We start from the raw sequence: 72089 nt of genomic DNA, 5'->3' as shown, positions 1-72089 counted from the left end.
GGTTCTGGATTTCTGATTGTTTGTGCATACAAGAGCATACTCTCCTCCCTCTCAGAATTTTCTTAAAATACAAAAGACAGATTTGTTCATTAACCAGATAGCAATTTAGGTGCCTAAAAATGAATTTAAAGAATACACAATGTTTACTTGAATCTCCTTAGGCAACTTGCAAAGACAACGAATCAGTAGTCATATTGTATTTGTTCGACAATCATATTCTCCGACAAGCATTTTACAAAAAGTGATTAGGCTATGTAAGTTCCTCAAACAAACAGACAACAAGCCAGGGTCAGCGTTAGTATGATCAAAATCTAATAAAGAACCTGAAGAATGCAGTCTATTTTTAAACAAAAATACAAAATATCGTACGACAATTCTCACCGAGTTGTACGATAATTTGTATGAGACTGTACGATACCTGTAGTTTGTCATTCAAGATTGTGGGAAAATTCGTATGATATTTCACAGTAACTGTACGGACAAAAATCCAAAAAAATTAAATCTGAAAAAATAAGAAAAAATTTAGTCTTCGAGGTCGAAAGATGTAGTCTTCTGTCCCACAGTGGGCACCAGAAATGTGCATATGAAAAGTGGAATAAGTATCTGCATGCTGTAAGATACAACACTTCAATTAAGTCATTAAGTGTATGGTTAGATAGATATAAGCATGAATAATAAAACCATCACAAATTGACCAATTGCCTTCTAAAAGATGTGAGTATAGACTTGCTCTCAGATTTGTATAAGCAATACCGGTGACTAGACTACAACAAGATGAAGGATTTAATCTATATGAGCATAATATTAAGCTAAATGGATGCAAGATGGATGCAAAATGGATGAATAGTAAGCTAAATGAATTCAAGAAATCATAATTGAACTAAATATGCAAAAAGCTAAACTAAGATGCAATAATCTCAAAAAAAGCAAGCACAATATCTTCAATGACCCCAGAGCAAAAACTATATAATAATAATAAATCTCCAGGGTGTTTTGAATGAGATATGAAGGCTGAATTTATACAGATCACAAGAGAGACCAATGGTCAAGAACGATTAGCAATGAGTGGTTGAGATTATTCAAGAAAAAAGCACAATTTAGGATAATTAAAATAATTGAAAGATCAGATTCAGTTAACCTTGAGATAGATTCCAATTATAGTTTGATTGAAATGCATTCAGATTATAAGTTTGAGTTTGCATTAGAGATAAAATTCAATTAATTCCATGCACTTGTGATAAAAATAGGTGATTCCATGCGATTTCCTTGATTTATTCAAGAAAAAAGTCTTTTCAATGCAACTAAACTTATTTTCGCAAAAGCTTTGAGTTCCAATTTTAGATAATGATTAATAAATCATTTAATTACTTTTCTGATTTCAAGTTATGTCAATTTAGAAGAAGAAATAATATCTAAAGTTTGATTTCTCTCTCAATTCAATTCTTTTTATTTTATTTTCAATTTAACTCTTGCTTTGCATATTGATTCCTCTTTGGTAATAAATCAATTCATTTTTTATGATTAAATGGAAAATTTATTAATTAATTAAATATGCTAGGATATTTAATAAATTAAATAGGATAATTGATCAAAATGATTTACTTGGAATGATTTAATTAATTAAATAAATATTTAATTAATATAGAATAATTCACTTGCCATGTGACATTTATTGATTGAATAATTAATTAATTGTGTGCTCAAAGTTGATTTAATTGTCTTTGGTTAGAACCTTGGTGATGTTGTCGAGATTAGAGGCCCATGGTTTAGGTGACTAATTTTAGGGTATTACAGGCGCCTGATCATTTGTTGCTTGCATTTGCTTGAATGCTTTAAAGTTTTTCAGCAAATCTATTACATATCATGCGATCACCGCTTCCTGAGATAGTATCAATTTGAGGCCTCTGTAACAATTTACGCCTTGTTTGTGCTCTTACATTTGGCACATGTTGCAATCTAGGCATTGTAATCTGCATCTTCAAATAAAACTCCCAATATGCGATATGCATTGCTCCCTAGAACCATTCAAAAATACCTCTATCGACATAGGCAATGATGCAACAAAGGCTAAGGAATTTGGCAGTGGACATGCCAAATATATTTTCTTGAAGATTATTCATGGCCTTCGATACATGAATGTTCTATGTATTTCTTTGCATATACCATAGCAATGAGATCACGCCTCCTTGCTACCTGTGTTTTGTTGATTGCGAATAACCTGCTCCAGAGCTCCTTTCATATTGGCATACATTGTGAGAGATCATGGGCATTTATAATGCCTCATTAATCAAATGTATTTGGAACATATACTGCAAATCATGGCGTTCCATGAGGCAAATTTCTCTTCAAGTTTTCTTGAAAACCTATCCTTTCCTGCTCACAAATTAGGGCAAGCATTCATTTGCTTGGGCCTCATTGAAAGGTGAGTTTAGCTTTACCGAGTACCTGAGCTTGAATTCCTTGCATCCCATTTTTATTTATTGTCTACACAACTCGGGACTCACTGAAACCTTCACCCACACCTTGTCGAGCACCGAGCATCCTTCTTATTTTGTAAAAACCAATGTGGACCCCATTTTTAATATTTTAATAATGTTACAAAACATTATTAAATAATGATTTAGAATAAAGATTATTTTAAATCTCTTTTTTCTGTCACTTTCCAACAAGGATAGGTCCCGGGTGATTCTATGTTTTGTTCTACCTCGACACTCGTGGAAGTTTGGAAAATAATGTTGTTGAGCTCCGAGGAGCTTATTTGTCCAGGGTGTTCTTTTGCAATATTTAAAAATTTATTTAATAATGTTTTAACATTATTAAATAATACTTTTAAAATTTATTCATACCTTATTTTTCCTTTTTCCACATTCATATATTATTGTTTAAATAACAAGATTGATTTAAATAATATAACATTAATATTAATTTGTGAACACAACTTCACTGCTTGATGAGGCAAGTTGGGTCCCTTGTGCTTAAAAATGATCTGGAATCACTCAAAGATTCACTTGGAGCATGAATATGCAGGATTTAATCATTAAAATTTAATTTTTTAAAACTTTGCAAAAATGGCCGAAACAAGCTCGGAGCCCCTGAAAACCACCTCAAAAATTGATCAAACAACCACCTAAGATTATGCCACCTGACAAGCATGTAGACTGATATACTAAGAATCACTCTGGAAAAATAGATTTGCTTGACGATTCCTGAAGTGCAAGATTTTAATTGCCAAATTTGAGTACTTAGTTGTTTCTGCACATTAACCTGTCAAAAACCTCTTCAAACCCTGCTTCAAATCTATTTTGAAAAAATAGCAAATAACATCATGAGGATCTAGAACCTGACATACAAGCTCATTTAGCTACAAGGAATCACATGAACCAATTGGTTTGACAAAGTGATCATTCATGTGCAATATATAAATGCTTGAAGTGAGCTCTCTTGAAAATATTTTACTGTGCAATCTACAAAACTTAACAAATTGCAAATAGTTTGACTTTGACAAATAGGTCAAATGAAGACCTGAGAATCTGCAAATGGACAAAGAGGCACACAAGATTGTAGGGAATACAGGGGAACAATAATTTTCTCATGACAATCAACTAGGTGTGAGATGCAAGCCTCCAAAGTAGGCTACTCAGTCTTTTATGAAAAAGTGCATATATTGAACCCTTGTTGACCCCTCAAATCAAGTGCCTCAAAAAATCATCCAATCTGATTATGGGATGTTGCAACTTGATCAATATCATCTCTGATGAGTGCTCAACACTCCCCCCAAGACATTTTGCATAACAATCAATGGGCTTCAAAATGGAGCTCTCCAAAGTAAGCAACTTAGACTGAGTCATGCAATTGCTTTTCTGAGTGCAATGAGCAAAATTTTACACAGGTCCTCAAAATTTACCCAAATTTTGGAGGTCCCAACAAATAGAATCTATAAATGCCAAAATGCAATTCTGGTTAAGCACAAAAAGTCTTCTTACACTGTTTTATCTCACTGCTTTGTCATATACCAGAGCATCTATCTAAGGATAATGCACTTGAAACTGTGCACCAATGCCCATACAATCTTCGCACATTCACATCTCTCCAAAATTCTCATGCAGATCAGTCTAATATATCTGCAATACTTGATTAGGTTTCCCATATGTTGGCTCCAAAAAAATGAAACGTGTAACAAGAAGTCAGCTCAATCTAATTACAAATATACATGCGGACCAAAACAAATTTATTATATGCTTCAATCAAATCAACACAACAACCTCGAACACGACACCAATCAACAAAATCATCTCGAAGATTTCGCATAACACGCTACACCAAAATAACCTTGTTCTTCCTGAAATACCGATTACCGGATCACCAAACTTGCACAAGAATCAATACCGAAAGCTAGGATTATGGAAAAAGAAATTTCAATCATCGAACACTTGTAGCCAAAGATATAACTTTGCTATTCTCATAGTGAGACTTCAACAAGTCTTCATTGGCTTTTTCTTGGGCTAAGGCTGCAAATTTTAGTGTTTGCATGGGAGATAATGAGTTCAGATTGGTAGTCCCTTGAATGAGATTAGTGTCACTTATTATCTACTTGCCCTTATCAGATTCTAAAGTGTCTCTTGCCATCAAAACCTGCTCAATCTTGCCTTCACCCTTCTCCTTCTCTCCCATCTTTGCATCCTCTGCCTTCTGATGCAAGAGCATCCCCAGTTCATAGCAATCTTGGATCAATATTTTGTTTGTAGTTTTAGCATTTCTTTCTGTGTGTCTCGGATTTGGCTCATCGGAACCTGTGGAGTTGGATTTTGCTTGAAGACTTGATCATCTTCCTTATTCCCAAACCGTGGAGCATTTGGATCGTTTTCCGACAAGTTATCGCTATCGATTTCTAAGACGGTTTGGACCTATTTGCATTGGTGATCTACTAGATCCCTTTTGTAGCTTACGGAGCCTTGAGCGTTGGTTCTGATGTTCCTTGGCGTGTGACTGACCTTTTCCCATGATCTACTCTTTATCCTTTGGATTTTTTGGAGGAATTTCTTTGGCGGAGGCCGACCTTGTTGGCTTTGCATGTTAGGTCTTGTTCTTCGGGTTTTGATCCCTTTTTGGGCCAACCGGATCCCCTTGGATCATATAAATCATTTTAATAGAGCATTAGAATGTAATCAAGAAGTTAGACTGAGCGTAGAAGATAGATATTAAGATTTGATTTCATGGTTGTGACCTGTTATGTATTTTGAGCATGTTTTAGCAAGCCTATGAGCCAGTTTCTGTAACATAGATGTTATCAATTGGTTGTAATTAGTTTTCATGTTATAATACAATCTGTTCTACATTGCCTCCATCATGTCCTTGTGTTTTCATTGTGTTTACTCTTGCTGACCGGTCTGGACTGATCTCTTTGAGGTCCCTCATAACCAGTGACTGCTTCAAGTGGTATCAGGGCGAGTTTTGTTTCGGAGATTGTGTTGTCCTAAGAATTTTTTTGTAGGGTGGCGGACTATGGATCCAACTTGTAGCTGCAGAGGACTGGCATAAAGATGGTGTGATGAGGAACTAGAAATAGTGGAACACGTGGGAATGCATATCCTACTGTGATGGAAGTTGCGAGGAACAACAACCCAGTTGGAAGCCATGGAGACAACCCAGAGAAGAGGTCGACACATTGAAGATGTAAGTGAAGATGAAGGAGAAGAACCCCCCAATAGAACAAGTAAACCCATCGACAGTTGCTCCGAATGAGAAAAGGTTTTTGAGATTTTTGAGTAGGGCAAATACTAAACCTCATTTTTCCCCATTGGAATATGATGGAAAGTTGGATTTGGATGAATTGATGGATTGGATCTCAGAGATGGAGAAATATTTTGATTTTAAAAATATTGCAGAAGAAAGGAAGGTGAAATATTCCTGTAGCTGGTTGAAAGGTCATGCATCTCTTTGGTGGGAGCATTTGTAGGTTGACAGACAGAGAAGAGGTAAAGAGAAGATCAAGACATGGAATTAGATGGTTGCTAAGTTGAAATCAAAATTTATGCCAACTGATTATCAAGTGAATCTGTTATGGAAGTTGCAGAATTTGAGACAGAAGGAATCTATTGTGAAGGAATACACTGAGGCATTTTACAAGTTGAATATCAGATCCGAACATGTTGATAATGAAGTTGAACAAGTTGCAAGATATTTGAATGGATTATGGGTGTTAATACAGATGAACTCAATTTGATCAAATTATAGAGTATTGAAGAGGCTTACCAATATGCCCTAAAGGCAGAAGAAAAGCTAAACAAAAGACATGAGAAGAGGCTGAGAGGCAGAGAGGCAGAGGTGGAAGGTTTTCTGGAGAAAGATTTCAAGGAGGAAGAGGATATACCAGAGGTAGAGGAACCTATACAGATCAAAACAAGGACAAAGAAGTGAACAAAGAAGGTAATTCATACCGAAAAGATGATAGAAATTTTTACCAGAGGAGAGAACCGGATGGCTACCGGAATGAGAATTTTGGAAGACAAGATAGGAAAGTATTTAGAGGAACTTTCTATAAGTGTGGAGGAGAGGGACATCATGCTTTTGCTTGTAAGAAGATAGAGAATACCGGAAGAGCAGCAGTGGTGGAAGAAAACCCCACTTGATTAGATAACACTAATACATTTGGCCTAAAATTCCGATGGAGGTTTCCAACGAAGAAGGTATATTGTGATCAAATTTGATTTTTTTTTGAAAAAATGCCCAATTTCGTCGGAATTCCGATGATAATGCAACATTTGGTTTCGATGGAGAAGGAATTGGCAATGGCATTTTGGTTTTTTTAGAAAAAGTGCCCATGTTCATCGAAATTTCGACGACCGCGTGCATTACTTCAAAAAAAAAAAGAAAAGACCAAGTCATTTCATAAATCCTGCGTCTTCGTCCCATCGACCTCTACCATTACTTCGTCCCACCTCTTCCTCCTGCCTCTACCATTACAAAATCCTGCCTCTACAAAGAACCATCTGTGGAATGAAATGGTGTTGCAGGAGCAGCTATACCAGGATACCAAGCGACGGGAAACTTTCCAGCTTCATGGTAGGAATTTTGTTATGTTTTTATTTTTGTGTTTTGTTAGGAATTTTCAAGTCTAGGCATTATTTAATGTAATAAGAGCATGTTTTGGGCCCATTTGTAAGTCGTTTGGAATTTTGTTAGGGATGTATGGGTTTAGGATTTAAACCGATAACGAGGGAGAACAATCCAGTGGGGTAACGAAATAGAATTAAGTGGGGTTACCTAAGAGCCTCCCTCCCTTCAACTGAACTATCGAGAACCTAACTTCCTCAACCGGGGGTGAACTACCTCCATCCTTTGGACCAGCTTCAATCCCTCTTCCCCGGGATGGAGCGTAACAACTATGGATTGATCCTCCGACCAGAAAAAAATAGATGGAATAGATCTTCTTCCACCATAGAATAGTAGGGGCATACATAGTAGGGGCCCCAGCATAACCCCTCTCTCCATTTATCATTGTTCTCGCAGACATGACTGTAGAAGTGACCAACGTCCATTTAGCTAATAAACCATCGATTAATTGATCATTTTTCTCGCAGACATGACTAGTGAAGTGACTGAAATCAATCAGCCTAACCTACACCGCACATTGAATGAAGGTTATCCCAGAATCTGAAGCAGTGAAGGTGAGCCTCCATCTAGAATGAGGAACCCCTGCAAGGAGAGGTGTTAGTTGTTCCTCACTACCTCCCTTCGTCCGGCAGAGGCAACAAAGAAAGCAGCCTCGGTGATAGATCCATCTCGTGATCCTGTGGGAAACTACTACTATAGTTTTCCTTCATTTCTCTATGCTCTGATATCTGCTACTACTCAAATTGAGGTCAATATGTACAAATTGATGTGATATCCCTGCTGCAGAACTGTGAGTGTAGTGATCGAGTGCTATTTTTTGTCGGTGTTTTGGAAGGGAGCATAAGTGTACCGTTAGGAAGGTGGTATAAAATGGTGAAAGATGATAAGATAGGGAGGTAAGATAGGGAGGTAAGATAGAGAGGTAAGTGATGAAGGATGTAATGGTGAAAGAGTGAGTTAGGATATGTTAGGGGTTTGGAAGGTAGGAAAGTGAATAGGGGGAGATAAATTAAGGATGTGAAGGATGGAATGGGGTTAGGTAGGTGAAGTAAAAGTAAGTGTGTATGAGGTTAAGGTTTAGGATAGGATGTAGGAAAGTGGAGGAGGCTAAGATTGGGGATATGAAAGGTAGATGGAAGGTAATAATGATAGGAAGTGAGGTAAAGGTTATGACATGTAGGAAATGGAAGGAAGGGTCATATCACTTTGAGATTTTTCACCAAGATGAGTAGCCCGAGTATGGACCTCAAATCTTACAAGCCATGAGGATCCACTTGTAGTAGTGGAGCATATACTTGCATCTTGGGAGCTTATTAGGAGTTTGCCTTGAATTTGGGAAATACACATAGAGGAGATAGAATATTGATCAATACACATTACCTAGCCTCATCATGCATAAATACAAGAGGTATAGACTATAGAAAGCACATATCATGAGCCAAAGGATCATATTCGAGAATTGCTTCATCTCCAATCCTCTACATTTTTAAGATCCACAAATGGGGTTGAGGTTAAGTCTTGGTTACTTAGCTTGGACTTATGCTTTGGGTTGCATCTATATGTGAGCAACTTAAAGGCATAATTTTGAATGAAATTTTTGAGAGGACTTGATTCCACCTTGTGGTACTGGGAGGATAAAATGCACCAACTCACATTGGAAACCCTCTCTAGATACCATTTTGGAGTGCTTCAAAGTGTGTTCTATTTCAAAAAAAAATTGACAGAGATGCATAGATGAGTTTCACAATTTACATAATAAGGTTTCATAGTGGCTCAACATGAGAGTTAGTTTTTGGAGTTCTTGTAGTTTGTATATTACATTCAAGTTACTTGTCAATTATTTCATTAGGGGTGGAAAGCCCAAAATTTCAGTTTTCCTACACATGGCCAATCCGAATGACTTTAGGGTTGCTATGGCAAAGTCTCTTATGGAAAAGGAGGTACATGGGAGGACACAAGAGGCATGAGAGAATTTAATAACCAGCTATGGCAAAGTCTCTCATTTTAGGTATGAGAGACTATAGGGCTATCAAGCTAGGCCTTCTATGACTCAACAACCTTTTAGGGGAGAATCTAGTGTTTTTAGTCATTAGGATCTTCTAATTATGGTGGGGCCTAGCCAACATAGGGTTATATGAGAGGCACATGTTATGTATATGTTAGTATCAGATAGAGAGTACCCACAAGGTGTTAGAGTAGGTGGACACCATCCTAGGATGTCAAAGTAGATAGTTGATATGTGGGTCTTTACCCTCCCAACCACTCAACATATACCACCATGGGTCTTTACCCTCCCAAACACACAAAGATCAAAGGAAGATTCACTGCTGCAACACTCACTTTTTGTGACAGTCTCAAGCACTTAGGACAGTCACTCCATTTGTGGCCATTCTTCTTCACACAACACTCTCTACATTAATTATGATGATAGTGTACCTCCTTAAACCTTCCACCAACACCTAACTCAATACCAAACTCTTTCCCAATCTCTCTAATGGACTAATTAATTCAACTCACTGTGAAATTGTGACGGTCAATGCAAGGTTTATGACAGTAGTAATTAGGATCTTCTAATTATTGTGGGGCCTAGCCAACATAGGGTTATATGAGACAAAGGTAAGTTCAATAGTGATTTCTCCTTCAATTCTTGATGAATGCTTCATTGCCTATTCACTTGGAATTGAATTGATTTTATAATTAAGAAATGAACTATTTGGTCAGATGCCTCAAAGAAATGTGGTCTAATGAAATGCTATGATTGCAAGATATGCACAAACAATGTTTGTTGAAATGGATTTACAAAATTCCAACGAAATCTGATCGGTGGGTATAAAGTCGGACCCTACAATGGCTAGCAACCTTTACCCTCTACAACCTTTGTCAGCATTCTTCCAGTCTGTGCGAAAATGAGATCTTGACAACATTCTTTCACTTTTAGCTAGCTAAATTTTTCAAGAATTTCATCTCTAGATTTAATATTTCTTTTCTTGCATGAATCTATTAATTTTGAGATAACAGATCTTGCCTTCATGAATTGATCCTAGTTCATCCCTTTAACCCTGATTAATTTATTTAGAGTGTTTAGTTCCATTTTAATCCTTTCTTTTACAATTAAATATTATTAAAAATTATATTATTGTTCCAAATTTTGTGGATATTTAGGACTACAAATTTTTTACTAGACCACGCATCTTGGTACTTCTTACTTTTATAATCTCACTCCTCTGATGTTTGATAAGATAGATATGAATGATTGACCTTAAACTACATGTTTTTAAAGATGAAGGTACATTCGGGGTTTAGATGATCTTCCATGACCAAGTCAAAGGAAAGTGATATAAACCTATTTTAAAAATTATATTATCATTATACTCAAGCCATTTGGAAAATATTAAAAAAATATATCCAATCTCTTAACTATTTTTCTCAAACCTAGCATTTTGTTTGCCCATGTGAGTGCTCCATTCCTAGAACTAATAAATAAAGAGTGTATTCATGTAGATAAATGAATTAAAATCAATTTGTGATAGTAAACATTCACATAGCATGTATAATTAATTTATTTATGATGGACTTTTAAATGTAATAAATTATCTCCTATAGTTATCTCCTAAAGGTGGGGCAATTAGGTCCATATATGATGAAAATCAAAATAAATAGTTTGAAGATAATATTAGTTACCTAAAGGATATTCCACTTTATTATTTGGTATATCATAACTATTTTGACAAATTTTGAAACCACTAGAGGTACGTTTTGCTTCTGTAGATGAGGCATTCATTCATGTTGAAGTTGTGATAGCTTATTTGCCTCTTTATAGACAACAAATTATCCATACAAATTATCATATATACTTGTAACCTCCATCCCAAACCACCTATTTCACTCTTCTTCCTTTGTGTACCTCTTTTATTCTTCCATTACCTCTTTGCTTACCTAAATTCAATCCAAAACATAGTGTATATAGCATCAAAAAAATTCCATATTTGTTTAATATTATCCACAACATATCGAAAAGACAAATACCACACTTACTATGTCATCAACCAAAAATAATTTACTTACATATTCAAAGAGTTCAATAGTGGAGAAACATCCATGTGGTGCTCTACACATGTCCTCGAAGGTTCAAGAAATACTTATCCTCTATTGGTCCAAACTTTAAATCACTTTCCATGCATGAAAATAATTGCAACCATACACAATTTTCCACCCAATAGATTCTCTCAAACTAGTTTACTATCTTAACATAGGGTCAAGGAAAAGCGGGCCAAAATAGGAATCCAAGTGTCTTAAAAGCCTTCAAGACCATAGAGGTGAGGATTGAATTTCTTTCTTTAGTGGTATCTTTCTCTAGATTAATTAGTTGGGGATTCTATTAGGACCTTTTCCTAATTTAAAAAAAATAGAAAGACTACATCCCTAAATATTGCATTCATAATAGAATAAATTTCTGCAATATTGAGACTAAATTCATAATAGATTTATAGTGATGAATAAAGAAATATTTAAGATTCTAAAAAATTTGATGTTTTCTTTCTCCCAACCGTCATTAGATATTGGGTGATCTTTGAGGCATTATGTCAAATAGTTCATGTGCCTTATCTAAGCTTACACATTCTGCATGCATGCGTACCTGGGCAGTTGCACTACAACATCTATACTCACTAATCACATTTGGTTGGAAATTTCTAAATCCATTTCAAACACATTTTGTGCATATTCTGCAATCATAGCATTCCATTAGATCATGTTTCTTTGATGCATCTCACCAAACAGTTCATGCGCTTTCATGTCTATACTTCCATATTTTCCAAACATGTCAAACAGAGCATTTCCAACCGTAAGCATTTGATATTAATTGCCCTTACCTTCTGCTTTGATGGAAGCCCATACTATGTTCCAAAGCTCCCATTTTGGCATAGGTAGAGAGTATGTTGGCAAATAAAACTGATCAAAATGGAAATCTATTTGTTGCATTAACTGCATTGTGAGGATGCTTATGTATTTCATTGACAGCATAAAGCAGGAAAGGACATGAGAATATCTCCTCGGGGAGGTATTCTATGACAGCTTCGAGGTAGATGAGAGTTTCTTATGTCATTTGCTTTGTTCTATGCAGTCAAATGCAGGAACACTATTTGAATTCAAATGCTAACGGTGATTGTCTTTGTAACGGAAATGGACGGGAAGGGACGTCAAGGGAAGGAATGGGCCCACAACACACCTAAGCAGTCAAATCTTAGTGTGTGTTGTTTAAGGCTGCCCCCTTAAGACATCATAATTGATTGGCTCTTCACTCCTAAGACCTTCAAAAGTCTTTAATGGCTTCATTAAGTCCTTTGGTCTTCCAAATGCACCTGCACCAACTTGAATTCCCCTTCAATGCTTGATTGCATGTTCACTTGGAATTGAATTGATTTTATAATTAAGAGATCACTTGAATTGTAGGTAGACCCCACAGGGTAGGCTTCCTTTTATACCTAATATATGTCTTGAAATAATTTTATCCTGATGGCTTTAAATTAAAGTACTTTCTCTTCTATCTGGTATTGGTGGAGCAGAGGTTACATTGCATCATCCTAGGATACATATTTCCGTAGATACAACACAAGTTAAATGTATCCCAGGTCGATGCAAAGCAACCTCTGCTCTAGAGATCACCAGAAAATAGAGAAAGAACTTTAATTTAATGCCATCAAGATAAAAGTCTTTAATCAAGACAGATAAATGGTATGCAACTAGATCTATTTGGAATGCATTACCCAAACACCACAATCAAACAGTCACCTTTGAAAAGAAAGTGGTATGATGAAATATTTAGGCATAAAATAGATGAAATGCACTCCATACTACTGCTGCACAATATTTTGGTCGATGATATTTTTAAAATAATAAAGGAAGGTGTATGGAACAACCAAATTCTTATCATTATAAACAATGAATATTTTAAGATCCTTTTATGATGTGTAAGTTGAAATATTTTATGAAAGGTCTCTAAATGAATACACTTTAAACTGATTTTAATATACCTTGAAGTGTGCAATATGGAAGGTTTATATTCTTAATCTCCTGCCCATTTCTTAATTTAAAAGATGATATCTTTATTAAATATCTCCTCTATTAAATATCTTTATTAACTTGATTTCTCCTTCAATTCTTGATGAATGCTTGATTGCCTGTTCACTTGGAATTGAATTGATTTTATAATTAAGAGATCACTTGAATTGTAGGTAAACCCCTTCAAATGACAGGGCAGGCTTCCTTTTATACCTAATATATGTCTTGAAAGCATTTTATCCTGATGGCTTTAAATTAAAGTACTTTCTCTTCTATCTGGTATTGGTGGAGCAGAGGTTGCATTGCATCATCCTATGATACATATTTCCATAGATACAACACAAGTTAAATGTATCCCAGGTCGATGCAAAGCAACCTCTACTCCAGAGATCACCAGAAAATAGAGAAAGAACTTTAATTTAATGCCATCACGATAAAAGGCTTTCAAGACAGATAAAATTTGAGTTTGATTGTCATCATTTACTTTGTTAAATTCTTCACACGTATCTCCTGAATCAATTTCCTACTCACAAGAATTTTATTAAGTCTCAAATATAGGGAAATGGAAGGCTTCAAATAAAAAACTTGTACATGCAACTAAATCCATTAACTAATCAGAGGAACAAAATTAAGAAACGGTTTGATGATCTGAGAGATGTTGTAGACTTGCAACTCACCAGCTACTTAGTTTTTGCAAGTAAGAATTTTTTTTGTTTTGGTTATGGTTGTGGTGTTTATATGGAGACATGTACAAATTTATATCTATTTTCACTATTTAATGGTTTATGGGTTTGTAATGGTAATTTAATGTTCTTTCATATTTTTGTATATATTCTTTATAATAGCCTATTATATTGATTTGTTCTATTATGGATAATGGTGTGGGTCAGACGGCTTTGTCGTCGGTGCATGAAAGCATTGAACGAGTTCTACTTTTAAAAATTACATGAAACATTTTAAATTTATTTGATTAAGTGTTATTTGCAAAAAATGATTATCAATGATGTTTCCTTTCTCCAAGAATTGTCTAGGATCTTTCCGTCAGGTAATATGTAACATTGAATGACTAAATCTTTTCATTACAAATGCTTATTTTATTTAATTATTATCTAAGCGTGAATTAAAATTTATATTTGTACAGAAGCAGAACCTACAAGCTGAAGAGTCATGTGCAAGCAAATTTCCTAAAAGAAAGCAAGCAGGCATTATCTTGAATGACATGGAAACAATCTCATTAGCTTCCTAGAAGAGAGCAATTGGAGAATGGCAGAGGAAAGTGTTTAAGGGTGATAAATAGATAGAGAGTATGCAATACAAACAAACAATGTCTGGAGTGTCTGATGTGATGTCTCTAATTTATATCCGGAGGGACTAACTGGTTTTGGAGTTCCTGTGAAACCTATTGGGCCACGCTTGGAGGAAATCAATGTGGTCATGCAAGGAGCACCTTTTTTCTATTGTGAGAATGATGCTTTTGCACCGAGGGATATTTGGAAGTCAATATCCAAAAAATTATATAGTTTGGAACCAGAGTTGGCGGACTCGAAGTAATTTTCAGCTTTCAGAAGACCAAGAGGTTATGTACACAATCTCCCAATAGAAGCGCGATTTCAAGCATTACCTCTCCCCCCCATGACTATTCAGGAAGCACTTCCTCGGACAAAGGACTATTGGCCTCCATGGGATCAAAGAAAAAAATTGAAGCATAGACTCTAGACGATGTGGTGGTGTCCTTCGTGAAGAACTCTACACTATAATTGAAAATTCACGAGGGAAACTGCAACATAGTGAAGAGAAATACAATCTTGAAAAGTGAGAAGAATGGATCTTGGTTTGGGTGGGGCCAAGTCAAGTGGCTCCTCTAGAGGTTGATGAGATAGAAATCATATTAGGATTTGAAAAAGATCACACTCGTGGAACTTTGTGTACGAGTGATCGATTGCAGTGTTTGGGTAATACATTCCAAATAGATACAGTTGCATGCCATCAGGATAAAAGTCTTTAATCAAGACATTACCCATTTGGAATGCAACTGTATCTATTTGGAATGCATTACCCAAACACCGCAATCAATCACTCGCACACGAAATTCCACGAGTGTGATCTTTTTCAAATCCTAATATGATTTCTATCTCGTCAACCTCTAGAGGAGCCACCTGACTTGGCCCCACACAAACCAAGATCCATTCTTCCCACTTTTCAAGATTGTATTTCTCTTCACTATCTTGCAGTTTCCCTCATGAATTTTCAATTATAGTGAAGAGATCTTCACGAAGGACACCACCACATCGTCTAGAGTCTATGCTTCAATTTTTTTCTTTGATCCCATGGAGGCCAATAGTCCTTTGTTTGAGGAAGTGCTTCCTAAATAGTCATGGGGGGGGGAGGTAATGCTTGAAATCACCCTTCTATTGGGAGATTGTGTACATAACCTCTTGGTCTTTTGAAAGCTAAAAATTACTTCGAGTCTGCCAACTCTGGTTCCACACTATAGAAATTTTTGGATATTGACTTCCAAATATCCTTCGGTGCAAAAGCATCATTCTCATAATAGAAAAAATGTGCTCCTTGCATGAACACATTGATTTCCTCCAAAGCGTGGCCCAATAGGTTTCGCAGGAACTCCAAAACTAGTTAGTCCCTCCGGACATAAATTAGAGACGTCACATCAGACACTCCAGACATTGCTTTTTTGTATTGCATACTCTCTATCTACTTATCACCCTTTAACACTTTCCTCTGCTTTTCTCCAATTGCTCTCTTCTAGGCAGCTGATGAGCTTGTTTCCATGTCATTCAAGATAATGCTTGCTTGCTTTCTTTTCGGAAATTTGCTTGCACATGACTCTAAGACTTATATGTTCTGCTTCTGTATAGATATAAATTTTAATTCACGCTCAGATAATAATTAAATAAAATAAGCATTTGTAAAGAAAAGATTTAGTCATTTGATTTTACATATTATCTAATGGAAAGATCCTAGACAATTCTTGGAGAAAGGAAACATCATTGATAATCATTTTTTTGCAAATAACACTAAACCAAATAAATAATAAATGTTTAATGCAATTTTTAAAAATAGAACTCGTTCAATGCTTTCATTCACTGACGACAAAGCCGTTTGACCCACATCATCTCTCGCCATCGGAATTCCGACGACAACTAATGAAACGTCCGACAAGGATGCTGTATATCCGACGTCACTTCCATGTCGGATGGTCGTCGAGGAGCAATCATAACATCCGTTGGAAATCTGACGAAAATCTGCCGATATTTGTGGTGAGGGGTGCAAATATAGCCAACGTCAGATGAGTTCATTACATCATCAGATGGTCGATGCAAATGGCATTGTTGAGAAGCTCGATGACGATTTTTCGACGGTAAAGTTGGTCGAAAGTCCGATGTGTGGTCGTCGCAAATCCGACAATTAGCCATCGGAAATTAGGCCCAAATGTACTAGTGTAATAAGTCGAAAGATGGAGAACTATTGATGATGAGGAGAGCTTTATGTCATACCGGGAGAGATGAAGAGAAGAGATAACTTTAAGAAAGCACCCTCAGGGCAAAACTGTAAAACCTTATTTTGGGGGGGGAATTTTCATATTCATGGCGAATTTTTTTTCAAAGTAGGAAAAACAAAATTGTATTGGCGATTTTTTTCTAGGGTATGAAAATTCCATAAAATTCTGACGAATAATACCTTATTCTGTGGGAAAAATATATATTGTAGGAGGCGAATATTTTTTCGTTTAAAGGAACAAATATATAAGTGTATGGGCGAAAATTTTTACTTTGAAGGAAAAATTATTTAAGTGTATTGGCGATTTTTATCCATCGTTTGAAAATTATTTAATTTGTTTGGTTAATATTTTGTTATTTATGGAAAAATATATATTTTATTGGCGGTATCATGAATTCATTGTCATTAATAGATAAGGCACATCACATCACATTGAGTCCGGACTTTGCACGATGTATCGATAAGCGCAACCTCTTTGACATGTCACATGTACCTAAAATCCATCAATGATTTTAAACCGTTCGGTGATCGTAGATCAATGGCTGAAGTTTTATTTCGGCCCTAATTTTTGAAGAGAACGTAGTTCTTCAAAAAGTGCCTGGAATGGAATTGGATTCAATAGACACGCATCAAATGTCACGATCGATAATGTTGGACATTTAATATATGTCTAATCACTAACTGCAATCCACTCTATCCCCACGACTTCCAATATGGTATTTGGTACTAGTTTATAGTTGTTTCCAATTTCGCACACTAGTGTAATTATGGTAACGATTTGTAGAGATATACGAAAGATTTAAAAAAATTTAAAAGAATTAATACGGTTAGAGAAGGAATTATTACAATCAAGAGCTTCAGCTATTTATAGACGATCTCTGCTTCTTTCATGTTCAATTAGCCTTTGATAGATAAATCACTGGAACTCACGGTAGTTAAATTCTTCCTCTAGTTTAGGTCTATAGGCTCAGGCTATATAATTTGGTATTCTTATTTCTCAAGATGGACACTTCTATCCGCTTGAGAAGCATTTATGCGGAGGACCAGAGGGCCTTTTTGGACTCTGTTAGAGATCCAACCCTCCAATCAGTCTGTAAGGAGGTTGGGATGTTCACTAATGAGGTTGTGAGGATAGTGTTGGGCAGAGAGTTTTTGCATAATGAAAATAGATACCGTGTTAACACGGACGTTACGTCCCGGTTCTTGGCGTCTCTTTTGGACCTCAAAGGAGACAAGGTGGATATGTTGATATTGTTAAGGAAGGTGTTTAAAGAAGACTTCCTTGAAGACGATGTTACTGTTGTCATCTTTGTAGAAGTAGGGGTGGGAAAACCTTGGGCGAATGAATTAACCAAGCTTCTCCTCCCTAACCAAACAGTGGCCAGGCAACTGTTTCTTTTGAACCTGAATGCGGAGCAATTGACGTGTCATAGGAAATGGGCACGGATTGGTGGGGACTTTCTCTGGAAATGGTTCCTCCTAGATGACTTTCCAGACTACAGTTGGCTTGAATAATTCTCACAGCTTATAATGTTTGAAGAATTCTACATAGAGGGAGGGCAAGATTCTTAGGGTAAACCATGAATGTGTCCACTGCCTGTGCCCTAGCCTCGACCCCCTAGTAGTTTTGTTTTTTTGGCTATTTCCTCGTAACCTCACTCATTTTGGCTTTAAATTTTTTGAGGGACTCCGATATGTAAAAATTGTAAATTTGCGAAACATATATATTAATGATAATTTTGCAAATTCCAGTTCGTTTCAATTTGCCTCTTATGGATATAAAAATGCTTTCTATTTTATTTTATTATTTGTTGTTGTCATCATGCCATGGCAGGATACTTAGCATAATCATTGTGTTTTTAAATAGCTTGAATAGTTATTAATTTGTGTGGATATAAGATTTAATTTTCACCATAAAAAAATAGCAGGTGTATTCTAATTTCTTCTCTAAAGTTAAAGAACAAACTCAGTGTCACTTATGAGACGACCTTTTCTAAAAGATATTTGAAGTGCTTGACAAATAAGTATTTGAAAAAACATAATGTTAGGGATTGGCTGCAAGTGATAGCATCCAATAAGGATCGCAATGTCTATGAGCTACGTTTTTTTTTTGTCTATGAGCTACGTTATTTCAATATTTTGTTAAACAATGGAAATAAATTTAATACTGTGATCTTTTTTATGTAATGTTTCTTCCTTTATATTTAATATATAAAAAAAAAAATCCAGTTCGTTCCATTAATTATTTGTACTTGATTATCATTGATTATAAATATAAAAGAAAAAAGATGTTTATCTCGCGAAAAACAAGTGAACTAAAAGTCCAACTTACTTGTTGTAATTTTATCTGCATAATTTCAATATAAAAGAAAAGTCCAACTAACTAGGTACATGTACATTGAACACTGAAAATATGTGTCATTGAACACCGACACGAAATAAAGGCTATGGCACATGGGACGATGAAGCGTCAGGTGACATGGCGTTTGGGTGGCAGAAATCCTATGTATAATGGGACCCACGGGAACTAACAACGGATATGCAGTGATATTGCCTTATGGTATGCACATCACTAAGAGTGAATGGTTAACATTTAGCCTTTATGCGGCTTTAATGCCAGCTTGTGCGGACGAATTATGCAATTGAACTAGAACATGTGGAGGAATAATGACAGAGTTTGTGATTAATGCCAACGGCCGCTACCATTGGATGTCAGAAATTAGAATTGAGTGAGAGGTGTTTAAATCTTGGCTGGATTGGAAGTCTTGGTATCATATTGTCTGCACTTGCAGCATTGTCTTGGGTTTCTTAAGTAGCATGGAAGCCAATTTCTCCTTCCATACTGATAAGAAATTAGTTCCATTTCTCAAATGAATTTTGAATCTACTTATTGACAAAGTGTTTAAGGTCTCCAACTTTGTGAAAGGATGGTTCTGCGACTTCTCTTGAAGATAGAGATATGTATGGTCCTCTTTCTATATATTTGGTGGTAAAAGGAACCATTTGGTTTCCCTTTGATTGTGAACTTGATTACCTTTAACTTAGCATTGAGGTCAAATTTCTTCCAAACTTTCTTGAGACAGGGTTAGTTTGATTATGTATCATCAATATAGCAAAGCAACCACTTCGATTTAAAACGGTTAGAATTTGTAGCCATTTTTTCAAAAAAATTTCACGAACAATTGCAACAATAGAGTATAACAAGACCCCATTGTACTTATTTATGTATGCTTGTATAAGCTCATGTTTAAATCTAAAAATGCAGATTATATGCAATATTCAATACTTTGGGGGACTTCCTAGTTGTTAATGCCACCTAAATGACTTCATTAATAAATATCATGGATAATGACATTCTATTGCAATGTTGATTTATTTTAGTCTCTCGCAGTTAACTCATAGGTGTCTTTAAAAGTGTTTGGTCATCTTGAAATGTTGTACATCGTCCTTAATAAGTCCTTAGGGTTTTAAATTAGTTGTTAAAATGTCTAGTGGTGGCATGGCCCTTGTAATATCAAATGTCTAAATTCACATTTCTGAGTTTTGAATTTTCTAAATAACCTTAGACTCTTTAAAAACCATGTACACCTAATGGAGGGAGCCTTATTTTGAAAAGGAGTCTAAGTTGTTAGAGTCACACGTAGGCTTAGGGTTTTAACTTGAATCAAGGAAAATTGCTAGGTTTTCAACTAATTTGGCAGGTGTCCCGGCTCATGAAGGAGGCATAATAGATGTTTGTACCCCTGGAAGCCACGAGAATGAAATAGAAACCATGAGGGAAGCTTGGCAGAACTGCATATTTGGATCTACAAGCCAGTGTGCAGAAACCTTTGTGACATTGCCACTGGATTTGACTCTTAGTGCTAAAAGAAAACTACTTACTGTAGATGTGTTTGAGAAGACATTCCAAAGTTCTAAACATTGGGACCTGGTAGGCATGGTGATGGGAATTTTAGGTTTTTTAGGACTTGAAACCTGCAGCAGTACAATGAAGATCAAGATTAGAGTGAATCTACATTTGAAGGCCATGCTCAAGTAATCTGGATAAGTCTAACAGAAACAATTGAGAAGATTGATGACATTTATTTGTGGTGATATTGTTGCATCCGTATCACCATCATCGAGACAGAACAAAAGGTTAAAACCTCTGTCAAATTGTAGTGCTTCCTAAATCCTTAGGGAAGCTTGGCGTGGACCTTGTGAGAAAAACAATGACAGAGACAAGGGATTGGTGGAAGCAAAGTAGAATCCTCAAGTGTCTTAAGTGTTGTATGAAGTTTCTAAAGATGTTTGAAGTCGTTTTCACTTAATACATTGATGTTGTGGACAGTTTTGATGAATGACAATGATGGATGTTCTGTGAACAGTGTGCAGACTTAAGACATTGTTATTAAGTGCTAAGACCTTGTAACAAGTATGTGGATGTGCAAGGGAAGAAAAGGTGACCTAATTTTTGACGGGATACATATGAACTGTCTGCTAGCTCCGATTGGACTTGCATCTCTATTGCTTCCTAGAGAAGACAATCTTCAAACTTGTATAGCAAATCTCCTTTTGGTTTAATCAGATCTCTTTGGGGAGTACTACAACAATTATATGCTTCCAATTTATAACTGCTCTGGAGATGATGTTGGCACTCCATGTGCCTTCTAGTTGTGTATCTCAAATAAGAGATCAGAATCCAAAACAGCAGTGGCGAGCGACTGTTTGTTATATGTGTATTTCCACTACTGCTTACAAGGGTACTAGGTGTTTCTAGTAGGGAAACACAGCTTGTTGACTATTTACAACCATTGATTCTACGAAGTACACTCAAGCATGGTGCTTGGACCCCATCTACTAGTCCCAAGTTGATTAATGATGTGCACTTTATTTATACCTTTGAAGAGCATCATAAAATTATTATCAGTGTACATTGGGAGATGGTTGTCAGCCCAAATGTGAATATCAAGATCACTGTTGTTGTGTCATATGAGGACATGAAAGTTGCTTCAACTCAACTCTTACCTATTTTAATAACACTGGATTCTGGTCCAAATCCTATTGTTAAATACTTTAGCATAAATGTGTTCTGAACTGTTGCTGAACACTTACAAAATGAAGTGATTGTGGCAAAATTCATATCTAGATGGCAGAGATGGATCACATCGAGGCTGTAGTTGTTGTTGTTCATGCTCTAGCTGTAGCTGTGCCACTTACAACAGAGATACTATGGGACTCTCTTTTTCAAAAGCTAATCCAACTTACAGCAGCTCCAACAGATGGATCTGATCTGTTTTGCTTTGTGAGGGAGTTAATGCCTTTTGGGAGGCAATTCATGCTTTGAATCCCATTGAACTTGCACCCACTAGCATCAAGGAGTTGATTTTGCCAACAATCCAAAACTTTTCAAAGGACCTATAGTCACTTGTGTTGATGTTATTATAGCGTCGGGAGTTTCTTTCTCCCATCAAATTCAAGATCAGCAGTGTACAAGACTCGATTTGGTCATAAGCGTGGACATATTCAGCGATTACCACAGAGTGGTATCGGTCCATTAAAGGAGATATCGATATACTGCCGCCAATATGAGGAATTGATTATTTAGTAATCGACGAAGTACAAAATCGATTATCTTTTGTTAAGAATACGTTAAGTGATAAACAACGGTTATGAGATAACATGATCATTATCAAAGTAATATCATTAAGTAATGATAATAATTAAAGAGATGAGACACATCCATTCTTATGCCTTTCCATCTCTTAACGCGGGTATATGAAGACACTCGACTTGTCTTCTCAAGGGTCGAATATTGTTTTAATGACTTGTATCCATATTTGGGTTTGCTTCAGCCGAGCATCTGCCTTGACACTAAATCGGGTTGCACGGATTAGAGTGACAGTCAAGCACCGCACCATTATCTGCATACCTCAAGGAACGATCAGACACTGTGAATTAGTTATTATCGCTATGTGTAGCAAAACAGGACCGACAGTATAAGTATCCAGTTATATTAGAAATAGCATAAATATATTATAGGTATACTGTAACTTACAATTCTTATTGCAAGTGGTATTTGTCATTATCTACTACAAGGTTGATGTTAATTACTTAGAAGAAGTCACTTGTGAATAAAGTATAAGCTAATAGTCTCATATTTCGAAGAATTCACATAACGGGACATTACACCTTCACTTCATCATTATATTGGCCATGAGATTGGCCAAGTTGTAAAGGCAATTTTTTTTTTGGTATCATTCAATAATATAGGTTTTTCTCCCTCAAGAAGGATGGTTTTCCCTTGGTATTTGTTGTGTTCAAGTGTTTATGTACTTCTGCGTTTTTTATTTCTGATCTTAAAACTAAGAACTTGATCCAACTAATAAAGGGGACTAGTAGGTGCAGTTTGCACTCCATATTGAAGGAGACCTTTCCCACGCTTGGTTAAATAATTACAAAAGATAGGAGGCATGCCCTATTTTCATGTTAAAACAGTTGTTGCACATCAGTAGCAGCTTGGAAATTTTTGAGGAAGATGGACAGCTATGGAGACTTAGTCCTGCAATCACCTTGGAATCTGCAGAGTAGAACAGGGACAACTCATCATCAACACTTTTAACCACACTATGACTGAAGTTTTTAAAGAGAGAAATCAAAAAAAAGGTTCCCCCAAACCTAGAAGGTTTGACCTAGCATTATGAGGAAGCAATTAAAGCATTCATTTCCCATCAAGGGACGCCTCTTAGATGCTCTTAATGGTTTGTACTTACTAGATATGCTTTCTAAGGAAGATTTTATGGAGATCTCCAATTTTCAAGAAGAGGACTACTATGAGATTTCTGTATCAACTGTGTATTGCATTTTGATCACATTTTGATCAATAAAAGTATTGATGGTTTTGATCATATCTTTTATGTTGTGTACTATTGAATGAGTTAGAAACTTAGAAGTTATCTTGTGAAATGATATTTTCCTTGTGATTTCAGTTTCATTTCAGAACCTATGCAAAGGCATTGTGAGCATTGTGCATGTATTATCAGCTGATAAAGATCATATTGTGCATAATAAAACTAATTTAGGAGTTCATCAAACATCATTTGGTGCACAACCACAATTTCATTTTCAGTTATTTTCTTTCCCCTTTCCTTAGTGAATGTTAGAGTAGGATAGGATTAACTTTTATCGGGGAACCAGCCCTTCATTTGGAGGTTTGACTTCAAATAGCGGGATCCTACACCTTGAAGTTGCCCCAATGCTATCTTTGAACTGTTGAATAGGGTTCAACAAAGGGTGCAGGTTCATGTGATCATACACATCTTTGTTAAAATGTCACCATAATCATTCTTAATCTCTTAGATTAGGTAGAAAGTTGTTTGTTTCCATCAACTAATACTTCTGACAAAGTTAAGAAGTCCAAAAGAACACAAGGAGCTTACAGTATGAAGGAAAAGGAATGAGATAAAGGGGATGGGAAAAATCCTAGGAAACATTATGTTCTAGGGGAAGAAATGGTGGACTTCTGGTGTTTGTGGAAAGAGAAATAAAAAATTTGGATCTTAAGGCAATGGATGGTGAGGATTTGGGAGTTTGCCAAAGGCATAGATGGAGCTCCAAGTGGGGGCATTTGGGAGGCATGTTAAATTTGTTGTTAGATCCTAGACATTCTTGTAGGAGATAGAACATGTTCGATGCCACACAATCACTTTGCAAAGCCTCCATGCTCTTTTCAGCAGTTGGCTTGTATTGATTCATGATGATATAGAAGATTTTTTCATCAATTAGAGGTATTTTTCAATTGCTTCCTTAACCATATGCTTGTAGTGAATTGGAGGCAAATATGCCTACATTACATAGTGGAGATGCCCAAGATTACGGAAGTAGTCCTTCTAGTTGACGTAGTTGCAGCTCTTTCAAATAGTTGCAACTGTGATTGTGAAAGTGATGGTTCAAATGAGGTGGTAGAAATCCTAGCTTTGACTAATGTGAGTGGCTATTGTTCTCCAAATAATAGTTGTAATGAATCTAATTCTATGTGTAAGGCTAGGACGAGGGGCCTTCTTTAATTTGCCTAATCCTAGTGACATTTTTTTTATGTTTTTAATTAGATGTTACACTTTTGGATGGAGTTGTAAAAAAAAAAAAAAGAGTTTTGAAAAGACCTTGAAACCTTGTGTATCAAGATAAAACCTAAACAACAACAACAAAAGACAAAAACCTGTAAATAAATAGGCCATAAACACTTTTAGATGGAGCTATGAATCAAAAAAGAGTTTTAGAAGGACATTGAAACCTTGTACATCAAGATAAAACCTAAACAACAACAAAATACAAGAATCTATAAAGAAATAGGCCATAAACCCAAAAAGGGCCTCATGAGAAAAGAAAAGGAAAAAGACAACAAAAAACTCATATCAAAGAGATAGAAAGAACCATTTCAAACATGGAGGTTTGAATCCAAGCCTCTTCAAAGAATTTTGAAGAGGAACCAAAGGCCTAAGTCATATGAGAAACAATCCTGCCTTGTTTGAAGTAGATCCATGCTCAACCCAATTACAATTCATAAGCTCTATAAATGAATCTAGTTTTATCTTGTCATTAATAGGAGACTCCCACACAATCCCTATGGGATCCACAACCTCAATTCCAACTTCTTAATTAGCTTCAATCCTCATAGAAAAGTGCTCTTTTATCTCTAAATCTCTTACAACATTTTAACATCTTTCCCATGATTGGGGCACGATATGATACTTGTTTGAATGTGGTGCTTCTTCTTGACATCTTGGCATGAATGAAAAAAAGTGCCCAACTTTATGACAATGAACGCAAACCTATGAGGAGGGCTTGTATTCAATTCTTTGCTTACATAATCCAAGCTTGGAACACAATTTAATGGTATTTGGTAACACCTTGTCAAAAACAGCATTCACACAAAATATGGGAAAAACCAATCATTTCATGGATTTCGAGAATTCTTTGATGGACAATAAGTGACTAAGAGTTGGCAATGCCTTGCATGCTCTCTTCATCCCAATATTCCAAAGGATGGGATAGGAGCCTAACCCAAACATAGACTTTATTAAAACTTTCCTGTCAACATCAAAACATGTATAGACCATTTTTTTTTAGACCAAATTTACGAGGGAACCAAGGACCTCCCAAAAGGACCCTATTGCAATCCTCAAGGATTTGAAAAGAGAATAAGAAAAATCCATTGATCTTGGTAGCATCTCAAATCTAACAAAATACTCCATCTTTTTAAAACCCAGCATTAGACTACATCTAGATTAGTACAAACACTCAAAAATATCCTTATTAGGCATTCTTCATGTAAGCAATAGACCTATCCATAGTAGCATTAGGAACCTTCAAAATAGTGCATAATCCTTCCAAGATGTAAGAAGCCACCTAGGCTCAAATCAAACACATTCAAGGTCAGATAATTAAGGTCAAGACAGAGGGGAAATTGACTACTACAAGCTCCAAGGTAAAATCCACAACATTTGACTCATCAAGCTGACCAACAACCACATAAATAACTAAATTTTGAGAAAAAAAGAAACATTTTAGTCACCATCTAGAGTCAAAACAAGAGGACCAAAAGTCCTGAGGTCACCATGCATATATGGGCCTTCCAATTGACTAGCCATATCAACATCTTGTTTACCCAATAAATATGATCCACACATGGTGAAGTTAAGGTCTCCAATTGCAATAGGGGCTTGCTAAAACCCTTGGACATGCATGTAGTGCAACTACCCTAGATTGGGCCATCCAACCCTACTTCATAGCCATGGTGATTTGTTATGTAGCCAAATATTTTCACCAACCTTTATAGAAAAGAAAAGGGATCAAAAACCCATTCAAAGATCACCATTGGTTCCTACACAACTTTTTAAATAGTTTTGATGTAGCTTTGGTAGATTTTTGCATGAAAACAATCATCTATGCCTTCAACTAGATGTTCAAAAAACTCTTGTCATATTCTCAGTACCTAGTGTGCTCCCATTTATCTCTCTCATTTGGATCCATTTAATTTGCCTTCACTTCATCCTCAATCTCAGTCATTTTGGTCTCATTCCCATTCCTACTCCACTCCATATTTTAAATTTTTATGTTAATACATTTGTTTTTGCATAATTTTTAATTTCTTTTAGAAAAGCATTATTCGTTATTTACCTATTGTTTTGTGTTTACTTTGATGAGTGTAGTAAGTATTGTATATAATTATTTGTTGCTTTATTGTAATTTGATTAAAAATTAAAAAATTAAAAATTTAAAAAAATTAAAGTTAAGAAAACTAATAAATAGTCTTGACATCTATACTAGTCTAGAAATATTTTATTTTTAGTTTAAGAATCATTTTATTTTGTAACCTAGTCTAGAAATATTTTATTTTTAATTGAAGAATTATTTTATTTTGTAACTTTTAATATTGCGTTTGAAAAAGCTACATTTTTTATTTATTTTTATCAATTAATGTGGTTCTATTGGGGCCACGCTCGTATATCAATACTAGAAACATATTACATTATCAGCAGAGAGGCCCTATTTGAGCATATCATGATGACTGACCAACAACCAAAAAACCACCCGAGGACCACCACTATCCACACAATAGAACATAAACCATCATAAAAACAACCTCCACCCTATCCTTAGCAAATGAGAGTTGGGCTTACGCAACAAAATGCCCAATTTCCCATTCAACTACAGAGTATATACCCACCATATTAAACACGTTTGGAGACTTGGATTGACAAACAAAAACCAAAATATCCCCCTACCATGGTCAGACCTCACCCAGCCTCGTCATCCAATGTAGCAACCACCTCCTCCACACCTTCCTCCACCAAGGTGTTAGCCCACCAAATATCAGCAGACACAACCGCCACCATGCATTGTTTTAGGAAATTGATGTCAGTCCTCGCTTGATTGCGTCACGCTACCATGTTCATGCCAACACACCAGACAGCAAACACCTGTAGAGGGTAATTGTGATCCTCACCAAGCTTCTTCAACGTTCTCCCATCTGAAATAAGGCCACCACTAGGGATAGCCCGAGCAATGAAGCCCTTCAAACTCCACACCATCTGCTTTAGATGAGCTTCCTTGCCAAAGTATCTACCATATTCTCAAATTCCCTCGCATCAACGAGCATGGCGACAAACATTGAGGCCACATCCGTATTCACTCTATAATGACCATTGCCTCCTAATCGCATCTCCCAACACTAGGTGGATGGCATGAAGCACCACACTAGCAAGTGATTTAAATATCTCCATCATTCTCCTTTTTGAGATGTCTCCAAAAAAATGCCGTTTGAATTTTCTTTGAGCACAGGCAAATGGAGACAATAACCACCAACCATCAGCTTAAAAAGCCATTCACATGCGTAAAAAATGCCCATCCATCCTACCACCTCTGACCATAAATGCTATCGAACACTGCCACAACAGAGAGTGTGTGGAGGTATTTATGAGATGGCGAGGTGGCATGTGTTCCCATGCTACTCATGCATCGAACAAGTAGTCCATATTTCCTCCATCATATCAACCGTTGATTTCGCAATCAAGTCAAGATAGGTACAAGTTGATTCTTAGGCCCCTCTACCATAATTTAGGAAGTGACACTTGTCAAGTACTATAAAATGGATTTGCCAAGGGTGCAATACCTAAGTGCCTAAAATTGAAAAAGCATGCAGATTAGTTTAATGATGGTCCAATAACACAACTCATGATACTATGTTGCATTGATATTAAAACTCGAACTTTATCTCATTTTTGTTGAACATTGAAATAGATATGGTATTAGCATATTGTGTTGTCATTGATGTCTCATGTGTAGTTGCAGTGTTGTCATTGATGTCTCATGTGCAATTATGCGTAGAGATGTTGTTAGGCTATAATGAAATCCATGGTTGGATGTCAACCCCTCAATTTGGTGTTGATGTCTACACTCAGTGTGTTCGGGTGTCATTGATGCTTTCTCTTGTATGATGATGATGATGATGATGATGATGTGTTATGTTGTTGAAGTTAATGATTGGATGTCTTGCCTCGTGTGTTATCAACAGTAATGATATCATATTAAGATGAGGAACAAAAGAATTAAGATGAGAATTAGAAGCATTGTGATGTTGTGGATATGATGTTGATGGTCTTGTGCATACTACAAGTTGTTCTTCTATCTCTCTTGTTTCTCTTCAGTGAGCAAATGGTTCTACAAGGATGTTTCATTCTCTGCAAATTGGTGAAGTGTGAAAATGTAAAAAGGTGTTTTGAAGATTTTTTTGGGAGAATGCTCTGCATTCCTCCACTCTTAAAGATATAGTCTTGCGATTTTAGATTTAGCTTGTATGTGTTGTGGATGTTGCACTCCTATCTTTTTCAAGTCTCTGGTGTTGTTGCAAATATTTTTGCTAAATGCAATATGTTGGTAGTTTGGTTGCTTGTCAGGGTTGGTCTATAAATGCTCCACATTTCTCCATGATGTTGTTTCTGCTCATACGGCTTGGTGGACGTGCTTATATTGTTTGTGCAATGTCTCAGTTTAGATTTCAAGTGATGAAGTGTATCACAAGTTTGTTTGATATTGTTCTATCTCACGGTTGTATTTTCAGGCCTTCTGAGTATAAAGAACTATGTATTTATTTGGTTGTGTCAGCTTGTGTTAGTATGACAGTGTGAAAGAGCTGTATGTGAATGTTGTTAAGCATTCATGGAATGTCTCTATGTGGTTTGCATGACAGTGGTTGATCTTCTGGTGCCACATATTGTCTAGATTTTGTTTTTAGTGTGATTTGTGGTTGTTCGGTCAATAGGCTCTATTCTCCTGCTTGTGCTATGCATTTGGGGCTTTGTACCAACATTAGAGGTTGTGATGAATTGTCTTTGGGTCTTGTTATGTCTCAATGTGATTTGCAAGGTGTAAATTCATTTGGAAGTTGTGTTTTTGGGTCAATTCCCTGTTGTTGACTCGAGAAGATGTGCGCTAGTATGTTTGATGTTTGAGGCTACATAGAAAGATGTAATAAGTTGTTTTAGGTCCACTTTATCTCTTGGTTTTGACCGCTTTCATTGTAAACATGTTTTGAGGCTGACTTGTTGGGTTCATTGCTTGTTTCTTGTTCCGGCTGACCTAATTTGATGTTTTCATCATATTAGTTGCAAAGTGGTGGATTGGGAGAAGAAAAGTGGGATGTAGTAAAAGTGTGTGGTAGAAGTTTTGGAGCTGACTTGCTTAATGGTTTCTTGAGACATTGAGCCTAGGGAAACTACATTCTCAAGAGATTATTGGAGGCTATGAGTTGAAGGCTTATTCATTGTAGTTCAATTTTTTATGTATCTTTATCTAAGATAGTGAATCTCTACAACAAGTCCTCGTATCTTGCTCTGAGATACTGATTCTCTTCAATAGGTCCTTGTATCTTGCTCTGAGGTAGTGAATCTCTTCATAAGGTCCTTCAGGGAGCAATACATGCTTCCTTGAGCAATGAGCCTTAAAACAAATCATAATCTTCTTTGTGAGGTTGGATTTGGATGTAGTTCCAATCATCTTTTTCTCATTGTCGTTTTCTCCTTTTTGGGTTTTCCACATAAAAATATCGTCTTCTCTTGTGGATTGGTGTTCATTGCTTTATCTTTCATTATTTTTGATCTATTTAAGGGTTTTAAATTTGAATTGTGTTGAAGCAGTGAGTTTTGAAGATACTAATTCACACCCTCTAAGTATTCAGTGTGTTCAATAATTGGTATCAAAGAAAAGTTCCTCAAAAGTAGCTTAACCACTTAAGAAAGGTCCAAGATGGCGTGAGATGGATCTCACAAGGCACCCAGATTTGATGGAACACACTACACTTTTTGGAAAGTAAGAATAGAAGCATATTTGTCCTCTTTAGGCTTTGGAGTTTGGAATTCAGTCGAGGATGGTTATATTGCTCCTACTACTCATCCAATAGATTCAACAAAGATTAGGTTGTATGAAAACAATGGCAAAGCAAGGAATGCAATCTTGAGTGGGCTAGCATATTAAGAACATGTGAAGGTGATGTTTTGCAGTACTGCTTGGTAGGTTCGGGAAAAACTCAACAACATTTATGAATGAGATGATAAAGTAAATAAAATCAAGATGCAAAACTTCAAGTGCACATTTGAGAGTTTGAGGATGTCAGAGGATGAAGATATTGCTAGCTATATGCTCTAGGTGGATGAAGTGGTAAATGATATCAGAGATATTTGTGGATACTTAAAGAAAATGAGGTTGTGAAAAAGGTACTTAGATCTCTTCCTATATCTTATAGTCATTAGATATTTTCTATTGAGGAATGTAAGACTTGGATAACTATTCAATAGATCAACTATATGGTGCTCTCACTACTTTTGAGATGAGACAGTTTCACAAAGATGTTCCAAAGAATGAAGCAACATTCAAATTTTGTAAGAAGTTAGAAGATGAAGCAACTAATTGGTTTGATGGATTTGATGAAAGAGAAGAAAACTTTGTGAGAAGACTAAAGAAGGGCATCGACAAGTACAAAGGTGAGTTAATTTTCAAATGTTTTAATTGTGGGAGAATTGGTCATTTTTCTTCTAAATGTACTTTTAGAGAATTAGAAGATAGCAATAAAAGAGAGAAGTTCAAAAGAAGCCCTTATTCCAAGGACAATAGTTGTTCTTCACAAGATAAGGATCATAATGATTCAAATAATGAAACACTCTTCATGATCTTGAAATTTGGTGACAAAAAGGGTTATTGAAAAATGTAAGAAGTCTGGTAACTTGTAGGCTAACAAAGATAGTGGAAAGTCAATGATTGTATATACTTCCTTCCATGAAAAAGAAGAATCAAATGCTTGGGTGATTGACAATGGTTGTTCCCATCACATGAGTGGTGACAAAGGGAAGTTCATCAACCTTAAGAAATGAAATCGAGGATCATTTGAGTTTGGTGATGAAGACTGCACAAATTTATGGAAAGGGTACCATAGAAATTTATGCAAAGACCTAAATAGAGGATGTTCTTTATGTTAAAGCTCTAAAATACAATCCCCTCAATGTTAGTCATATTACTTTTTGAGCTACTCTGCAGCAGCACATACTGGCAAAATTGTCCCATTAAATTAGTGAGAAATAGTCATATTCTAAGTTTATATGCCTGGTCTACTCTTTCACTTCACAAACAATATAACTTCACCTTTGAAACTTGGCACTTGAAAACAATTTATATTCACATGAATTCAAACCTTGACCTTTTGAGCAAACGGGATACAAATTCTTGAAAGGGACCATAAACATGCTTCTTTGTGCAATATCTTTAAAATCTGTACCTTGTGCTTTTTCGACTGTCAAAGACTCTGAATAATCCATGGAATGTTCTTCTTTGTTCTTGTTGTAACTTCATTCATTGTGCTTTTGAAAAGTCTGTCAAACCCTGCTCACTGCACCTTTATGTTTCATTACCGTGATAATGATAGCATACCCCTTTGACTGTTCTAAAGGTTTGCATCCTTTCTCTGTATGCTTTCCTTCAGGCATTCTGAGACTGTCTTTTTGAAGGCCTTTGAGCAATGATCTAATAATCTGGCTTCAACATATTAAAGACCTTTGTGCCCTAACACTGAGTTTGGTTGACAAATCGATCCCTTGGTATCATGGTTGAGACTTAACAACAAGACATGACTGTCTTTTATGTTCTCATACATGCCTTTATCACTGTAATGACTATCTTTATTTGACTGTCACAAAGAATATCACTGCCATATGCATCAAAACCCTATCACAAACCTTTGCTCTTGTTGTAATCTGTATCAGGTTCTCTTTTCTTGGAGGTCTGTTGATAGCGTTGAGACACAATTACAAGGCATTATGATAATGTTGAAACATTTGCTGCTTTTAGTATCTGAGGGCTTTATGACTGTCATTTCTCTGTTTCTACTATGACTTGCTCAGAGATAGTCTTTAACAGTCCTTTATACTTTGTATCTCTGCAGTTGGCCTTGATATGCATAGTCCTTTTTAGGGAGCTATAACGGTCCTGTATGGGCTGTCTTATTTGAGATCCTTTGAGCTTCTGTGTCCAAGCTTGGACAGCATACATGTAATCTCTTCAGTGTGCAACATAATCTTGACAGTGATCTTTCTTTATAGGAATATGACTCATTCAGGTTAGCAAGACCCTACTATTACTATCATTGCTCTAGAACTATGAAAGAAAGATGCATAGCCCCTATTCTCATTGCTCGGGCAAAAAGAAGCCCAAAACCCATACTATGAACGCAGAAAATGACCTTGCCTCCATGAAAGGAATGGAAAACTTCAGTGAGATAGAGCAAACCTGTGTTTGCATTGTTTGATGGCAACAATCTCTGTGATTTGCAACAGTCTCTCCACCATTATTGAAGTTCATTCTACGTGAACAGTCTCTGAAACAACTAGTGCATGTCCTTGAAAACTGAAAATACATTGAGTAAGCTCCTCCTTCACAGGTATACACGTGATACATGCATGTACCTGCTTCTCAAGCCTCTGTTGAAGATCCAAACTGCCCTGGCCGCCATGAACAGCAACATGTAACTCATCAAACTAGGGCTTTCCTTCCTTCCACGTAGGAGCTTGGCCTTGTTCAAATACAGTTAATCCCTTAACACATGGTTTGCTGAAACAATGAGAGGTTTTCCCTCCAAACATATCTTTTGACTCCATTGAAAGCTTTGACTCAAAAAGATGGGAAAACTTCACGCTTTAAACTCATTAAAACAAGGCATTTGATTTGGAAATATTGACTCAAACTCCTCAAATTTTAAATAAGACCATAAGACTCATGTGTGAAGGCTACTTTAAGCCTGAAAGTTTAAAATAGGCAACAAGATCAACCCTTCACACCAGATTTTGTACAAAGCCTGCTTAAACAAAATTGAATGGCAAACACATCCCATTTGAACACACACAAGAACAATTTGATTGTGAATTGCAATGGAAAGTGAAATTCAGCCATTTATAAGGCATTGAAAACTCACGTCAGAGGCATTGCTAGGTTCTTTAAGGCCTTGAGAAGGTTGCTTTCAATTTTGATCTTGCTGCAAGGACTCCAACTTGCAGACATACATTTGTTCTATATGCCACTGGGCTCCTCCAGAATTTACCAGACAAACACCTACCAAAAATTTGTCTTATTTTCCTATCTATTAAAAATGCGAAAACTTAGATATTACCTGTACACATCACCTTCAATGTTTTTGAACTGATGTGCTTTGCTTGACTATGAGGTAGATAAATAATGTGGATGCCAAAAATATTTGGACAAAAGCCTATTGGAAAAAAAGTGTGTTTGTCTGAGACTGAGCTAGTTTAAGCAATTGATTAGCCTGTTTGTTACTGCCAAAATATAAATCTCAATCTAAATATACTAACAATGGAAAATATCTCTCTTTGTAGAAAAATTGTGCAAATACACACTTTAACTTACACAAGTTGTTCAAAAGGAAAAAAATGAATTCTTGTTGCTGTATGAAACTTATCCTATTTCATAGAACAGAAAACAAAAATAAAATGAAAAGATATAGCATATTCTTACCTTCAAGGCAGATAAAAAGATAGGCCATGCCCCCAATTATACTAAGACCAATCAGATAAGCATTTCGTCCAGGCATATACACTAAATTACAGTCACTCTATAATCCATAATCCAAATATGAATTATAGTCATAAAAATGCCCTGCAGATAGTGACCTTTAATTTCCATCTGTAAATTGGCCAGTAGTTAAGAAACTCAAGACAGAAATATAGACAACGGAGCACTGGTAAAAGCAAGCAAAGTAGATATGTACAGAAAATGTATATGAAAGAATCTGAAGACAAGCCATGTCACCATTGCTTGAAAGGAAGCCGTTTTTGCAGTGCCTAACAGCATGGTCCAGAACCTCAGCACACCTACTTCTTGTCATCTTGGACACAGAAAGCATGGTCAATATGTGTTCCAGCATACCAATGGACTCTGAAGTAATCAAATAATAAAGCAGCGAGAAAAACACCATTGACTGAGACAGAAAATTCAAAATGCCACCAACACCGGAGGCAGATTGGCTTGAAATCTCATCAAGAACACCATTTTGTGCATATCCTGTAATCATAGAGTCCATGAGAGCACTTTTTTTGGGGATACTTTTTAAAACAGATCATGACTCTTTTCTATGCTTCCACATATTGCATACATATCTGTCAAGGCACCTGCAACTATAACATCTGAGAAAACCACTTTCTGTTATACTTTGATGTATGTCAATGGCCTGTTACAAATCTCTCATGCCAGGCACTAGCACAGGCTGGAAGAATGCTGGCAAAGATTGTGGAGACTGGCTTTATGCTTGCCAAGTGCATTTGCTTATAGGTTTCCAAAGCCCTTTTAACAAATCCATTCCGTCAAAAGATATAGGCATTGTTTGTCATTCTCCCCGCTTTGCTGAATCGACATTTCAACGATGTGTCTGAAAACTGATATTTCATGCATTAAAACATTAGGAAGTCATCAGCATACACTAAGTTTTTGTGCCTTCTCTTGCCTCATAACACAACACTTGCTTCTGACAATCTACAGACAAATGGAACACCAATCACAGAGCAGAAAAAAATGTTCCATCTATATTTTGCCTTAAAAACCTGCAGCTTAACCCACTGAACTAACAAGCAGAAAACAAATTTTAGAAAAATTGAATTGTAATTGGCAAGTAGAGTATGGATTAATCAGTGTATAAAAACACCATGGATGCTTTAGTTTCACGGCAGGAACTAAACAATTAGCGACATACTCGTATAAATCTTTGAATGCTTAAACTGTATCCATCATTACAAAACTTCGCCCAAAAACAATTACAAAAGTCAAGAACTTTGATATTTTTTTGTTCAAGTGTTGTGACAAATTTCATGGAGTATCACGTGAGATAGTTTGTAATGTATTAATGTTTTCTCTCAATGCAATTCAAGAAAAAACTATGTTCAAATTCAATATAGAGTTTGACATTTGAGATTTAGTATTTACTAATGTAAATTCGGTTATATGCAATCAAGTTGTATTATTATTTATACTGCAATTATCTCTCAATCTTAGTAAGCCAGGTCTCCCATTAGGTTGTTGCATAAGATTTAGTACAATCATCCAAGTTTAACATGTTTCATATCTGTAATGACCACAATACTTTCCTTTTCTACTCGGTTAACCCTAACTATATGATGCTTAATTGTATCAGTATATAACTTCCAGGTAAACCTGCAGACTCAAACAAATACCATGCACTCCTTAAAAGCCATAGTTCAATTAGGCTTAAAAGGGTCTATTTAAACTCAAGAAGGTCACCTATCAATTCACTCCTCTCCTTAATACCATTTTACAGGCCTTGTTGTGTACATCATTCTAATATCAATCATAATATGAAAAAACTTGTAACTTTACCCTTTAAAATTTTCTTTCATTTTCAAAGTATGTAAACCTTGATAGCTCAAAAGAGCTTATTGTTATCAAACTTTGAAAACAACCGAATTCTAGAAACATATTATCCCTAAATAAAAAACTGGCATGTGAAGTCTCATCACAGACCTCTGAGCCATAATTCTAGAGGTTATAAGCATCTATCTTTTACAAAAGTTATGGTTTTTATGAAGAGAACTTATCTGTGTTGTGTGATAGGTGGCGAGTCAGATTTATATACATTAGAAAGGGTTCTTCAGAAACCCCAGAGGCCATCTTGTGATTTTTCACTCCTCGCAGTAATGAATTCCAACAATTAAATTTGATGAGTTCAGGACAATTAACCCTGATTCTTGGGAAAATCTTAATGGCATTTCCGGATCATAGATAAAACAAAATCTACCTGGAAACACATGATTTCAGTGCAAATGGCAGAACTGACGTAGGTATAACACCATATAATTAATCGAGACTAAAAGACAACAAAAAATGGCAAAGGAATGTGTAAACCAGGATGAAGGAATGCTCTGTTAATCATATGCAAATTCTAGAAAAGAATTGATTATAACCCTTCAACACATTTCCTGCTAGCAATGCAGCTTTCATTTCCTTCAAGGCTTCACATATTCCACTCTTTCCACGTTCCCCATTCTTCAACCTCGTCCTCCAGCTTTTCAGTCCAGGACTGTAAAGTCTTCCTGAAAACTCATTCAATGTCATGATCCTTAATGGTAATCTAAAATATAAATTTAACGAAAAACCATCAGTATCTCTAGGAGCGATGCATAGTATACAATTTCATTTCATCAAGTCAAAGGCACGGTCCAGCTCTCCAAAAATTCAGACATATCATATATTCACAAAATGAATGTCAGTTCTTACCACTGCAAATGTGACCATGCATCTTGTTACAGTGCAACTGTAAGTTTATAGCTTGCCACTGTTAGCATCACCAATAATCTCCACAAGAACAATGTCCATGCTTGAAATGATGGAAACGGTTGGAATCTCTAACAATAATTTCTCTTGCAACAATCTTGGAGATAAACTTGGTTGCAGTGTGGCAGTCACCACATACTCGAAGGTTCTTGACAACTCTAATAGTTGTCCCAGCGGACATGTGTAACAACCCGAATGCAATCGCCAACTTCTCACTATGGTGGCAGAGAAGTAATTCCTTCTCCTCATCCTCCACATCATTCAGCACAGGTTTTGTATCTGGAGCATACCCTGCCTCCTTCAGCTCCGAAGACAATTTCTCCAACATTGCATAGATCTCTTGTGTTTGTGGGTGTGATCTGTCACCTACACAAAAAACATGAACTGTTTTATGGACTTCAATCCAACTACATCCAGGTATCTTTTTGATCCCTCTATCTTTCATCAATTTCCTTACATTTCGAACATCATCCCATCTGCCTATTTCTGCATAAATGTTTGACAGAAGAACATAGGGTGCAGTATTTATATAATCCAACTCAAAAAGGAGCGTTGCCACAAATTCTCCTAGATGCAAATTCTTGTGTGATCTACAAGCACCAAGCAAACTCATCCACACAACTGAATCAGGTTTTATTGGCATTTTAATGATAAAATTTAAGGCTCCCTCAAAGCAGCTAGCACGGCCAAGAAGATCAACCATGCATACATAATGGTCAATTGTAGGTATGATGCAATAAAAATGAATCATCTGATTGAAGTATTTACAACTATCATCCACTAGACCTGCATGGCTGCATGCAAATAAAATACAAACAAAGCTTATATAGTTGGGTTTAGTTTGAGAATACTTCATCAGTTCAAAGAGTTTGAGGGCGTCCTGGCTATGGCCGTGCATTGCATAGCCTGAAATCATTGCGTTCCATGAAGCCACATCAGGATTTTTCATTCTGTCAAACAGTTCACGTGCCTTCTTTATGCTGCCACATTTTGCATACATGTCTATTAGGGAAGTTGCAACTACATCGGACAAAAACCCCATTTCAATTATTTTTTGATGGAACTCCATACCTTGCTTCAAAGCTCCAATTTTGGAACATGCTGGCAAGATACTGGCAAATGTCAATTTGTCTGGCTTTACATCTGTCAATTGCATTTGCTTAAAGATCTCCATAGCTTTTTCAACTTGGCCATTTTGTGCATATCCGGCAATAACTGCATTCCATGAGACTGCATTTCGGTCAGGCATTTCATTGAAAAGACTTAATGCCTCATCAAGAAAACCATTCTGTGCATATCCCGTAATCATGGCAGTCCATGTGAACACATTTGCCTGAGGCATTTTGTCAAAGATTTCACGCGCCTTACTTATGCTAGCACACTTCGCATACATGTTTATCAGAGAAGTCACAACTACATCATTTGACAAAAGCCCACTTTCAATTATCTTCCCATGGACATTCATACCATGTTCCAAAGCTCCCATTTTGGCACAAGCTGGGAGGATACTGACAAAGGTGGACGTGTTTACCTTTTCACCTGCCAATTGCATTTGGTTGAAAAGCTCCAAGGCTTTATGAACAGGCCCATTTTGCGCATACCCAGTAATGATAGCCGTCCATGATACTACATTTCGTTGAGGCATTTCGTCGAACAATTTGTGGGCCTTCTCTATGCTTCCACATTTTGTATACATGTCTATGATAGCAGTCGTAACTACTACGTGTGGCAAAAACCGCCTCTCGATTATTTTTTGATGAATTTCCATGCCCCGTTCCAAAGCTCCCATCTTGGCACACGCTGGGAGGATGCTGGCAAAGGTTGACGAGTCTGCTTCTATACCTGCCAATTGCATTTGTTTAAAAAACTCCAGCGCTTTTTCAACAAACCCATTCTGTGCGCATCCAGCAATGACTGCAGTCCACGAAACAACGTTCTTTTGGGGTATATCTTCAAAAAGTCTTAAAAGTTCATCAAGAACGCCATTTTGTGCGTATCCTGTAATCATTGCATTCCATGAAACCACGTTTGCATTAGGCATTCTGTCAAACAACTCGCGCGCCTTCTCAATTCTTCCACATTTCGCGTACATAGCTATCAGGGTATTCATCACGATATCATGAAACTGAAATCCACATCTAATGGTCTTTCCATGGATCTGAAAACCATGATTTAGAGTTGCCACGTTCCCGCATACAGGGAGAACGGTGGATAAGGTGAAGTGATCGGGTTTTACAGCTGTTCGTTGCATTTGGTAAAATAGTCTGAACGCCTGATGAGGAAGGCCGTGCCTTTTATAGGCTGAAATGATCATATTCCATGAGAAGACATTTGGTTCAGTCATGTTGTCGAAAACACTGCGGGCGTCCACCAAGCTTCCACATTTGTCATACATGTTGATGAGTTTATTTTGTAAAAAACTGTGGGTGGCAAATGTAACTCTGTCATTGATGTGAATATGAACTTTCTTACCTTCTGAAAGGGCTTTATTTTCAATGCATGCCTGCAACAGATGAATATATGTAGAAGAGTGTACAGGAAGGTCGTGCGCTGTAAGAAGGATATGCATAGCCTCCTTCAAGTGACCTTGAATACACAGTGTTTTGATGTTTTGATTGAGATGAGCTATGGTTGACATTGTATGAGTGTGGAATGGTATTCATCGGGATGCGATAAAACAGCATTATCTGCTGCTCATCGCCATTCCCTTTCTTTTGTTTCCGTGAATTAGGTAGCATAGATAGCTCTGATATCAAATCAATTTTCAAAATCCTGGCACAAGGCCTGTTTCCAAGCCATTAACCAAATTCAAATGAAGTTTCCCTTGGAAGGAAACCAAGGAGAACCAAATTACACACACAACTTCAAAATTGATAATTGTATGTCCTGTGTTTTACATACAGAGACAATCACGGAGACTTGAAGGTTGTAGGCTTCTAATGGGGGAAAATGTATAGGCACGCCCTTTTTACTTCTTTTGGGATTTTTTATTTCTTTGTTACGCCGAAGGCGTCTCCTTAATTGAAATGGACGAGCTGATTTTCATGATCTACGACATGTAATTAACGAGGAGGGCTACAAGACGATTCAAACACCAAGAGCCGTTAGATTTTTCGTCAAGTTTTTTACTGGTCTCCTTGTTTTGTCCTTGCGCCTTTTTTTTGTCCTCGTTGTTTTTTGCGTAAATGTGAGCTTTTAACGCACTGATGTTGCTGGTAGGAAAATATTATACGTGGCAGTGCAGTAGAAATTAAATTGCAATAGATGTATCACTCAAAAGTCAAACCCTGCTCCAATAAATAGAGGAGGATAATCTTATCCTTTTCCTGTCAGAATAATTCATCTCAAAAGATATCATGAAGTGAATTTTTTATTCTATAGGGAGAAGGTAAAAATAATAATATTAGTTATTCTATAGGTTAACCTTTCTCGGTGGCTTATTTAGGCCAATTCAACAAAATTTATATATTTTGATTCAATTAATTTTGATTAATATAAAAAATTGTGGGAGTAATAATTTTAAAATATTATATATTAAGTTAAAAGTAAATGTAATATGAAACATATTTAGTTTTAGGATGATAGAAAATGAATAATTTTAATATTAAGTAGATTTTAATCATTTGGGTATTGTAAAATAGACAGTCTAGATGTATTTATTGTGAGAGTAATAAAATCTATTTTGATTAATATAAAAAATTGTGAGAGTAATAAAATTAATATATTGTATATTAAGCTAAAAGTAAATGTAATATGAAACATATTTAGTTTTAGGATGATATAAAATAAATAATTTTAATATTAAGTAGATTTTAATCATTTTGGTATAGTAAAATAGATAGTCTAGATGTATTCATTGTTTAGAATTTTATGACGAGTGGTTATTAACTTTGAGTTGAATACGTGAATCTCGATCAATTTTGAGTGTATGAATTTGAGTGTGTGAATTTGTCACATTCTTTGTGGATATGAAGTTTGTGTGATATAATTTTATGATACAGTTTCGCTGAGTCGGTGCATCTACAATACACATTGTTGAAGACACATCTACAATACACACTGTTGAAGAAAGAGTGCAAGATGATTCAAATTATCTTGATAGTTGAATGTTTGTTGTATTTCATTCATTGAATTGACATCAAATGTAGTCATTTCCTATACTAACCACAAAACTCTATAGCTAAATGGTGACATCATTGTCATTATGCTGAAGGCGTCTCCTATCTGAGAATGGACAACCTCATTTTTCAAATCTAAGGTTGATCTCATCTCTAAGCCCATGCAAGATGATTGGATTGATTAGAACCGTCCATTTTCGTTGGTCATTTTCATGCATTTTTTCTCCCTGTACACGCAAGAGATAAAGACGAAGTACTACTATTCTGGACTACATAGTTGTCAAGCTTTATTAGCCAGCCTGGAGCTGTGTTTGATGTGAACACCTGCACTGACACCAATGCCCGATTGTCAAATCACCAGCCATAGTCCTCCTGGTTCCTTGTGATTCCATAAAATTAAATGGATGTGTCGTGAATTTCCTGTTGATGGTTTACCAGATTTGTTAAAAACTGAGGAAATTTTTTTAAAAAATTGAATTTGTCATGTGACATTGCTAACACAGCACATTTTAATAAATTTCGTAAATTCTTTTTTTTAGTTGTGGCTGATTTTAGTAAAAAGTATAAGAATAATATTATTGTAGCAAATAAAACCCTTTTCCCAGTACGTGTTTCCCTAATCTCTTAAGAATTTGACCAATCATTTATTTACTACCATGACAAAGATTAATTAGTCCATAAAATAGATGGAACCCATCAATTACCTTTAGGTGTTTGAAACAATAGTTTACATATCAAATCTCATTCGTAGAGAAAATTAAAGCAATTATGTCCATAATATTATTATGAACTTAAAGTTGATTATATTAATAAATAATATTTTACATTTTATATTATATTAATTATCTTTAATTTGTATCATATTATGGATTACTATTATAGTAATTATTAATACTAATTTAAAATCATAGGTATTATAATAATATTATAATATACTTAAAAAATGAAGTATTTATTCATATATGATATTAAGTAAACTTTATAAATTAATATCATAGGCTTTTTAGTGAATATCTTTTGAATAAATTAAAATCATCTTTAAGAAATAAATTTTGATTGTTTTCTTACAATTAATGTCAAAAGACGAATAGGAATAGGAGTTGAAATAAGGAGAGAAAGAAGCATTTTTCAACTGGTAAGTAATATTATTCAGGATTCACTATATAATAAAATTGTATACTACATTTTTTATATTAATATTTTCTTCACTTTAAATATAAGTATAGTTAATGTTGAAACTAAAGATAAATAAATTAATGATATATACCATTTTATTAATTAATTTATAATCATTTTATAAAAATATAATATAGATCTTATTTTATAATTTATCATTGTAAATTGTTTAGTGTCTTTTTAGATAGTCTTAAAGTAACTAGTTATGTACTCCATTATCATCATTACTTGTGCCACATTTCTCAAATTGAAAATAGGATGTTAGAAAGTTACGAACAAAATTTGTTAATTAAATTAAATATATTTATTTATTATTATATACGCTATTTTAATTTATCAGTAGTTTAATTTATAATATTTGTTGTTATATTAAATTTAAATCATTGTACAATCATTATATTTAAAAATTTATTCTCTCTATCTTTACCCCCTCTCTATTTACTTGTTTTAGTCACCTTTATTTGGCACTATTGCCCCTTCTCTCTCTCTCTCTCTCTCTCTCTCTCTCTCTCTCTCTCTCTCTCTCTCTCTCTCTCTCTCTCTCTCTCTCTCTCTCTCTCTCTCTCTCTCTCTCTCTCTCTCTCTCTCTCTCTCTCTCTCTCTCTCTCTCTCTCTCTCTCTCTCTCTCTCTCTCTCTCTCTCTCTCTCTCTCTCTATATATATATATATATATATATATATATATATATATATATCTTTCCATCCATAGCTTTCTTCCTCTACTTGCCTATCTCCTTAACTTTTTCTCTAACCCTCTCTATACCTCTCTCTCACTATATATATCACTCTATCTCCACCTCTCTATTTATCATAATCTCTCTAACCATACTCTTGTGTGTGTGTGTGTGTGTCTCAATCCCTCCCTATCCTCTATCTATCTCTCATCTTTTCTTCCCACATATATCTATCTCACTCTCTTCTTCTTCTCATATATCTAGATCACTTCCTCTTTCTCTCTCCTTGTCTCTCTCTTTCTACCTCTCTTTACCTCTATATATTAATCTCCCCCTTCCTCTTTCCCTCTATCTTCATCTCTCCCTCCATCTTCTTATCTCCCCCTCTATCTCTACATACGTCTCCCTCTCTCTTCCTATGCCTCTGCCTAGACTTTTGCAAATGTATATCTTTACCTCTATAGCTCTTTCCCTCAATATTTCTTCTTCCATCTTCTCATGTATCTCTAGACATGTCTCCCTCTTTCCCTCTTCATCTCCCTATTCCTCTATATTGATATATCTTAACCTTTTTAGCTCAAGTTCTCACTATTTCCTCCTCCATATCACCCTCTATCTCTATCTTATTATCTATCTCTCTATCACCTCCTATATCTATCTTTATATTTCTCTCTTTCTAATATATATTTATCTCTTATATCTCTATACATCCCTCTCCTTCTCTGCATATCTCTCTCCATCTCAAAATATCCATCTCCCTCTATATCTCTATCCCGTAAATCTATCTCACTATTCAATCCTCTATCTCTTCCTAGATTTATATATCTTTATGTCTCTCCCTATTGCAAACATAACATGAGCCTATTCATAATGAATCATGATTGTCTTCCTTATCTTACTATCACTTCCCCACTACTACCTTCATTGTAAAAGAAACATATTTTCTAAATTGTCTCAATTGATCTCATGTACTATACGATTGTATGCAAATAATAGACCAATTTTTTTCCTAAATGACCTCCCATACCTATTCGGTGTACCCATTGCACACCGAGGTACAATTGCTAGTTGTTAATACAATGACTAGTTTATATGTAGCACATTTTTGTGCGAGTTTAGCTCATGCCTCCATGGGGACTGTCAAGATAGATAGGGCAAAAATATGGAACAAAGAAAGGAGAGATGGTTTCAAGATGTAGATAGGTTATTTCACAAAGATGGTCACAAGTTTTAGATTGCTAATTCAGCATTATTATAGGAGATTTATGAGTATAGATGTGATTCAAGTTATTTATATAGTTATAGATCTAAACTTTAAATTTTTAAAATTCAAGTTTGAAATAAATATGTTTAACCCTTTTCTATTAGTCATTATCAGTTGACTTAATATATGTTTGTGTTTAGTTGTGTGGTATATTGTTTTTATTTAAAGGCATTCACTAATTTCTTTCAAAAAGTTAAGGATAATATAGGAGCATTGAAGAGTGTTGTTATAGAAAATCATAGTAGTGTTATCTAACCATTACATTAGCACACATTATCCTCGGTCAATTGCATGCTTGCATACTATCCTTGATCCATTTTGTGACGCCATTGAATCAATCCAACTGAAATTTTAATTGACAAGAGTATGACACTCATGATTTAGTAGATTCTCCAAAGGTGTTTGTAAACATTGCTAGCCCTTATAAACATTCAAATATCAAAGAACAATGCAAGTGAATTCCAATAGTTATTTTTTTATCAAATCATGCATGTAAATTACAATTTAGATCCATGCATCAAGTCTAAATCAACATTCATAGAGATCCAATTTACACTTGTGTAGGTGAACCAATGTAGAGGTTAATCAATTTATAATTTTGAGATAGGTCATCCTAGAAAGCCTTCAGATTCCAAAACCGTGGCATCAATTACTAACATATTAAGCGGAATTTTCTTATCTTTACATTCCAACCAAGTACACATTTAAATTCATTTAATTTGGTAATTATTATAGTCAATCCTAGCTCAATTATCTACATTAGTTGCTTTAATTCGTTGGTTATATTAGATTGTTTATGTGAGTGAATTTTCCCTTATAATAGATTGTGAACTCAATTTATCTTATACCCCTTGGGGTTTGACCTCGGGGTTTATTCCTTCTCTATTTTGATTTTGGACCTAATATTTTTTATTGTCCTAAAATTACATCATATTTGATTAGGGTTCACTCTTGTGCTCCATTGTTCTACCTTAATTAGGATTTTGACTCTCATTGTCACATTATTTTTTTATCTCTACCATCTCGCTAATTTTTTAACTTTTTAGATCAAATCCATAATGATTTTTATGACCTCATATAACCCTTATCATGGACTCTTATTTGTTTTGTGATGATAGTTCTTCTTAGCTCTTTCATGGTGATGCCATACAAATAATAATTGCATTTCTATGTTGACTCCTCATATTATCTTACTTGAGTTCCTTGTTAGGTGCATGATTTTCACAATCCATGTATGCTAGTACACATTTCATAATGTTTGCATATTTACATGCTTTGATTGATATATTTGATTAGCATTTAAAAGATATTATATTGTCAATTGTCTATCTTTATTATATTATGATATGTTATTCCATATTTATTCTTATTTGTATCATTACATTTAGGCTAAAGTGATGTGCATTAATGTTTTGTTACATTATTTTTCTAGTAGCCATACAATTTGTATATCTTATGGAATCATCTAAACAATTCTACAATGTTATTTATTTCAACTTTCTTTCCTCCTTCCATGATATTTTACCTTTGCGTTCTCCAAACCTACATCATGTTATTATTCTTTCTAACCCTTAGACTCATATCCATTTGATGATCAATCTTAAGAGGAGCCAAAGGATAGTGCCTCATGTGACTTGCCCTCTTTCATATAGGTTGACAATATATCTTGTGAGTGGATCCTTATACATGTATTATACTAGATTCTTTATTCAACTTTGGGCTCTCCTACTTGTGTATCTCTTGATCTTCTTCACTTAAGGATGCACTTGCTAGTCCATCTTCTCTTTTTTGCGACTCTTAGTTTATTGATTATTTCTATAATGGTGAGCATGTAGTGATAGTTATTTATCTTCCCATGATGAGGTGGACAAATTTTTTATTCACTATTATCCAGTTATGATGCACATTCGTTTAACATGCTTATGATAGAGTTTTCTAGTGGTAATGAAGATGCAAATAATTTATGTGTTAATTTTTTTTGTTTCCTCATATTTTATCTATATACATAATGATGCTACAATAACAAATATATTTTGCAATAACGTGTTGATCTAGAGCTAAACAATGATTTAATTTATTTTGATAATATTATATGTCCTTTCATGATTTTTTAATGTTATTTCGTAAATTAATTTATTATTGAACATAGACCATGTGTTGCCCATAACTCTCATTCTTCTTCTTCTAATAGTACTTCCGCAGTGGATCTCATGGATCTATCTATGCATCTTGATGATATACAGCTTTTTGATAGAGACTCTCCTTTAAATCCTATCATACTTTATTATGATGTTTCTTCAAGTGATTGGGAGCACATTCTTAGCACTCATTGATCAAGCAAACTACTTATACATGTATGAATTTAAAGAACAAAAGAGGGATAATGTGTCACTAGTTGATGGTACATATTTCAAACTGCCTCTCACTATTACACATAACATGCACATGCATATAGCTATGAAACATGTTGAGAAAAATATTTCATCTTATTTAAAATCTCTCATCAATATCATCAACCTTTTTAAAAAGTGTCGATGCTTATGAGAAAAGATCTAAGAAAAAGAGATGATATGAATGAGATATGGCATAATCCCCTTGCATATGACATATTGAATTGTCCTTCACCAAGTAGATTTTTGGCACCCTCATTTACAAAGTCTGATGCTAAATATGATCTAGTTCACTTCATCTAAGGATTTTCTAAGCTACATTTTTTTCTTATTTTCATGATGACGAGATTCTTGTTAAATTATTCAACAAGATTGAGTGGTTGAAGATTTACATGGTTATATTTATTGCATTGCACTTCTATCACTCCTTTTTTAATATTTTGGCTAATACTTTGATGCAATTTTTCATTATTATATTGAGTCTAAGTCATCTATTACTTAAGTCATACAATTCAGACAAGCAAAATAAGGGCCAAATAAGTATTATAGTTTGATATTCTAAGCTTGGACTACTAATATGAGATTTACATTATGAATGACAAGATTCCATGTATTTTCATTTATGGTTTACTTCCATTCTTCAAATGACAAGATATTTACAAGCTTTGCCATTGATTTTCATACTTAGGTGCTAGTATGTAAAATATGAGCATGTTTTATTAGTAGACGCTCTTTTGTATCAATGTATTTCTAGTGTTTCCACTTATATTCACGAGGTGGTGTCATTGTTCCAAACCATTCTATGTGGTTGAATTTATTTGTGATATTTATTATGATGACAAAATAGAGTTTATATTTTATATTAGTCATATAACATTTATTTAATATTATGAGAAATATTGACACTTGGATGAAATTGCCTGGAGGTTCAAATAATCATTTCATTGTATAATATATTAATGCAGTGTGAGTCCTCTTGAATGCACTCTAGGTATTAGAAATGAGTCTATGTCCACTTAATCGATCTTCACTAGTGAACATGGTAAATATTGTTAATGATGTAAATATTGTAAATTATAAATGTTGTATGCTGGAAATGTGGTATCAACCTATCAGAGGAGAAAACAATTCAAACACACACATGAAACATTGCATTAGATGTTAGAAATCTATCAAAACAAGTTAAATGAATCCAAACTCTTAAAATCATTCCATGTTCCTCTATCTCCAAGGATCTTCAAGATTCAAGGTGGCTCTCAGCTTGGAAGAGCACTTGATTCTTTAAGATGACAACCTAAAGAACGAGATTTATGATTCTAAGATCTAAATGGAATGTAACCAAGATCCTAGTGATGATTTAGATGTGAAACTAGTGTTGGCATTATGTGAACTGGCATGGCATTATGTGAACGAGCACGAAGACATAATGATATTGTATATTATCATTGATGTCAATATAGGACATAGTGTGAACCGACACATGTGATAAGTGAAGAGAGAGGAACCGACATATGTATGAACCGGTTTTTATGCCAAAGTGAAGCGGCATATTTGTTCAAGGTGAACCGGCATGTAGTTATGGGAACCAACACATGGAAGCATTGTATGACTACCGGTTGGTAGGTAGCTTCCACTTCGGGGTTTCCGGTTGGAGTACTTCAAGTCTGTGTGACTCAAGTGGTGATCTTTGTGTGATGAGTTAGCAGTATGATGGAGGACAAATCGTGTTGCCACGTAAGCTCTGTGTGCATGAAGGATCTTGCATGAAGATGACTATTCCTATCTACCTCGGGAATGTGCGAAGTCTGTCAAACGGTGATAACGCGTGATGGGTTATTAGCCGCCATGAAAATGGTGGATAATGGACGATGGAGAATGTCTTGAGAGATCGATTCAAGATTGTTGCATTTAATGCAGTATGATTCAACGATCAGGATCGAATCGTTTGAATTGCTTAACCTAACAGGTTTAGGGTTTAGGGTCTTTGCTACCGACCTGTATGTTTCCTATAAGGTCAATGTTGGGTTTCTTTCTGAGGTTGTTGGCAAAAGTTGTGAGTGTGTATCCAAGGGAAGTGATACATGATTCTTGCCAGACCAAAGGAGAGAAGAGATATCTGCAAAGTGAATGTGCAGAAGGTGAAGAGGAGCCAAAACGGATCTGCATTAGCATTGAGTGTTGTTAACAGATCATTGTAATTCCTATTGATTTCCATCCACTTCAACAATTGCAAAATCCCCTAATAGGGTAGCCTTAATTGGCTTGATTCAAAATCCCTTAAATCGGGTGGTCTTAACCAGTTTGTTTCAAATCCCTTAACCGGGTAGCTTGAGGCTAATGAGTTCTAAGAAGCTAGAGAGCTTAGGAGATCCTTTCAGCTATTGAGTTCTTGAAATCCTCTAACAAGGTGACCCTACCAGGTTTAACCCTTAACCGGGTATCCCTTAACTGGGTGATCCCTAACAGGATTGGTTCCTACCAGAACCTATTGTAATGTCCTTAACCGAACAAGGCTCCTAACAAAGCAGACTTCTAAAGAGTTCAAAAAGCAGCTTGTGGGTATTCATCCCCACCATGGTTTTTCCCAGTTGGGTTTCCACATGAAAAATATGTGTGTCATGTGAAATGCTTTTGTCTTGTGATGCTTTGTTTTATCTGTTAAGCACATGAAGGTTTTATGTTTTATGCCTGTCTATAAAACATATTGAACTCACTGGTGTGAAGATCTAACAAATAAGTTTACCTGTTTATGCATGAGAATATAATGATACTGTAGTATTGAGCTAAGAGGAAAGCTTATTGAGTGACCGGTTCATGACTGATTGAGCTATACTGGATGTTATCGGTTGCACTTTGATTAACCGGCATCCCTGTTTGTTAGTCATTTGGAGTATTTGTTGTCAAACCGGTTTTGGACTGTATTTGTGTTTGTACTGATTCACCCCCCCCCCCTCTCACTACCGGTTTGGTACTAGTGGTCCATCATTGAGTTATCACTTGGTATCAGAGCACTCCAGGTCCTTTGTGTTGTAAGCTTAACCACTTGAGGAAAAGATCCTAGTCAAATGATGAAGAGGGAAGGTCCAAAGTTTAACAGGGAAAATTTTGGTATATGGAAAGACAGGATGAAGATATTCATCGAAAGCATGGGTGTTCAACACTGGATTTATGTTGAAAATGTATATGTTGTTCCTACCGGTACTCTCACCGATGACCAAAAGAGAGAGATACAAGAAAATGGGCAAGTCATGGAAGCCCTCATCAGTAGCCTATCTGACATTGAGTTTATTGATGTTCAGGACAAGGCAAATCCCAAGGAGGTATGGGATGCTCTTGAAAATATCTATGGTGGTGATGAGCATGTAAAACAGGCTAAGGAAGAAAGCCTGAGAGGGAAGTTTGAAGACATGTGGATGGTTGAAGGAGAGACCATTCAGCAGTATGGAATAAGAATCAAAACAGTTGTTGGAGAAATAAAGAGTGCAGGTGGCAAAATAGAAGATTCCACTGTGGTAAGAAAAGTTCTGAGATCCATGTTGCTGGTCTATGCAATAAGGGTTGCTTCTATCCAGGAGCTGAGATCAATATACAAGTCTAAGGCGTCCTTGGACTCCATCATAGCCAAGTTGACAACCTATGAGCTAAATAGTTTTGATGGTAGTGTTCAAAAGTCAGAATCAGCTTTTAGAGCCTCTGCTATACCTTCCAGAAAAGGAAAAGAGGCTAGCACTAGTGGGGAGCCTAATCAGAGCAAAGAAATGAAGGATGAAGAGTTTCTGATGGAATTTGAAGCACTTCTTGCCAGGAAATTCTTAAAAGGAATTGGTAAATATAAAGGTAAGCTACCTTTGAAACGTTTCTCCTGTAATTGGATAGGACATATTACTATGAACTGTCCTAATAGTGACAACAAGGATAAACCGGAAAGGTTCAAGAAATTCAAAGGAGGAAACCGGAGAAATTGTTTTGTGGCAGTTGATGAAGGTGTCACAGATGAGGAATCAGAAGATGAAGAGAATGAAGACATTGTGTTTGTTGCTGTAAAGGAAGATTTGGCAGACAAGAAGGCTCTTGTCTCTCGGTTTGATGATTCCAATGAGTGGATCATTGACAGTGGTTGTTCTCACCATATGACTAGTGACCGGAGCAAGTTTCTATCCTTAGAGGAGTATGATGGTGGTGTGGTTCACTTTGGCAATGATGCACCATGCATGGTCAAAGGTAGAGGGTCCATCTCTTTGAATGGAAAGAGTAGTGCTGACAATGTGTACTAGGTTGACGGTCTCAGACACAACCTTCTAAGTGTTGCCCAGCTAAATGGCAATGGTCTCACTCTGCAATTCAAGAATGGAGTTTGCAGAATCAAAGGCAAAGATGGTAAATTGGTAGCCACCGGTATGTAGACTAAAGGTAACCTATTTCATCTAAATGCAAATATAAGTACATGTCTTATGGCTAAGCTTGATGATAGCTGGATATGGCATAGGAGATTCTACCATGTGAACTTTGATAACATTGTGAAGGCTAGTAAGATCAAGGCAGTTAGAGAGTTGCCGGTGCTGAGCAAACCGGATAATACCTTGTGTAGAGAATGTCAATTGGGGAAAATGTCTGCCTCAACCTTTAAAGGTAAATCTTTCACTGTTGACAACTTGCTTGATCTTGTGCATACTGATTTATGTGGTCCTATGAAAACTAGTAGTGTGCAGGGTGATAGGTACTTCATGATTCTCACTGATGACTGCTCAAGAATGACGTGGGTCACATTCTTGAAAGACAAGTCTGAAGCTTTTGGAAAATTCAAAGCTTTCAGAGTATTAGTGGAGAAGGAAAGCTGTAAAAGGATCAAATGTCTCAGAACTGATCAAGGAGGGGAATTCACTTCCAGTGAATTCAACAAGTATTGTGAAGAATTTGGCATCAAGAGACAACCGTTTGCCCCCGGACTCCACAGTAGAATGGCCTAGCAGAGAGGAATAACCGGATTGTGGTTGAAGCAACTAGAACCATGTTGATCCAAGGAAAGGTTGCTCACACCTTTTGGAGAGAAGTAGTGAGCACTGCAGTCTACACTATGAACTGGGTACTCATCAAAAAGGGTAAAGACAAAACTCCTTATGAGTATTGGATCGGTAAGACACCTGTGGTTAACTACTTTAAGGTATTTGGTAGCAAATGTTACATCAAGAGGATTGAACATCAGGGTAAATTTGAAGCTAAATGCGATGAGGGAATATTTCTAGGATATTCCACCAAGAGTAAAGCTTTCAAGTGCTACAACAATAGGACTCAGAGAATTATGGAAAGCATCAATGTAAGAGTTGATAAATCCTCTGAGAAGACTGAGGAAACTGGTAGTGAGCAAGCTATAAATGAACCGGTTGCAACCTTCTGGGAATCGGTTGTCAGTCAATCGAGTACTAGTAACAGTGTTCCTAAACCGATGAATGTTGATACTGATGAAGATGAGGATGAAGAAGAAAAGCAAGAAGAACCAGTTAAGACCATTCCTCGGTATGTCAAGTTGAATCATGATCCCAAGCAGATCATAGGTGATAAGGATGCAGGAATCCTTTCTAGAAGAAAGATTAGAGAAAACTCATGTATGATCTCTGAATTTGAGCCTAAGTCATTCAAAGAGGCTCATAAAGATGAAGACTAGATCAAGGCAATGGCAGAAGAACTTGACCAGATAAAGAAAAATGGTACATGGCCCTTGGTACCCAGACCAGAGCATAAAAATGTCATTGGCACCAAATGGGTGTTCAGAAATAAGTTGAATGAGGATGGCACAGTGATTAGGAATAAAGGCAAACTGGTATGCAAAGGATATGCTCAAGAAAAAGGTGAAGACTATGGGAAAACCTTTGCTCCTGTGGCCAGGTTGGAAGGAGTTCATATGCTTCTTGCATATGCAGCTTTTAAGAGATTCAAGGTATATCAAATGGATGTAAAATCTACATTCCTAAATGGTGTACTTGAAGAGGAGGTGTATATTGAGCAACCAGATGGGTTTGCCCTATCTGAAGACAGTGACATGGTATGTAGGCTACATAAAGCATTATATGGTCTAAAGCAAGCACCTAGGGCATGGTATGAGCACCTACATTCCCATCTTGTGAAGATTGGATTTGAGAGAACAAGTGAAGATAGCAGTATCTACTTGAAGTCTGAAGGAGATCAGATCTTGATCTGTGAAGTTTTTTTTGATGACATCATCTTTGGTGGAGATGACAAGATGAGTCATGAGTTTGCTGATGAGATGAAGAAAGAGTTTGAGATGTCACTCGTAGGGGAGATTAAGTTCTTCATTGGACTGCAGATCCAGCAGATGGAAGATGGAATCTTCATCACTCAGTCCAAATATGTCAAAGAGGTGTTGAAGACTTTTGGCATGGAAGATAGCAAACCGGTTGGTACACCGATGGTGACCGGTTGCAAACTCACAAAGGAGGATGATTCCACACTAGTTGATGAGAAGGAATACCGGTCAATGATTGGTAAGTTGCATTATGTAGTGCATAGCAGACCAGATATTGCACATGCAGTTGACATCACTGCAAGGTTCCAGAAGAGTCCAAGAGAATCTCACTTGATTGCAGTCAAGCAGATTCTTAGGTATCTAAAGGGAATAGTTGACTATGGATTGTGGTACCCATACAATAATAATTTCAATCTGAAAGTATTCACAGATGTTGATTGGGCCGATAATGTTGATGACCGGAAGAGCACAACCAGTGGTGCATTCTTTCTCGATGGTAGACTGGTCTCATGGATGAGTAAAAAGCAGAGTTGTATCTCTCAGTCTACAGCGTAAGCGGAGTATGTTGCAGCTTTCATGAACTGCACTCAAACAATCTGGATGAAGCATGTACTGGAAGGATTCAAGATCCCTATATCTGAACTGATAAGTATATTTTGTGATAACACAAGTGCTATCAATATATCAAAGAATCCGGTTTTACATTCTAGAACCAAGCATTTTGAGCTTAAGTATCATTTCTTGAGGGAAAAGGTTCAGAATAAAGAGATTGCACTAGAGCATGTGTCCAGTAAGGAGCAGTTAGCAGACATATTCACCAAGCCTCTCCCAAAGACAACATTTGTGCATTTGAGAGGTGAATTAGGGGTATTGCCCCTTCAGGAGGTGAACTAAAAGTGATTGTTCAACATCAGTCAGGTACCGGAAAGACAAATCTTTGGTTGATTGGTGTGTTGAAGGATGCTACTCCTCAGAGGGAGCAGCATGATGAAACAGTGATGATTGTACCTCCACTTTGGCATTGTTGTCAAAGGGGGAGAAGAAGTGAAGCGAAAAGATATCTGCAGCAAATGGGGAGAAGATGTGAAGCAGAGAAGATATCTGTTGTATATTGCCATCAATGCCAAAGGTCGAGATTGTTGGCATTATGTGAACTGGCATGGCATTATGTGAACTGACACGAAGACATAATGATATTATATGTTGTCATTGATGTCAATATAGGACATAGTGTGGACCGGCACATGTGATAAGTGAAGAGAGAGGAACCGACATATGTATGAACCGGTTTTTATGCCAAAGTGAAGCGACATATTTGTTCAAGGTGAACTGGCATGTAGTTATGGGAACCGGCACATGGAAGCATTGTATGACTATTGGTTGGTAGGTAGCTTCCACTTCGGGTTTTCCATTTGGAGTACTTCAAGTCTGTGTGACTCAAGTGGTGATCTTTGTGTGATGAGTTAGCAGTATGATGGAGGACAGATCGTGTTGCCATGTAAGCTCTATGTGCGTGAAGGATTTTACATGAAGATGACTATTCCTATCTACCTCAGGAATGTGTGAAGTCTGTCAAACGGTGATAACGCGTGATGGGTTATTAGCCGCAATGAAAACGGTGGATAATGGATGATGGAGAATGTCTTGAGATCGATTCAAGATTGTTGCATTTAATGCAGTATGATTCAACGGTCAGGATCGAACCGTTTGAATTGCTTAACCTAACAGGTTTAGGGTTTAGGGTCTTTGCTACCGACCTGTATGTTTCCTATAAGGTCGATGTTGGGTTTCTTTCTGAGGTTGTTGGCAAAAGTTGTGAGTGTGTATCCAAGGGAAGTGATACGTGATTCTTGCTAGACCAAAGGAGAGAAGAGATATCTGCAAAGTGAATGTGCAGAAGGTGAAGAGGAGCCAAAATGGATCTGCATTAGCATTGAGTGCTGTTAACGGATCATTGTAATTCCTATTGATTTCTAACCACTTCAACAGTTGTAAAATCCCCTAACAGGGTAGCCTTAATTGGCTTGATTCAAAATCCCTTAAATCGGGTGGTCTTAACCGGCTTGTTTCAAATCCCTTAACCGGGTAACTCAAGGCTAATGAGTTCTGAGAAGCTAGAGAGCTTAGGAGATCCTTTCAGCTATTGAGTTCATGAAATCCTCTAACAAGGTGACCCTACTGGGTTTAACCTTTAACTGGGTGATCCCTAGCAGGATCGGTTCCTACTAGAACCTATTGTAATGTCCTTAACCGGACAAGGCTCCTAACAGAGCGGACTTCTAAAGAGTTCAAAAAGCAGCTTGTGGGTATTCATCCCCACTATGGTTTTTCCCAGTTGGGTTTCCATGTGAAAAATATGTGTGTCATGTGAAATGCTTTTGTCTTGTGATGCTTTGCTTTATCTGTTAAGCACATGAAGGTTCTATGTTTTATGCCTGTTTATAAAACATATTGAACTCACTGGTGTGAAGATCTAACGAATAAGTTTACCTATTTATGCGTGAGAATATAATGATACTATAGTATTGAGCTAAGAGGAAAGCTTATTGAGTGGCCGGTTCATGATTGATTGAGTTGTATTAGATGTTACCGGTTGCACTCTGATTAACCGGCATCCCTGTTTGTCAGTCATTTGGAGTATTTGTTGTCAAACCGGTTTTGGACTGTATTTGTGTTTGTACTGATTCACCCCCCCCCTTCAGTACCGGTTTGGTACTAGTGGTTCATCATTGAGTTATCAACTAGATGATGATAGGATGCAAGATATTGATATGAAGCTTAAACTAGTATGAAAATGATACTAAGATAAAGCTAACATGATATGAGATTAACATGATATATCTAAGATTACAATGCTATCAAAATGATCTAACATGCTATTCCATCAAAGAGAGATAATATGCTTAATTTTATGAGACTATAAGTTTGATGCACAAAGACTTGATTGTTTGAAGAAGGAATAGGCTATATTTATAGGGAAAATAAGGCAATGGATGGTCAAGATTGGATAATCTTAACAAGGGCCAGGATTGAAAGTTAATCAATCCATGTTTACAATTCTCACCAATGAAATGGTGACAATTGTCAACAAGAGACTTCTTGAAAGGAGATGTAATAAGCATTAAATGCTTGACAAGACCCCATGGTTACCTTAGGAGGTAAGGGTTAAGGATAGGTTAGGATTATCCAATGGATAAAGCTTTTACCCAAAGGGTAAACTCTTGTCAAGAGTTAAAGGAATAACCATGGTCAAAGCAATGAATGCTTGATGAGAGCCTTGGTTAGATGAAGGTTGAGTTAGGCAAAAAGTCTCTAACCATGTAAGAAGGTTGAGTTAACCATTAATGGTTTGGAAGACTTTGGGGGTTAACTTGTTGAAGACATAAAGCCTTTAATGGTTTTCAAAAACTTTGAGGATTTGAGAAGTGACTTCCATTTGCTTAGGGATGTGACAATATTTACGAAATGGGTTAGGCTAATTTAGATGTGATTAGAAGAATCTAGAAGGGGGTTTAGAGAGGCAAGTGGGAGATGTAGGAAAATGCAAGTGGATGGAGGGGAATAGAATTTAATTAAGATAAAATTAATTTATTTCAATTGTGGTTGCAACTTGCATTTGTAGGATTTTGCAAGTGGGGGGAATTTTAAATAAATTTAGATTTATTTAAATGCATTTGAGATTTTAATTAAATGTAGATTTAATTAAAATGGGAAAGGGGATAAATTGATATTTTTAATTAAATGTAAATTTAATTAAAATGGATAGAGGGGGGGTATTTAATTAAATGTGAATTTAATTAAATGGCTTAGATAGAAGAAGGGTATTGATGCTCTGCAAAATGGACAAGGTTAGCAAATGACAAACAACACAAGACACAAGAAATCGTTAGTGTTAGTTAATCAAAAGCTAATCTAAATGGGCATATCAAAAGAGATACTAAGAACATGAAAGAATATTTAACTAAATAAGCAAATACGATGAGGCATCTCCAAATGCCTCCTAACATGCTCTTGGCTCCTTCTCCTTTGTTCCTCTCCTCTCCAAGTTCCAAAATAGTGTAGCTCTCAACAGCTTTTTGCACTATGGATGCTTATGGAGGATTGAGATTTGAGTATTTTGCTCCAAATGTAAAATGAAAAGCTAAAATACTAGATGCTATTTAAAAATGATTGATTTTAACCAAAATAACAAGACATTAGTTTGCTATGCTAAATGCTCTCTAAAATGCCTATAGGTTAAATGCATATAAGTTTTCAGGATCTGGATTATGAAGAAATGGGCTCTATTTATAGGAAAAATGGAGCAATGGATGGTTGAGATTGAGCAATCTCAACAAGGGTCAGGATTGAATGATTTCAACCCAATCCTAGGATGACAAGTGTCAATGTGAGATAGGTTGAGAGGAGAGGGAATAAGCATTAAATGCTTGACATGACCTTGGGAGTTAAGGTCAAGGTTAGTTGAATGAATAAACTCTTTATTCAAAGAATAAAGCTTTTATCCAATGTATAAACTCTTGTGCAAAGGCAAAAGGGATAAACATGGTCAAAGCAATAAATGTTTGGGGAGACAAGTTTGAAATAACCATAAATGGTTATGTAAGAGCCATTAATGGTCATGTAAGAGCCATTAGTGGTTTTGGAAGACTTTGGAGGTTAAATTGTTGAACACACAAAGCATTAAATGTTTTTCAAAGACTCTTGAAGTCTTTGAGAAGTGACTCCATTTTGCTTAGGAATGTGACAATAATTAGGGGATGGATTAGGCTAATTAGGAAGGGGTTAGAAGAATCTAGAAGGGGATTAGATTTGCAAGTGGATTTGGTGGGTGAGGGAAAATAGGATTTTATTAAAATAAAAATTCATTTATTTTAATAAATGTGTGCAAGTTGCATTTGTAGGAAAATGCAAGTGGGGGGGGGGGATAATGATTTAAATAAATGTTTAATTTAATTTATTTAAAAGAGGAATAGAGAGATTTAATTAAATAAATAGATTTTATCTATTTAATTGATTTGTGAACTTGGTTTTAATGAATTAATTAAAATAAATTGAATAATTTATTTAATTAATAGGAGAATGTTTTAAAGATGAATTAATTAAATATTAATTAATTAATTCCTGGCTAGTGGATTTTTAATCAAATAAATAGCAAATATTTATCTAATTAAGCTAGACAGATTTGTGTGACTACATTTGCCCCTTTTTGAGATGGTGCGGTTTTATCGCGTCGTTTCAAAAAAAGAAAAACTGGTGTGAAGAAATGCTCCATAAAATATTGATTTAATGGGTGGAATGCCCCCTTGAGAGATGGGCCGAAATTTTTTGAAAAATCGGGCGATCTCTCGAAAAAGAATGAAAATTGGCAGGGTGTTAGCAGAGAAGAAGTTAGCAAAATGGGTGAAAAATAGAAGAAATCGGGGGTAAAATGGAGAAATGGGAGGCTCAGGAAGTTTACGGGGACCACGGCGATGAGCGGGGGGAAAGTTATGGTGACGGCAAAGGGTTTAAATGGGGTGAAAGGGGTGAAAACAAGATCATTTGTGACCACGACCAGTGTGAAACCAGAGCTCTGATAGTGACATTTTGGAGGAGCAAGCAACAGTCAAGATGCTGGTACTGATTACAGAGCACTGATTTGAGCGAGTTCGTCGATTCCAGCAGCCAGATGACTACGGACTAGTAGTACGCAAATGTGAAATTTGAATTTTTATGCATTTTTGATACACTTTTTTGCCGAGTCCAAATTGAGTCGGAGCAATAGCGCTGAAACTATGTTTTGGCGCTATTGCCCAATTAACTAGCGCTACTGTGCCACAATGGCACTATTGTCCTATTGTTTGAGTGCTATTGAAATGTTTTAGCGCTATTACATGCATGTTTAGGCGCTATTGATTAATAAGCGCTATTGAGTGCTTAATTGAGCGCTATTGTTCTGAATTAGCGCTATTGTTAGGTTGTTCTAGCGCGTTTGGAGTTTGAGCACTGTTGGATAGCTGATTGAACGCTTTTGTTAGGGGTTTAGCGCTATTGTTAATAAACTAGCGCTTTTGTTGGTAAAATAGCGCTTTTGTTTTAGGATAAATAGATGCTCTAGTTTGTATGAATAAAATCTCTTGATGCCAATGATGGATGGATGGTGATGTGAAGTGGGAGTTATTTTGAACCATAGCTGTCTGATGAGACTTAGGTCATTTCTAGGATAAATGTCTGTTTGAAGTCTAGGTTGCCATGATTGCTTACCTGTTGAGACCCAAAGATACTTGATCAAAGTATCTGTTGATAGTCTAGGTTTAAACTTAAGAAAGTTTGAAATAAAACAACTGATGATGATTGATGGATGCCCATGTGCAGGAGGATCTAGGCGTGTTGCAGTTACACGAGAGACATCCGACAACACAGGGGTTGCATGATTGATTGACAGAGGCGGAGATCGATTGTATTGCCGCGACTGGATTATATGAGGTGATGCACATGCCCGTGATTCGGATGAATCATAGATTGATTACGACATTAGTAGAGTGGTAGCACAGTGAGACGTACACCTTTTATTAGGCATAGGGGGAGATGACAGTGACCCTAGAGGATGTGTGGTGCATCCTACGTATTCCGATTCGGGTGGAGCTAGTGACATATGACAGATCCTGGGGGACCCTTGCAGTACAGAGGTTCCTTGATGAGGATGTGTTTATTGATGATGGCTCTATTGCATGGGAGGAGATAGTTGCGTTATATGAGCCTTTACCAGCAGTTGTGTCTGACATCGTGGGAGGACTACTGTGTCCTGATGGGTGCTCTCATGGTCTAGCCATTGGATGGGGGCAGGTGATCGAGATGATGATTACCGAGGGGACCCGATTTGCTTGGGGGTCGTGCATGTTAGCGCACCTTTATCAGGAGCTTCATGAGGTGGTTTACCGGAGGAGGGGTTCCTTAGCAGTGGGAGTGACGCTGCTTCATATTTGGGCCTGGGAGCACCTACCAGTGACTCGACCAGTGAGTCTTAGGTTCCGCGCAGTGGATGAGTCGTATATGTTTATGTATAGAGGTATGATGAGTCAGCCCCACTTGGGGAAGTTAAAGTGGTGGCGGCGGGCATTAGATGATCTGGATGCAGTCATATGGCGACCATACTTGGAGTGCGAGTCCTGGGATGATGATGTAGAGGCGCTGCCCTATGGATTCATGACTCGATTCCTCATTGGGAGGACCTCGTACCATGTAGAGAGACAGGTGTCGGGGAGAGTGATGAGGCAGTTTAGATGGCAGCAGGGAGTACCTAGTGGATCAGGGGAGTATGCTCGGGTGATTTGGGAGAGATATGCATGGGGGCCAGTGTTGTCGTATGACCAGGCACTAGCGGAGTTTCAGATGCTGCAAGCAAGACCTTGAGACATACGACCGAGGGTTGTGGATGCAGGGGTAGAAGATGAGTATACGTAGTACCGAGTGACGCATCCGATTTTACTGATATCCGATCCAGCAGAGCCGGTGCTCGATTTTGAGGATGAGAGGGGACGGAGATGGAGGAGGGCAGGAGGTCGAGGACCGAGGGTAGGTGGAGGAGGGAGAGGAGATGGTGGAGACAAAGGAGGAGGTGGTGGAGGAGGTGGTGGGTTGGGGATTCGGATTCAGTGGAGAGGGAGAGGTGGACTACCACTATATATATCACAGGGACCGTTGATACAGGGAGGAGTTAGACTGGGTGGTAGGGGTATGGAGAGGGAGATCCCGATGGACAAAGGGGAGAGAGCTACTGGAGAGGGTGGTAGAGGTGAGGCTGCTATGGATACCAGGGAGGGAGCCACTGGAGATCTTAGGGATCATATGATAGCACATTTGCAGACCTGGGTAGAGGATTTGGAGGCGAAGGTGGCGGCTAGAGATGTGTAGCTATTTGCACGGGAGTCAAAGCTGGTTGTAGTGCTACAGGAGAGGGATAGTGCGGTGGAGAGATTGGTAGAGCTACAAGAGAGAGTCCGGGTTGGAGTAGGAGCACAGGGGCCTATGGGGGAGGTGATGAGGGAGATGCGGCGAGCACAGGATGAGATAGACTACTGGTGGGGGTTATATGAGCAGGTGGTGCTAGCTAGTCAGTGAGCACTTAGCTATTCACAGATGCGGCAGGCTAGATCAGAGCAATCACAGAGGGTGCAGAGTAGTGGGGGTGTGATGGGTCCTCTATGGAGGGAGAGATCAGGGGATGCAGGAGTGAGTGGGGGTTTGATGGGGCCTCCACAGAGAGATAGATCAGATGGTGCGGGGACCAGTGGGGGAGCAGGTGGCGATGGTGGGACAACATCTGGCCAGAGTGGCATCTGAGAGAGCATTTTTGCATATATGTATTGTATCATTGTATCTTGGATGGCTCTTGGTAGCCGATTTTGTAGACTTCATTGTACTCTGATATATGAGATGATATATATGAGGAGATCCCATATTTTGATGATATGCATTTGATTTGTATGGATGTTTATGCAAGATGATGAGTTATTGCTTAGATGGATATGTGTACATGTATGCATTTGATGAGATGTTTCTTATATGCATATTTTTATGATGATTTATGATGTTGGATACTGGCATATGAATGCAGGTTTATATATGTATGATTTGTTTGATTTTGATGTAATGCTTTATGTGCGTAATGCCATGATGATGATGTATGCTTATGATGATTTATGAATAGGATTTTGGTGTTTCCTATTTTGATAAAATGATGAGATAATTTATGTGATGATGTTAATGCAATGTGTGAATGAATGATGTTATATATGGATATGTATCGAGATGTTTTTAAAAGAATGTAATATGGATAAACAAAATGTACAATACAAATGTTTATATGATAATGTCTAAATGAATGCATATGTATAATGGATATATATAAAATGGTATGGACCAATGTTTGGAAACAAAATGGTTTTATGATTCTAAATGCCTTAATATGATTTAAGTAAAAATGATAATGTGGTGGTACTACAATTTTATGGTTTAATAACTGCACTTTAATTTTTTTTAAAAGGATAATGAATGCAATGTAAATGAATCCTAACATGAGCATAATAAGATATGTAATAATGGATGAATGAATGCACCTTTTCACTAATGAATAGATAAATGAATGTATGCAATGATAAATGATAAAGGATAATGAAATGATGATGGATAATTGACACTAAATGAATGCATAGTAAATGGTTTAGTACAATCAAGGACAATTTGATCCCATGAATGAATCTAATTATTTATGATTATGCAATGATGCAAATGTTTAATGAAGACTAATGTCAATAAACCAAATGAACTATATGCAATGTTAATTTAAAAATGACATGAATGTACTTAATGCAAAAATGCAACTAAATGTAATGATGATATGACCATGAGGAATGCAAGGTTTTTGAGACTTTGCATGATGCATTGATGATGTATTAGAGTACTCGGTCGTGATTGTATCCAACACCAGCTTAATGGTCACATTTGCATATAAATCCTACATATGAATGAGTGAATGGATGGGTGATATGCAATAGAACGCAATATATAAGCAGATGAGATGAAATGATGATCCATAATGCTCTATTTTCATCATTGAGCTTTAAAATGTTGGAAGAGAATATAAGCATCTTGACATAATGATTCAAGATGGCCTGAGTATTTCTTACATGGATTTTATATAGCAAGTTAATACAAATGACTTGATATATGGGTCAAGTCGACCAGAGTATTTCTTGCGGAATAGACAAGGATCATCTCCGTTCATGCATGACTTGGATCGTCCTCCTTGATCTTAGGTTGATCATATCCTGAGACAAGTGCATACCGTAATAAGAGATAAAAACCTTTATCCAATTTTGGATGAGGAGGAAGGAACCAAAGGAAGAGAATTGTACCTGCCAACAAACAGTATATACATAAAGACTAAAGAATAGGGATCCTTGGTGGTTCATGCTCATATGGTCGAGGTATACGCTGTAGTCAGCAAGCCATAATGATCTATGACTGTATTTTTGCCTATGATCACGTAGCTTGGTGAACTTCCCATGTAGACACCATTAGTACATGCCCCAGTACTTCATCGGAAATAATGCGCAGACGATACAAAATAAGGCTGAAAGATCCTGATACAGACAAATGAATGAATTACTCACAAATCAACCAAGTATTTGATAGCTTAACATAATTTTCTTGTCAATGAAAACGTCATTTTTGTCTTTGTTTTTGGTAAGGAAGGATGCATCCTTTTTGAGGACAGTTTGATTGTTGATGTCGATTGTTTTGGTCAATGTTGATAAGTGATCATCGTGCGGGTATTTGTTCAATGTTTGCTTGGTATATGCGTGGATGAGTATGTACAAGGTGTTGCCATGTTTTTGTGTGATTTCCGATGTTTTCCATTGTTTTTTTTTGGATTTTGTATTGTTTTGAATGTTTTTGGATTTTGTGAGACATTTTTGAATGTTGTTGGATTTTGTGAGACGTTTTTGAATGTTTTGGATTTTATGAGACATTTTTGAATGTTTTTGGATTTTGTGAGATGTTTTTGAATGTTGTTGGATTTTGTTAGACGTTTTGAATGTTTTTGGATTTTGTTAGACGTTTTGAATGTTTTTGGATTTTGTGAGACATTTTTGAATGTTGTTGGATTTTGTTAGATGTTTTGAATGTTTTTGGATTTTGTTAGACGTTTTGAATGTTTTTGGATTTTGTGAGACATTTTTGAATGTTTTTGGATTTTGTGAGATGTTTTTGAATGTTTTACCCAATGAATCACCAGTAATGTAGAATCCACTTCCATCAACTAGATTTGAGGGCATTGCCCCCAAGTTTAGACATGACTATGAAAAAGTGGGATGGAAGACACATGAAGTACTTTCTCTGATTACAGATTAAATAACAAGCCATGGTTTGGATGGAAGGATGTGTGTGTGTATGAATGTGATCGCAACGAGCCTGAAAGATAATGGAGCCATAGTCTTTTACGAGTGGCACCTGTTTGCCAGGTTTTCACCATCGCACTTACCCAAGGTGCCACCGGAGTGGTTTGTTCACCGTTTTGGATGCATGATTTTTCTTTATTCTTTTGACATTTTTGTATTTTCTTTAGGACATTTATCTGGATGTTTTTGGTATTTTCACTGGTATGTAAGGTAGTTTGATGCTTTGTGCAGCTCATGTATAAAACCTTTTCAGGTGCATACTGTTGATTGGATTTGCGAGCGGTTCTCTGTCTGATGTAGCCAACTGATATGCCCCAGACACAAATACAACAGTGACAACATATGGGCCCAGCTAGTTTGATTCAAACTTTCCCTAATGTTCTCTATTTGGTTGGTTGCGAGGATTCTCTCGGAGAACAAGATCACATACCTCAAATGTACGAGGTCTAACTCGGTGATTGTAGCTTCTACTCATGCGCTGCTGATAGGCTTTGAGATGGTTGTATGTAGCTTGTCGCTTCTCATCAAGCAACTCCAGGTCCTGAAGACGGGATACTCTATAGGCTTCGTCATCAATGAGATTATGCAAGGAAACCCGTAGTGATGGTATCTCGACCTCAATAGGCAAGATAGCTTCTGCACCATAGACCAATGAATAAGGAGTTGCACCTGTAGGGGTTTGAATGCTAGTTCAATATGCCCATAGCGCTGGATTCAGTTGAACATGCCAATCACAGCCAGCATCATTGACTATCTTCTTGAGGATTCTTAATATGTTCTTATTTGATGCTTTGGCCTGACCATTGCCTTGTGGGTAATAGGGAGTGGAAAAGCGGTGTTGGATATGAAATTTCTCACAAAGTTCACGGACATCCTGATTTTTGAAAGGAAGACCATTATCTGTGATGATGGACGTGGGTACACCATACCGACAGATGATGTAATTGAGGATGAATGAGGCAATCTGCTTGCCGGTGACTTGGGTAAGTGGAACAACTTCGATCCACTTTGTGAAATATTCGGTGGTGGTAATAATGAATTTGTGGCCATTGGATGAAGATGGATGGATTTTACCCACAAGGTCAAGGCCCCATTGACAAAAAGGCCATGGTGTTGTGATTGGTTGCAGTTCCTATGCTGGTGCATGTATCAGGTCACCATGAATTGACATTTCTTGCATTTTCTGACAAAGTAGTAGGAATCTTTTTCCATAGATGGCCAATAGTATCCATTGCGCAAGAGTTTCTTGGCTAGTGACGGACCACTTGAGTGAGTCCCACAAATTCCTTCATGTACCTCTTCTAAGGCCTTTGTTATCTCATCTTGTTCCAGACATCGAAGGAGATTACCATCAAGACTGCGTCGGTATAGGGTTTTGGCAATAATGGTATATCGAGCAGTTTGGCGGATGAAGGTTTTACATTGGTTATTTGATTGGTTGGGAGGAAGGGTGTGATCGCAGAGATAGGTGTAGAATTCACCGTACCATGGGGATTCAGAACCGACAAGGCGACATATCATTTCAGATTCAGGGATATCATAAGCGAGAATCCAAAGTTGTTCTACCAAGAACTCGTAGCGTGTTGACTTATGTGGAAGATCTAGGAGAGATGTGATGGTAGCCATAGCGTCAGTAGCTTGATTCTGATCTCTTGGTATCTGCTCAAAGGTAATTATAGTAAATGATGCTTTTAGTTTATCCACCATTTGCTTATATGGAATGAGTTTATCATCCTTGGTCTGATATTCATCAGTTGCTTGTCAAATGACCAGTTGGGAGTCACCATATACTTGTAGTTCTTGTAATTTCCATTGTACAGCTAGCCTAAGTCCTGTGATCAAGGCCTCATACTTTTCTATGTTGTTGGTGCATGGAAATGTGAGCCTGTAAGACTTCGGGATGCTGTCACCTTGAGGTGTGATAAACAGAATGCCTGCCCTCGAGCCATGCCTAGTGTATGAACCATCAAAGTATAGTTTCCATGGTTGTGTTGTTGTGATCATGAATATCTCTTCATCTGGAAAATTGGAAATGAGAGGATGATCGCCTATGAGGGGTGCATCAGCCAACTGATCTGCAATAACTTGTCCTTTGATAGCTTTACGGTCCACGTATTCGATGTCAAATTCACTTAGAATCATCACCCATTTGGCCAAGCGGCCTGTCAATGCTGCTTTGCTGAGTAAATACTTGAGTGGATCAATCTTTGCAATGAGTTGTACCTTGTGTGTTAATAGATAGTGTCTCAATTTAGTGGCTACTAAGATTACTGCTAGGAAAGCTTACTCAATAGGTGTGTAATTAAGTTCATAGCCCACCACTGTGCGAGAGATGTAGTAAACAACACACTCTTTTCCTTCTGCATTATGCTATGCTAGTAGTACACCCAATGTTGTACTTGTTGTTGAGATATAGAGTAACAAAGGTCTACTTGGATCTGGTGGTATTAGCAATGGTGTATTCATGAGATAGTCTTTGAGCATCTGGAATGCTTGTTGGCATCTGGCATCCCACTAAAAGCAGATGTTCTTGTGCAACAGGTGTGTGAATGGGTGACACTTATCAGCCAATTGTGCAATGAATCTTCGGATGGATTGAAGCCGCCCTTGTAATGTCCTTAGCTAACTGATATTCTTTGGTGGTGGCATGTCCATGATTGCTTTTACCTTTGTTGGGTCGACCTCAATACCTTTGCTTGAGACAATGTATCCTAGAAGCTTCCCAGAGGTTACTCCAAAGACACATTTCTTTGGGTTGAGTCGAACATGGTATTGTTCCAGTCTATCAAATATTTTATCTAATATGTTGAGATGCCCTTCTCTGGTGAGTGATTTTGCGAGTAAGTCATCAACATAATCTTCCATCATAGTATGCATCATGTCATGGAAGATGGTGGTCATGGCTCCTTGATAGGTCGCTCCTGCATTCTTGAGACCGAAAGGCATTACATTCCAGCAATATGTGCCCCATGGACATGTGAAGGTTGTCTTATGTTGATCTTCTGGTGCGATCTTTATCTGATTATATCCTGAAAAGCCATCCATGAGGGAAAGCATGGCATGTCCCGCTGTCAGATCCACTATGATGTTGATATTTGGTAGGGGGAAGTCATCCTTAGGACATGCCTTATTCAGATCTCTGAAGTCAGTACAAATGTGGATGCTCCCTTTTGGTTTGCCAACAGGCACAATGTTGGAGATCCATTCTGCATAATCAATTGGTCTAATGAAACCAACATCTAGGAGTTTCTTGAGTTCTGTTTTGACTAGTACTGCAATTTGAGGATGCATCTTATGAAGCTTCTGCTTGATAGGTTTGGCTCCTTCTGCTACGGTGAGGTGATGCATGACTAAATCAGGATCAAGCCCAGGCATGTCTGCATATGACCATGCAAAGTTGATCTGACGCTTTTGAAAGAACTCTATAAATTTAGGCTGTTCTTCTGGAGTGAGAAGAGATGCCAGATGTATGAGGTGAGGATTTTCAGGAGTCCCCACATTGTATTCTTTGGTTTCCTCGATGAGAATCGTTGATCGTTCCTGTTGTATACTAGCAGGAAGAATGTCAAACCCTTCATCCTCAGGGGTCTCAGAGAGGTTTTCACTGTTGGATATGCTCTTTCTTTTTACTTTTGTTGGATCAAACAGTGCCACAGTGTGGTTTTCACTGGAAGATCCATGTTTTATTGTTATATTTTTGCAGCTGAAAGGTTTGGCATCTGCCCCGAAGTATGCTGCGCTATTTAGTTCTATGGCGAATCCAGCTTTGTGATCCCCGCTTGGTAGGTTATCCCTTAATTCCAAAAAGTCAATGATGGCCTCATCATTTTGGAAGAAGTCAAGACATTAGGGATTTGGTTGGTTCCATTCGATGAGTTCAGGGTGAATAATAGGCATTACTTCATCAATTAGGTTAAGTGCGTTAGATGTATTAGAGAGGGTTAAGACATTGTGGTGAAGGTCATTGATGGTACTCTCCTTGTTAGAATCAGGCATAGGATGAGATGTAGGGTCTGTGGAAGATGTTTCCAGCTCAGGAACCCAAGAAGTCTTTATCTGTGCTTCTCTGTAACCAGGGAAGTCTTTTCGTGGTGGAGGTAGTGATGTGGCTTCCTCATCTGAAGTGTTAAGCTGTACATATTCAAATTCCTACTCATGTGAGTCGGTCTCTGAGTCACTTTCCAGCATTCGATTACTATACCATACTAGGATGTCCTTTGAGTTAAATACTGCAGGTGTGATTGGTTCATGTACCTTTGTAGATGAAATGATCGGTGCTGCAGGAAGGTCGATGGGGATTAAGGAATCCAATACGGGGAGTATCGGTAGTGTTGACTTAGTTGCTTCTGCTAGAACTACTGGTGCCATAGATACTACTGCGGGTTCTGATACAGTTGTTGTTGCTAATGGTACTATTGATGTGATGGCCGCTGCGGATGGGATTACTGGTTTGATTGGTGGGATGATTGGCATTGTAGATGGTGGTGTTGGGATTTTGAGCCTCGGTGGGGCAGTTGTGATGGTGCTTGATGCTACTTTGATAATGAAAGGTGTCCTTTTTGCAGTAGGCTGACATAATAGTTTGCTGGGTTTTCCTTTGAATTTGAGTTTAGGAAAGATCTCTTTTTCAAAGCCTAGGCCTGTATTACCTTTGGGCTTGAATTCCGGCAGTAGAGGTTCATGTTGTCCTTGTTTGCAATATCCCAAAGCACTCTGACCATCATACCCCATTCTTTGCATAATGAGGAGACCTTTGCTATATTGATCTATAGGAAGCTTAACTTGCGGTATATTAGTGGTGATGGGATCTTTATAGATCCATTCTGCTAAGTCCTCATCTTGGGTTTCTTCTTCTTGACTCTTTCCAAGGATGAAAGGTGTTACAACACATGCTGGCATGATTAGTGGTTGCTGGAGTAACTGTTGTGGTTTACCATGTGTTCTAGGTGAAGTGGGCATTTGTCCCACACAAAAGAGTTGACTCAAGTTGTATTCCCCAAGACCTTCCTCTGCTATTTTCATTTTAAGCTTTTCTTGCTTTGGTATAGTGGTGTTCGAACTGGCAAGAGAGGCAGGACTTATATATGATGTGGAGGAAATGGCTTCTCTATTATTAGGAACGGTAATCTCTGGTTGATGGCTGATATTATGGCAATATGCAAAGGGATTTGCATCGCCTAGGATTGTGATCTCTACACCATTATGGGGGAACTTGATACATTGATGGTAGGTAGATGGAACGGCTTGCATGACATGTATCCAAGGTCTTCCTAACAGTAGATTGTATGGCAGAGGAAGGTCCAAAACTTGATAGATGATGTGTTTTACCACAGGGCCCACTCGGATTGGTAGTACCACCGCTCCTTTGGATGAACGCTCTGCATTGCCATAGGCTTTGATTGTGATCTTCTTGCGAGGATCCACTGATTCTATGGCATATCCTAATGCTATGACCAACTGTAGGGTACAAATATTCAGGCCTGCTCCATTATCGATCAAGACTCACTTGATCCTATGCTGGTTGATAAAGCCTTCAATGTGTAGCGAAGCGTTATGAGGTTACTGGAAGGAAGAGTTGTCACTTTCAGAAAAAGTGAGACAAGGTGATGACTTTAAACTTCCAACCATGGCTTGAAATTGGTCTATATTCATGTTTGCAAGGACTGACGCCTCTTGGAGTGCTTGATCCAAGATTGTTTTATGAGATGGTGATAGGTGCAATAGCTCTAAAATGGATATAAGCGCAGGCGTTTTGTCTAATTGTTCCACAAGATTGTACTGCTTTGGGGTGGTGGTGGTGCCTTGTGGAGCTGCTTTTATGGTAACCTTGCCACGTCATGTAACAACATTGCAATTTGAGTTGGGATTTTTGATGATTATAGTTGCAACTTGTTCACTGACATCATACAGGTGATTTACAGTGTAATTATATGTAGCCTACGTATAATCTGTGGTATCAATGCCTCTCCTGGAAGTGGAAGGACCCCTTTGATCTTGTGATGGAAGTGGATTTTTGAACATCAGATGATCATTGTTTGTTGTTTTTGGGTCATGTCCTTCTATTTCAATTTCACCTCGGTCAATAAGATCCTGAATAAGATCTTTCAATTGGTGATAATTACTTGTCTTGTGTCCTTTCCCTTTGTGGAAATCATAGTGTTCAGTATCTCGCCACCATGTGGGTTTGACCTGAGGCTCATAGTTTGATGTTTTAGGTAGAGTGACCAAATTTTGAGAAATGAGCTATCGCAATACTGTTTCAATGGGTTCCCCTAAGGGAGTGTATGTTCATTTTTGTTTTTGTTGACGAGGTCTAGGTTCATCATGAGATGTGATGCGACCTTGATTTGAAGGAAAATTTGTGTTATTCTGAGGTGGAGGATTCTGTCCTACAAACTGAACCACAAGTTGTGCACTTTTTATAGTCCTGACATCCACAACCCCATCGTTGACGATATTCTTTTTTTTGTTCTAGAAGCTTGGTTTATCACTATTGAAGTGTGGGCGGGGACTATCCTTTGGTTCATTATAGATTTTGATAATTCCTTTCTTGATGAGTGCCCGTTCACATTTCAAACCCTTGGTGATCATATCATTAAAAGAGTCTGTGTCTTTGACATCCAGGTGAAATTCCATTTCTTCGTTCAAGTTGGAAATGAATATTTCCACTAGTTCTCGTTCAGGTAACTGAAGAGAACATCTGCTAGACATTTGACACCATCGTTGCAGGAATACTGAGAATAGTTCACCTAGTTTTTGTTTAGTGTTGCACAGATCAGCCATGGTGATGTCGCGTTCAATGTTATGAGAGTAATGAGCTAGGAATTTCTGGATGAGTTCTTCAAATGTTCTAATGCCACCTGATAGTCGGGAAAACCATGATGTGGTTGTTCCTCCCAAGCTTTGGGGAAAAAGGCGCATTAGGTATGTGTCTTCATATGCCACTTCGAGACAAGTGGAATGAAATTCTCTGACATGATCGTGAGGATCTCCCTTTCCTCTATATTTTTTGAATTTGGGTGTTTCGAATCCTCGTGGAAAGGGTGGCATATAAAGATTCCTATCAAAAGGATAGGGACAAATGTCATTGAGTGAGAATTGGTTAGTTTTGACACCACTATGAAGTTGTTGGGCGAGATTCTCGACTTGTTGCCGCAACATCTCCATTTCATTTGGAGGAGGAGGTGGTGGGTTACCTCGAGGAATGTTATATCTAATGGGATCTCTACCTCTTTCCTCTTCATGGTGACTGTGTCATTCTGATGCTTGTCTTAATTGGGCTAGATCAAAGTTAGAGGGGAGTTTTGCTCCTTCTTGAGCGAGCTTTAAAAAGTGAGCATTCGCATTGCTCCTGAGTATTTCGTCAAAAAGTCTGTTAAAGAGAGGGTTATGCTGGGCCCTTTCTATTGTTGCAGGAGTGGGAGTACTTGGGTTTTTCGTCATTTGCATTTCCTCCAAGTGCTTCTTGAAATTCATTGAGATTTTCCTCTTCTTCTTCTTCCATTTCTATTTCTCGTTGCTTTGACTGTGATCGGGTTTGGGCCATTTTGTTTACAAGCTTTTGTTGAAGTTGTGTGAAAATGATGATGAGTTTTTGATGAAATGAGAGATTGATGGTTGGTGAATTGTGTTGCATGTGGATCTCTTGCACTTAAAGGTAGATGTAACCGAAATTCCTTTTTTGAATTGCTTGTTTGTTTTTGATAAGGTTGGATGTGATAAGGTGTAGAGAAATCTGAGATGTGTTACAGATTTGACTACCTAGTAATGAGAGGATTCACTCATGAACTAGTTTTAACCTACATAGATGTGTCTCTTAGGATGACCTTATCCTAGATGTAGAAACAATCTAAAAAGAGATGTGATGCGTTTGATTCAAGCAATATCTAAAAAGAGAATTTGGGATAAGAACCTCTTAATGTTTTGAAAGTTGGAATGGATTGATGATGAAGCGATGATGTATGAGTAAGATAGTGGATGAAAATGTTTTTAACTTCAATAAAAGCTTTGTGTCACAAATGGGACAAACTCTAACTCTTCCCTTTCGGGTGTGGGTGGTATTTCTCGAGCTACGTTGTATGTGATACAAACGTTTGGGAAAAAGTGGGGATTAATCTTACCTCCTTGGTTTTTGTGATAACTCAAAGCTCTATATTGCATAAAAGCTTTGCAGTTCAATGACTCTGAATCA

At 37.0% G+C, this 72089-nt stretch overlaps 1 protein-coding gene across 4 annotated transcripts; it reads right to left on the bottom strand.

Moving 5' to 3' along the window:
• Window positions 1-31882: 31882 nt before the first annotated feature.
• Window positions 31883-40225, bottom strand: LOC131060554 (pentatricopeptide repeat-containing protein At3g26782, mitochondrial). Of its 4 annotated transcripts, none has more exons than XM_057993812.2 (2): window positions 37015-40225; window positions 31883-36830 (listed from the first exon to the last, which is right to left on the bottom strand). In XM_057993812.2, the coding sequence occupies exon 1, from the start codon at window positions 39707-39709 to the stop codon at window positions 37082-37084; it is 2628 nt and encodes an 875-aa protein (XP_057849795.1). In that variant the 5' UTR covers window positions 39710-40225; the 3' UTR covers window positions 31883-36830; window positions 37015-37081. The 4 variants fall into 4 exon arrangements, with proteins under 4 accessions (XP_057849795.1, XP_057849797.1, XP_057849798.1 ...); XM_057993814.2 differs by lacking the exon at window positions 31883-36830 and having other exon boundaries at window positions 37238-37437; window positions 37529-40225; XM_057993815.1 differs by lacking the exon at window positions 31883-36830 and having other exon boundaries at window positions 37303-37437; window positions 37923-40225.
• Window positions 40226-72089: the final 31864 nt, after the last annotated feature.

This window comes from Cryptomeria japonica, chromosome 8, assembly GCF_030272615.1.
Source record: "Cryptomeria japonica chromosome 8, Sugi_1.0, whole genome shotgun sequence".
Classification (NCBI taxonomy): Eukaryota; Viridiplantae; Streptophyta; class Pinopsida; order Cupressales; family Cupressaceae; genus Cryptomeria; species Cryptomeria japonica.
This window is presented reverse-complemented; position numbering and strand designations above follow the sequence as displayed.

Excerpts from the sequence above, each read along its gene's own strand:
- LOC131060554 (XM_057993812.2), bottom strand. The coding sequence starts at position 39,709 with ATGTCAACCATAGCTCATCTCAATCAAAACATCAAAACACTGTGTATT.